The following is a 72,089-nucleotide window of genomic DNA, read 5'->3' as shown; positions in this document are numbered from 1 at the left end:
AGTAAGATATATGATAAGATCGATTTATGTTTAATTTTTTCTCTATATATTTGCCAAAGGAATATATGCCTGCTGCTTAAATAGTGTCTTTAAATATCAGAGATATGAAATAATAAATATAATATATTCGGTTCAGTTCAGTCGCTCAGTCATGTCCAACTCTTTGCAACCCCATGGACTGCAGCATGTCAGCCCTTGCTGTCTATCACCAACTCCTGGAGTTGACCCAAACTCATGCCCATTGAGTTAGTGATGCCATCCAACTATCTCATCCTCTGTTATTCCCTTCTCCTCCCACCTTCAATCTTTCCCAGCATAAGGGTCTTTTCAAAAGAGTCAGTTCTTCGCATCAGGTGGCCAAAGTATTGGAGTTTCAGCTTCAGCATCAGTCCTTCCAATGAATATTCAGGACTGATTTCCTTTAGGATGGACTGCTTGGATCTCCTTGCTGTCCAAGGGACTCTCAGGAGTCTTCTCGAACATATTAACTAAAGCCAAGATGTCCTCAAATTTTACCTCTTAGAAAGATACTTATTACTAGATATAAATTCTAATGTATACTCTGGCTTCTTGAGCATTAATAGTGATTCCCAGAATTAATTCATGTTTCCATTGCATAGTATTATAACTACATACTCTGCCAAACACTTAACCCAGCTGTCTTTTTAAATAGGATTTTGCTTATTAAGCATATGAGGATCACCTGTGCCAACACTGAAACTCAGAACATCCAGTATATCATTATTTCCTACTAATAACTTGGAGAACAACTACTTCTAGTCCATGATTTCATCATCTTAATCTAATGAGACATCATCATCATCATCAGAACTAATGTAATTACATAAATTGGAGGACTGAATAATGACAAATTCAAGGTGTACTAACATATCTTTGTATTAGTGAGATAGTCTATCCTTTTAATTTCTACATATTTTACAGGTTTTGAATAGTTTATTATTTTCCTTAATTAAACCATCTTTAGATACTGGAACATGTCAATAAATCTATAACAGACAGTACTGGTATTTGATTAGCCACTATTCATAAACTTTATCTTGGATTTTTCCAGAACACTGATGTATGTAATGTCAGGTATGGGTTTTGACCATGCACTCGAAACCCATTTCTGTTAATACAACACAGATCTGAAATTAATAGACTAGTAGATAGAGAAATGGGATGTAGTTGAGAAGGACTGTCATTCAATGAATAGATAGATAGATAGATAGATAGATACATAGATAGATAGATAGATAGAGATATGTACTTATCACAAAATGATACTCTGTGTACACAAGTAGGGGGTATGTACACAAAAAGGTTAAACATTATGCACTTTAGAGTCTACCATCATTTCAGAAAAGGAATTCATTTGGTAAATAAACTTAAAACACATATGATATTTATCTTACAAGATAAGAATGGTTATCTAAGTTTAGCTATTTGTGAACTTTGAGTTTTTCAATGTTTGTGGTACAAAATCTGAGGATTTGATTCTATCTGTTGTAGGAAAAAAACTTTAGAATGCTTGGCCACATAATTTTCCCCTGAGTTGTTTTTAGGTCGCTAAGTCATATCTCATTCTTTGCGACCCTATGGACTGCAGCATGCTAGGGTTCCCTGTCCTTCACTATCTCCCAGAGTTTGCTCAAAGTCATATTCACTGAGTCAGTGATACTATCTAACAATCTCATCCTCTGGCATTCCCTTATCCTTTTACCTTCATCATTCTCAGCATCACTACAAACAAAGCTAGTGGAGGTGACGGAATTTCAGTGGAGCTATTTCAAATCCTAAAAGATGATGCTGTGAAAATGCAGTACTCAGTATGCCAGCAAATTTGAAAAATCAGCAGTGGCCACAGGACTAGAGAAGGTCAGTTTTCATTCCAATCCCAAAGAAAGGCAATGCCAAAGAATGGTCAAACTACCACACAATCACACCCATCTCACATGCTAGTAAAATAATGCTCAAAATTATCCAAGCCAGGCTTCAACAGTATGTGAACCATGAACTGTAGATGTTCAAGCTGGTTTTAGAAAAGGCAGAGGAACCAGAGATCAAATTGCCAACATCTGCTGGATCATCGAAAAAGCAAGAGAGTTCCACAAAAAACATCTATGTCTGCTTTATTGACTGTGCCAAAGCCTTTGACTGTGTGGATCACAATAAACTGTGGAAAATTCTGAAAGAGATGGGAACAACAGACCACCTGATCTGCCTCTTGAAAAACCTGTATGCAGGTCAGGAGGCAACAGTTAGAACTGGGCATGGAACAACAGACTGGTTGCAAATAGGAAAACGAGTATGTTAAGGCTGTACATTGTTACCCTGCTTATTGAACTTATATGCAGAGTGCATCATGAGAAATGCTGAGCTGGATGAAGCAAAAGCTGGAATCAAGATTGCCAGGACAAATATCAGATATGCAGATGACTCCAGCCTTATGGCAGGAAGCGAAGAAGAGATAAAGAGCCTCTTGATGAAAGTGAAAAAGGAGAGTGAAAAAGTTGGCTTAAAGCTCAGCATTCAGAAAACTACGATCATGGCATCTGGTCCAATCACTTCATGGCAAATAGATGGGGAAAGAGTGGAAACAGTGGAAGACTTTATTATTTTGGGCTCCAAAATCAATGCAAGTGGTGACTGCACCCATGAAATTAAAAGACACCTACTCCTTGGAAGAAAAATTATGACCAACCTAGACAGCATATTAAAAAGCAGAGACATTACCTTGCCAACAAAGGTTCATCTAATCAATGCTATGGTTTTTCCAGTAGTCTTGTATGAATGTGAGAGTTGGACTATAAAGAAATCTGAGCACTGAAGAATTGATGCTTTTGAACTGTGGTGTTGGAGAATACTCTTGAGAGTTCCTTGGAATTCAAGGAGATCCAACAAGTCCATCCTAAAAGGAAATCAGTCCTGAGTGTTCATTGGAAGGACTGATGTTGAAGCTGAAACTCCAATCCTATGACCACCTGATGTGAAGAGCTGACTCATTGGAAAAGACCATTATGCTGGTAAGATTGAAGGCGGGAGGAGAAGGGAACGACAGAGGATGAGATGGTTGGATGACATCACCGACTCAATGGACAGGAGTTTGATGAAATTCTGGGAGTTGATGTTGAACAGGGGGACTTAGTGTGCTCCTGTCCATGGGGTTGCAAAGAGTCAAACAAGACTGAGCAACTGAATTGAACTGAACTTCTCAGCATCAGGGTCTTTTTCAATGAGTCTGCTTTTCACATCATGAGGCCAGAGTTCTAGAGCTTCAGCTTCAGCTTCAGCTTCAGCTTCAGCATCAGCCCTTCCATTGAATATTCAAGGTTGATTTCCTTTAAGGTTGACTGGTTTGATCTCCTGGCTGTCCAAGAGACTCAAGAATCTTTTCCAGCACCACGATTCAAAAGCATAAATTCTTTGGAACTCAGTCTTCTTTATGGTCGAAATAGCACATCCATACATGACTACTGAAAAAAACACACCCTTGACTATATATACCTTTGTCAGCAAAGTGATGCTGACATCACTGTCTAGGTTTGTCATAGTTTTCCTTCCAAGGAGCTAGCATTTTTTAAAATTTCATGGCTGCAGTCACCATCCCCAGTGATTTTGAAGCCCCCCAAAATAAAATATGTCACTGTTCCCTATTTTACCCCTTCAATTTGCCTTGAAGTGATGGGACCAGATGCCATGATCTTTGTTTATGAAAGCTGAATTCTCAGCCAGATTTTTTTTTAAATTTATTTTTTATTGAAGGATAATTCCTTTACAGGATTGTGTTTTTTTTTTTTTTCAGTCACATCTCAACATGAATCTGCCATGTGTGTGCTTAGTTGCTCAGTCATGCCCAACTCTTTGCGACCCATGTACTATAGCCCACCAGGCTCCTTTTTCCATGGATATTCTCCAGGCAAGAATACTGGAGTGGGTTGCCATGGATATACATATATCCCCTCCCTTTTGAAACTCCCTCCCATCTTCCTCCCCATCCCACCCCTCTAGATTGATTCAGAGCCCCTGTTTGAGCCATACAGCAAATTCCTGATGGCTATCTATTTTGCATATGGTAATGTAAGTTTCCAGGTTACTCTTTCCATAAAACTCACCCTCTCTTCCCTTCTCCCTGTGTACATAAATCTGTTCTCTATGTCTGTTTCTCCACTGTTGCCCTGTAAATAAATTCTTCAGCACCATTTTTCTAGATTCCTTATATGTACGTTAAAATATGATATTTATCTTTCTTTTTTCTGATTTACTTCACTCTTTGTAATAGGTTCTAGGTTCATCCACCTCATTAGCACCGACACAAATGTGTTCCTTTTATGGCTGAGCAATATTCCATTGTGTATATGTACCATAATTCTTTATCTCTTCATCTGTCAATGGACATCTAGGTTGCTTCCATGTTCTAGTTATTGTAAATAGTGCTCAATGAACAATGGGATACATATGTATTTTTCAAGTTTGGTTTCCTCATGGTACATGCCTAGGAGTGGTATTGCTGGGTAATATGGTAGTTTTATTCCTATTTTTCTAAGGAATTTCCATACCACCTTCCATAGTGGCTGTATCAATTTACATTCCTACCAACAGTGTAAGACCACTCCCTTTTCTCCACACCCTCTCCAGCATTTATTTTTTGTAGACTTTTTGTTGATAGCCATTCTGACAGGTGTGAGGTGATATCTCATTGTAATTTTGATGTACATTTCTCTAGTAATGAGCAATGTTGAGCATCTTTTCATGTGTTTGTTAGCCATCTGTATATCTTATTTGGATAAATGTCTGTTTAGGTATTTTGCCCACTTTTTGATTGGGTTGTTTGTTCTTCTGGTATTGAGTTATATGAGCTACTTGTATATTTTGGAAATTAATCCTTTGTCAGTTGTTTCATTTGCTATTATTTTCTTCCATCTGAGGGTCTTTTCACCTTGCCTATAGTTTCCTTTGCTGTGCAAAAGCTTTTAAGTTTAATCAGGTTCCACTTGTTTACTTTTGTTTTTATTTCCATTACTCTATAGACTTCCCTGATGGCTCAGATGGTAAAGCATCTGTCTACAATGCAGGAGACCTGGGTTTGATCCCTGGGTGGGGAAGATCTCCTGCAGAAGGAAATGGCAACCCACTCCACTATTCTTGCCTGGAAAATCCCATGGATGGAGGAGCCTGATAGGCTACAGTCCATGAAGTCACAAAGAGTTGGACATGACTGAGCGACTTCACTTACTTACTTACTCTATAGGAGGTGGGTCATAGAGGATATTGCTTTGATTTAGGTCATTGAATGTTCTGCTTATGTTTTCCTCTAAGAGTTTTATACTTTCTGGTCTTAACATTTAAGTCTTTAATCCATTTTGAGTTTATCTTTGTATATGGTATTAGGAAGTGTTCAGATTTCATTCTTTTACATGTAGCTGTCCAGTTTCCCAAGCACTGTTTATTGAAGAGGCTGCCTTTGTCCTATTGTATATTCTTGCCTCCTTTGTCAAAAATAAGTTACCAATAGGTGCATGGGTTTATTTCTGGGCTTTCTATCTTGTTCTATTGTTCTATATTTCTTGTTTTTGTGCCAGTACTATACTGTCTTGATGACTGTAGCTTGTAGTGTAATCTGGAGTCAGGAAGGTTGATTCTTCCAGCTCCTTCCTTCTTTCTCAAGACTGCTTTGGCTATTCGGAGTCTTTTGTGTTTTCATATGAATTATGAAATTTTTTTCTAGTTCTGTGAAAAATGCCATGGGTAATTTCTAATGATTGCACTGAATCTGTAGATTGTGTTTTGTAATAGAGTCGTTTTCACAATATTGATTTTTCCTACTCAGGGACATGGAATATCTCTCCATCTGTTCAGGTCATCTTTGATTTCTTTCATTAGTGTCTTATAATTTTCTGTGTACAGGTCTTTTGTTTCCTTAGGTAAGTTTACTCCTAGATATATAATTCTTTTTGTTGTGATGGTGAATGGGATTGATTCCTTAATTTCTCTTTCTGATTTTCCATTGTTAGTATATAGAAATGCAAGTGATTTCTGAGTATTGATTTGTATCCCACACTTCGCTAAATTCACTGATTAGCTCTAATAGTTTTCTGATACTATCTTTAGGGTTTTCTACATAAAGTATTATGTCATCTGAAAACAATGAGAGCTTTACTTCTTTTTTGATCTGGATTCCTTTTATTTCTTTTTTTTTCTCTGATTGCTGTAGGTAGGACTTTCAGACTATGTTGAATAATAGTGGCAAAGTGGACACACTTGTCTTGTTCCTGATCTAGGGAAATGCTTTCAGTTTTTCACCATTGAGAATGTTTGCTGTAGGCTTATCATATATGGCCTTTACTATGTTAAGGTAGGTTCCTTCTATGACCATTTTTTGAAGAGTTTTAATCATAAATCTGTACTGGATTTTGTCAAAGGCTTTTTCTGCAACTATTGAGAGTATCATATGGTTTTTAATCTTTCAATTTGTTAATATGGTGTATCACATTAATTGATTTGTGTATATTGAATAATTCTTGCTTCCCTGGAATAAACCCATCTTGATCATGATGCATGAGCTTTTTGACATGTTGCTGGATTCTGTTTGCCAAAATTTTGTTGAGGATTTTTTCACCTATGTTCATCAGTGATACTAGCCTGTAGTTTTCTTTTTTGGTGTTGCCTTTGTCTGGCTTTGGTATCAGGGTGATGGTGTCCTCGTAGAATGAGTTTGGAAGTGTTTCTTCCTCTGCAATTTTTGTAAAGAGTTCTAGAAGGATGGGCATTACCTCTTCTCTAAATGTTTGATAGAATTCTCCTGTGAAGTCATCTGGTCCTGGGCTTTTGTTTTATGGGAGATTTTTTAAAATCACAGCTTCAATTTCAGTGCTTGTAATTGGGTTGTTCATAATTTATATTTCTTCCTGGTTCAGTCTTGGAAGATTGATCGTTTCTAAGAATCTGTCCATTTCTTCCAGGTTATCTATTTTATTGACATGTAATTGTTCATAATAATAGTCTCTTATAATCCTTTTAATTTCTGTGTTGTCTGTTGTAAACTCTCCTTTTTTATTTCTAATTTAGTTGAGTTGATTCTTTTCTCTTTTTTTCTTGATGAGTCTGGCTAAAGGTTTGTCAATTTTGTTTATTTTCTCAAAGAATCAGTTTTTAGTTTACTATTGTTTATTTCATTTCTTTTTCATTTATCTGGTCAGATCTCTTAAGTGTATAGTTAGGTTGTCTATTTGATGTTTTTCTTGTTTCTTGAGTTAGGATTGTATCGCTATAAACTTCTCTCTTCCCACCACGATCTCCTCCCTCACATCCCCTCAATCCATGTCTCTGCAGTCAGCAGAGGCCCTTGCCCTGGGATGGCTCCAGAATCCCTAAACTCCAGCATCCAGCTTCTGTGCCTTCCAGGTAGACATCCCTGTCCAGGGTATGGCTGCGGCAAGGACTGTCTGATTCTCATTCCGTTTAGGCTGCCACAGATCAGCTGTTTCACATTCAGCTTTAAATGTTTCTCCTCTGACTCAGACAATTGCCTTGATGTGGGGATCTGACCCCTGCCTCAATTCCCTGACCTGCTGAGGGCAGGTCCATTCTTACTAACACTCCTGTTTCTCCCCCTGGTTCCTTTGAATCCTACCAAGTTTTGCGTGGTTCTATATATTCTTTTCTATTGGTCAGGTACTCCTGTCCGCTCTCAGTTGGTGTTCTGCAAGCACTTCTGTGTCTGAAGGTGTATTCCTGATGTATCCTTGAAGAGAGATCCACATCCACCTACTCCTCCGCCATCTTGTTCTCTCGGCAAGTATTCAACCTCATTAAGAGGCTCTTTAGTACCTCTTCACTTTCTGCCATTAGAGTGATATCACCTGCATATCTGAGATTGTTGATATTTCTCTTTGCATTCTGAAATTCAAGAGTAACTTAAATCCATTGTGGAAATCACTTATGAAGTAAAATTCTATTTTCTTTTTCAATTAGCTGTCAAAAAATGTTTTTAAGAACCTAAACTTAGGATATGCTAACTTTTTATTTATGGAGTTTTGGTGAAATTAAGAGAAAATTAAGGCAGCATAAAGTTACAAAAATATATCATACCTTAATCCATAGAGAAGAGAGACATATTTTTTTATTCATTGGAATTAATCCTTGATTGTTTTCCAAAGGATTGAAGGAAGATCATTTGGAGTTTCAGTGCCAGAGTGTTATCAAGTTCTGTAATTAATTTCTTCTCTTTGTCTCTTTCAACATGACGAGCTTCAAGCTTAATAAATATAGGAACTCATTATTTATAAACTGTTATTATCTTTGTTCTTTATTCTTTGATTTCTGACATACATGTGTCAAAGTGCTTTTATTAAAATATTTTTCTGCCAAATGTTACTTTTATCATAATACACACATTCTTTTTAGGTATATTTCATCAAGACTCATAAAGGAATACATATGACAAACTATTATGGGTCTCTTATACAGAAATAAATTGGGCCTCAGAAGGATCAAATCACTCCTCTAGGACTGGAGTTAGAGCATGACTGGGTTGGAATATGAAACCATATGATATCATTTCCAAGCACATTTTTGTAAATAAAGTCTCATTTACTTGTTTAGACCAGCCTCTGGTGCTGCCACCTAGATCAGGTTCAAATCCTGCCTAATTTTCAAAATTCCATTAGCAACCTGTGCTACCATTTTAATCTCAGAACCAATTATTTCTAACACATATGTTCTTCCTCATGATATGTTATGACAGAGATTATATTATCTTTGGTTTTTATAATAAAGGTTGGCATTGGTTCTGATAAGGCTGAAAGACAGTAATTCTAATTTTTGTTCATTTTTTAAAAGAAACAGTTTAAGATTCATTATCTTTCTAAAAATTATTTGAACCAATTATTATGTGACAAATGTCATAAACGAGGATAACCAAAAAAAAAAAAAAAAAAGGAAAGCTATTCAAAGTGATTTGGGTCTCTGTTTATTTACAGGAGGAGATAAACAAATTTGGTTTTTACATACTATATACAGAATGTTTCTCAAATTTATACCATCTTCACTTAACCACACAATAAGCATAAACATTTAAATATTTTTATATACACCCAAAATTAGGAGGGAAAACAGTAGAAAATACTTTTGATCTTTGGAGAGTGATTAGTGACAAAATATCATTGACAAAGTTAATAGAATTATTTTTTTAGATTTTCTAATTCAAAGGTGTGATTTGTCCTCATGCACAGAAAGCCTTATAAGTCATGTAGATAAAGGTTAAGTGATGGTCTTGTGATTTCTAAAGAGAAATTACAAATGCTCATGAGTACTCTTTAATAATTTAATTTTCAAACATATTGGCATCTCTGAGATAATATTAGAGTAAATTGTTTGTTGTTGTTGTTTAGGTGCTAAGTCATGCCCAACTCTTCTGTGATCCCATGGACTGTAGCCCGGGAGGCACCTCTGTCCATGGGATTTTCCAGGCAAGAATACTGAAGTGGGATGCTACTTCTGCCTCCAGGACATCTTCCCAACTCAGGGATCAGACCCGTGTTTCCTGCATCTCCTGCATTGGCTGGCAGGTTCTTTACCACTGAGTCACCAGGGAAGCCCAAATTATTTCATTAAAAACAACAACAAAAAAACCTTTTTCTATAGTCGGAGAAGAATTGAGGATTTGGGGCTTGCAAATGACAATTATTGTCAAGGTAATATCTATTGGTTAGTCAGGAGGCTGAGAGCAAAGGAAGAAGAATTCTTAGAGTCAAGTTCTGGGAAATTGCATGGACTATTTTGATTCATCAGAGAACTGCAGGACTTCCCAGGTGGCTCAGCAGTAAAGAACCTACCTGCAATGCAGATGTGAGTTCAATCCCTGAATTGGGTAGATCTCCTGGAGAAGGAAATGTCAACCACTCCAGTATTCTTGCCTGAAGAATCCCATGGATAGAGGAGCCTGGCGGGCTATAGTCCGTGTGGTCCTAAAGAGTCTAATACAACTTAGTGAATAAATAACGACAGTGAAGTACTTTGTTGTATTTTTTCTTCCCTAATGTCTTTTGTTCCTTAACATAATCTTGTTCTTCTGTCTCTCACTGAGTGTGTGTGTGCTCAGTTGCTTCAGTCACGACCGATTCCTTGCGACTCTATGGACTGTAGCCTGCCAGGCTCCTCTGTCCATGGAATTCTACAGGCAAGAATACTGGAGTGGGTTGCTGTGCCCTCCTCCAGGGGATCTTCCCAACCCAGCAATCAAACTCATGGCTCCTGCATTGCAGGTGCATTCTTTACTGCTGAGCCACCTGGGAAACCCATCCTTCCCTAAAGGGTGTTACATTATGATTATTGACATTATTGTTAATTACTATTATGTCCTAGAATTAGTAGGGCTGAGAGAAAACAGCAGAGGCTTATTGGGGCTGAGCATTGGTCAGCTGAGAAACTTGAAGAAGGATCCTAAGCAGGTACTAATAGGTGAAACTCAGAACTTGGAAACACTCCCAGAAATTTTAAGGAAATATTTAGAGGGATAGACTCAGTTTGGTGTAATCATGAAAGCTGGAACTAGGATTAAATATAGGTTAGGAAAGAAAGTCACAAATATGAAGACTGGAAAAATGAGGCTAAGAAATAAGGATGAGAATACAGATGAGAATATAGATTTGGAGATACAAGTTTTGATAGAGATTAGAAACACGTATAAGTGATATATACACTCACGTTTTATCTGGAGAAATCATACTTTAAAATCTCAAAAATTAAGTAAATACTATTTTTTAAATGATATGTTGTAAAACTGTGTTGAAATATATCTTTAACTTTAAAATGAAGTGTTTAGTAAGTTAGCATTTAGCTATGTAAAAACATTCCAGAAATAGATTTGATTATTTTTATTATAAAAGTAATTTAGATGTTTAACTTTATGCAGGAACAATGAAAAAAGTAGTTTCAAATCCTTGTAATTTTCATATTGCAATCTGGGCCAACCAAAAGAGGGCGCTAAAGTATTGTGCTACGTTAGCTTGGTTTTATATATGGGTCAATTTCACATAGGAATTGAAGGGATGTGTTTAGATGTAAACTTAACTAGGTCTGATATTGACAAATTAACATTGATATATTATGCAAACTCTTAAAAGATTGAGTCTTATAAAAAGAGAAATCACATAATCTTCAAGTAACTTGAATCACATGATTTTTGTCTATACTTGTATGAAAGTGAAAGTGAAGTCGCTCAGCCGTGCCCGACTCTTTGCGACCCCATAGAAAGTAGCCTGCACCAAGCTCCTCCGTCCGTGGGATTTTCCAGGCAAGAGTACTGGAGTGGGTTGCTCCAGGCAAGAGTCCTGGAGTGGGTTGCCATTTCCTTCTCCAGGGAATCTTCCCGACCCAGGGATCGAACCCAGGTCTCCCTCATTGTAGACAGACGCTTCACCGTCTGAGCCACCAGGGAAGTCCCTATAGTTGTGTAAATAAGGCCAATAACATTGAGGTTGTCTACATCACATGAATACAATTAAAATAAAACAAAATATGATGGATTTTAAAAAGGACACCAAAAGTATATATTTTACATAACCAGTGATATCATTGGCAAAGAGATATTATATACTAATAATATGTGAGTTTTATCCGGGACAGCTACTACCCATCTTCCCCATAGACTAGGGCAAGATACCATTATTAATAAAGGTTTATTGCCAAAGAAAAATAGAGTCTGTAGTTCCTACTACAAAATGTTACTTTACAGTGGGATTAATTTATTTAGTGTATAATTTCCTTCTCCAAAACATCATAAAGAAACAAACCTCTAAGTCCAGTAGGAAATCACAAAGAGATGAAATAATTTACCTATAAATAATTAATTTTCATGTAAGTAGATTGTGAAAGCAAAGTGTTTAATTGACTATCAAATACTTGTAATGTTATGCTTCCTCAAGACATTACATTGAAACAGAGGGTGTTGCCCCTTTGCAATTTGGGAGAACTTATCTTACACATTTATGCTTTTACTACTCTGATAGCACTATAAATAAAACATAGTTAAGGTTAATAAATTCTTCTAGGTTTAAACGAGGGATCTAACATCTGAAATGCCTGACATATTTTTTGACATAAACCAATGGTATGATGATATCCAAGGACAGAATTACTGAAAGATATCAATATTTAAGTCTAAAAGAAATGACTGACCTATATTTCTTTTTTTAAGTCTAGTCATTTACAAATTGAGTGTATTTTTAGAAATTCACTTGATATTAGGATTACATATTCTTTAAATGAATCCAGTTGTTATCTTTGAAACTGGGAAACTGACATACTTTCTTTTTCCCAAAGATTGAGCTGTTGTGTTAGCAAACTGTTCCATTTCAAGCAATATTTGCTACAATACAGAGATAATAAAAATAAAAATAATACACACACACACACACGTGCTTTGCTGTGCTTAGTCACTTAGTTGTGTCCAACTCTTTGGGACTCCCCTGCCCCGCTCTGCTCCTCTGTCCATGGTGAGCTCACCAGGCACTTCTGTCCATGGGGATTCTCCAGGCAAGAATACTGGAGTGGGTTGCCATGCCCTCCTCCAGGGGATCTTTCCAACCCAGATATTGAACCTAGGTCTCCCACATATTCTTTACCATCTGAGCCACCAAGAAAGCCCAAGGATACTGGAGTGGGTAGCCTATCCCATCTCCAGGGGATCTTCCTGACCCAGGAATCGAACTGGGGTCTGCTGCATTGCAGGTGGATACTTTACCAGCTGAGCTACCAGGGAAGTCCAAATATAAAAACACATAAATAGTGTTAAATAATTTTATAACTACAGAAACATACATATAAGTTCAATCAAATGAGTAGATTACACTATTTCAGTTATCTGAACAAAAAACAAGATAATTTCTTTAGAAAGCTATGTATTTCTACAATAAGCTATGTATAGCTTATGGTATACAATAAGTTTTATACAAATCCAAATACAATACACTAGTTGTGAATGTGCTTGAAAAAACACAGAATGTTTAGTGCTGTAAACATGATAAATTAATACATTTCTGAATATTTTTGACAATAATAAAATTCAAATTCATATTTCTTAATGCAAAGAAAGTCTGTTATCAATGTGGAAAACTTAGGCAATATAGAGAATATCAATTCAACACAAACTATTACTCTAATGCTAGGGTGGACATCAACACAGAGGGATCCACATCTCAGGAAAGGCCTTCAAAAGGACCATGTATAAGAGCATAGTACCAGGTCTTTGGGTACTTTCAAACTGTTTTATTTCTATTGTTCTGTTTTTTATTTCCCCACAAGATGGAAGCTTGTTAGAGAAATAATAGAATATTAAATATTAATATAACTGTTTTCACAAATTTAATTGACTTCAGAACTGAAAAGGCCCTTAGAAGTCTTCTTATCTCCATCAATCATTTTCAAAATGAAGAAATTCCAAAGTGGTAAATGAATACAGAGTCCCTATCTCCAGTCTTTTTAGCCCCATTTCTTGTTCTTTTGACTAGATTGTAATGTAATTAAATTTTAGAAGTAGTTAACCCCACTTTCATTCTTGCAGACAGCAGAGACAATTGGCATAGGCTATTTTTCCTTCTCTATATGTAGAGTTGATTAGTTTTATCCTACTCTTTCTATAGGGTTTATAGAGAAACTCAGGCCCAACTACAGTGGTGAAATAAATGGCAGTCATTATTTATGTCTGGCTATTCATGCTTACTAATATGCCATATTTTACATGTAAAGGGTATGAATCAAAACTGATTTTTTTAAAATATAATGATTTACATTAATCAGTCATTCTTAATCACATAACTTATCCTTGGAGACCTAGATTCTATCCTTACTTTTCTTGTCTAGGATCAGTTTAAGCAAGTTTTTCAGAGTCTTGGTATCCTTACCTAAATGTCTGTTAGATTCCTTCTTACTGTAATAGTCCCTGGTTACATTGAATCAATCTTTTCTTAATTTAAAATCTTCCTTCCAAGAGAAAGATCACATTTTATAGCATAAATTTTTTATTTAAAAATAGCATTAAAAATCATTATGACAACTTGGCCCTATTTTTATTAATAATGAAAACTGGACAAGTGTTTTTCTAAGACCAATGTATTTTTCATGCATTTCAAACATATTTTTCATCTTCCGATAATTGGGAGTTTTTTTAGTGCTCTGTGCGTTTTCAAAGTGTGATTGCTTACATAATTTTAAACAACATTTTTCAATGTTTCCAATATGTTCTTATTGTTACTCCTACTCTCTGCTGTCATGATTGATGATATGGTATTTTTAAAAGTCAGTGAAGATTTCTTTTGAAAAAATATGTTGCCTAATCAAGTAAAACCCTAGCAGGGCAAAAGCATCTTTTATATTTCATTTTCTGCTTTATTTTAAAAGTTTAGACAGGAAAAGTCCTGAAACATGTACAGAATTTTATAACTACATTTTTCCAAATACAAGGGTAAAATTCTCTAAAAACAATATTAGAAACTGACAGTTTGAGTATTTTGTGAATATAACAAGAATAGTTGGCAAAATTAATATTTATTAAATGGCTATTATATAAGCACTTTTGAGGCAGGAGGTAGATGGCAACCCAGGGTAAAACAATGGGACATTTTTCCCCTGTGGACCAATATACCAAGATAAGAATAGCAGGACAACTGAAAGAGGAGCCTGGGCCCTGCCCAGACAGAAGATAAGAGACCATATATTTCTCATTCTCAGTCAGAAGATCTTCCTGACTACACATGTGCAGAAAGGCTCCTTGGGGTTCAAAAGGGGAGCGATGTCAATTGATACCCATAGACGTCTTCAGTAGAATCCATCTTGACTAGGTGATATGTACACACACATGGGAGGATCCTGAGATATACCAAATATGGACTCTGAACCAAGCAAGTCAGAATTATTGGTCAAGAAAATATGAAAGAAATGCCTCATAAAAGTAATTCAGGCCACCACAAGGGAATGACTCAGCAATTCTCTCTCTGAGCCCCCTGTGTGTTTGCCCATGCATATGTCTATCCACATGTACTGTACTTTTTTTTCTTGTAATAAATACTTTACTTTTTTCACTACTTTCCATTTCTGTGGGAATTCTTTTCTGCAAAGTTGAAAGGCCAAGAACCCTTATGGGGTCCAGTGACTAGGATTTGGTGTTCTCACTGCTGTGACCTGACCTCAGTCTCTGGATGGGAACCCAAGTCCTGCTTCGAGCCACTGCAAGCCAAGGCCACCAGAGATCACTTTGATGTATGCATTATCATAATCCCTCTTGCAATAATTTTAATGATTCAATTGTCCACATTTTCACCTGAGGAAATTTAAATTTAAGAAGATAAAATAAGTTTCCTGAGACCACACTGGAGGCAAGAGATAAAGCTGGTGTTTCTGACTTAAGAATCTAAGCTCTATTACAGTTAGCACTTAAGTAAATATGATTTGTTCCCTACTCTGTAGCTCAAAAGAATGGCAGGCAGATTTGCATTGGGAAAGGGAGAAGCAGGGATATAGGAAATATAAAGTTAGCATCAAATCAAAAGTTATAAATAACACACCTTCCAATATGGTATATGAATCAGTTCCATAATTAAGCAATGTATAACTTATGGAAGGAATTATTTAGCAAAGCACAATTCACCTAATATACTTAGACCACTGTGTTTCTTTACTGAAAACATCGAATAACATTTTATGATATAATCTTAAAACTCTAAACTGTGTATGTTTTCATTTTTGTTTTACAAATCCAAATGAAATTTTAGCCAAAATGAACACAATTTTGCAAGATAAGAAGCACATTTTCTACATGTCATTTGGGTTGAGAATCATCATTATGATTGTTTACTTTGCACAAATGTTGTAATCTTATACACGTATATTGGGTACTGTGCTGACAGGTGCTTTTAAAGAAGAGTGTCCAACCAATCCTTGATGAGGTCAAAGGTCAATTTCTCCACAAATACTTTGTATATCAGGGATCCAAGAGAATATGACTAGGATCAACTATACCAGACCACCTTACCTGCCCCCTGAGAAACCTATATGCAGGTCAGGAAGCAACAGTTGGTACCAGACATGAAACAATGAACTAGTTCAAAATTGACAAAGCAGTATGTTAAGGCTATATATTGTCACCCTGCTTATTTAACTTCTATGCAGAGTACACTATATGAAATGCCAGAGTAGATGAAGCACAAGCTGGAATCACTATTGCTGGGAGAAATATCAACCTCAGAAATGCAGATGACACCACCCTTATGGCAGAAAGTGAAGAGAAACTGAAGAGCTTCTTGATGAAGGTGAAAGAGGAGAGTGAAAAAGATAGCTTAAAACTCAACATTCAAAAAACGAAGATCATGGCATCTGGTGCCATAACTACAAGGCAAATAGATGGGGAAAGAGTGGAAACAGTGACAGACTTTATTTTCTTGGGCTTCAAATCACTGCAGATGGTGACTACAGCCATGAAATTAAAAGATGTTTGCTCCTTGGAAGAAAAGCTATGACACACATAGACAGCGTACTAAAAAGTGGAGACATCATTTTTCCAACAAAGGTCTGTCTAGTCAAAGCTATGGTTTTTCAAGTAGTCATGCACAGTTATGAGAGTTGGACCATAAAGAAGGCTGAGCACCAGAGAATTGTACCTTTGAACTTTGGTGCTGGAGAAGACTTCAGAATCCCTTGGACAGCAAGATCAAACCAGTCAGTCCTTAAGGAAATCAACCCTGAACATTCATTAGAAGGTCTGATGCTGAAGCTGAAGCTCCAATATCTGGCCACTTGATGTGAAGAGCCGACTCACTGGAAAAGACCCTAATGCTGGGAAACACTGAGTGCAGGAGGAGAAGGAGACAACAGAGGATGAGATGGTTGGATGGCATCACTGACTCAATGCCCGTGAGTTTGAGCAAACTTCAGGAGACAGTGAAGGACAGGGAAGCCTAGTGTGTAGCAATCCATGGGGTTGCAAAGAGTCAGACATGACTGAGTGACTGTACAACAACAACCTAATTTGGTGGGTGCTCAAAATACTGAGCACCAACTAAAAGACTGTCTAGGATCCCGGAACAAAGAAATAAGAGAGTAATACAATTATCTCTGAAATTTTAACCACAGGTCATTAAAAAAAGAGGAAATGAATAACAAAAGAGAAATTGTAAATGTGCCAGAGTATAAAGGTAAGCATGACATAATAAAGTGATGAAAGTGGAACACGTAAGACAGCAGATCTTCAGAAGCAGAGAAAAATATCCAATCACATAATTAGACTATTTCTTTTGGAAACTCTACAGAAGTATGAAAATCATGTTCCAAACAATCACACAGATAGGATGAATCAACATTTGGAGATACTCGAGACAATTCTAGAACAGATCCCGCTGTCCTTAGTGCCTTCAAAAAGGATAGAATTTCCCTCAATATTTAGGAAAAAGGAGGATCAAACCTAGTATGGAGTTCATTTTTCCCCTTTGGAGAATTGTAAGACTAACTGTCCCTTATTATAGATACAGAAATATACAGAGATACATACAGATATATATGTCCTCCTTACAATAAGATACTCTTTCCTGCCTTAGCTTCAGTGAATCTTCAACTTATAACCAGGAGAAAAAAGAGAAATAAATATTTTGGACACTAAGAATTAATATTTATATATTCTATAGTAATTGTCTGAAATTCTTATCACTATATAAATAGTAACATTTAATAAAATCTAGCTTTGTATACATACAAAGATGACTATTATATCCGAACCATTTGTTTCATGAAGCATGAAAAAAATGTGAGAATGCACATTGTTACCAATAGGTGAAAAATGGAAAATGTCCAGTTAACATCTTTATTATGAAGTTTATAAGCATCTAAATATACATAATATAACAATCTAATTTTTATAAGTTAAAGCAATTATAATCAGAATATTATAAAAAACAGCAAAATGTATCAACATACCAGAACTTTGGAACTTGCCATTCTTTCTGTCTAAAATCATGTTTTTTTTTAATGATATTTCCACTCAGAACCAATTTAAATATTACCTCCCAAAAAATCTCCTAGTTACCCTGATAAGTTCCACCCCATCCCCCTCAGTACCTCTCTACTCCACTGCCTATTTCCTTAGCATTCATCAGTACCATGTTTATCTTATTTATTATTTATATTACTCCCCAAGAAAGTTCAATCTGATGACTAGAAACACTTTGTATCATGTTTACTGCAATAAACTTAGCACTCAGAAAAGTGCTATCTGCATAGTAAATATTTAATAAATATAACTAAATAGTTTCTATATTTTATGAATATTAACTCCATTTTACATGGATTAAGAATGAACTATCAGATCAGTAATATTCATCACAAATGCCTTCTCCGAAAGATAGCTTACAAGTTAATTTTAGTGAATGTCACAAGCTTGCAATCATTATTACCATTTTTATTTGGACTATATTTTTCAAATGATAGTAAAATTCTTATACAAGTAAACCATCTTTATAAACACTGAGATGTTATGGGGAGGGACGTGGGAGGGGGGTTCATGTTTGGGAACACATGTAAGAATTAAAGATTTTAAAATTTAAAAAAAATTAAAAAAAATTAAATTAAAAATAAAAATAAATAAAAATAAATAAAAATAAAAATAAACTCTAAGCACCTTAAGGTCAAGAATGTCATTCACTTTATAGTTATTAATGTAATTCAAAGAATAAAAGTTAGAAGACCATAAAAATGATAGAAAAGGAAAATTAAATACCTGGCTAAAATACGTGATGATATGAGTTACTATGAAATCTTATTACCATTGATTTAAAAGACTTTCGTAACTCATTCACATCATCAAGATCCATGTGTAATATACTCATACTAACTTGAAGCAATAAACCTTATAGTATTCAATCTATGACTGTAAATATTCTATCTTACTTTAAATATGGTGTAAATTTATACCACATAATTTTTCAAAATGTAAAATATTGTCATTGTATGCTATGTCACCTTAAGAAATCACATGACAAGTATGCATATTTATATTGATAATGTTGTACGTGACTTTCAGATTTACCTTATCTAATTTCAAGAACAATGAAAGTAGTCATCAAATTAAGCTAGGTCACTCTTATGCTTTTCTACATGGAAAGTTTCAATACACTTTAAGATGTAATGAACCTGAGCACTAACATTCTTAATAATAATAACAGTGGTTGTTATAGTATCAGTAGTGTCTCTTCATAATATACTGTAATGTAGGTATTGCTAATATCTTTACTCAGGAAGTTCCAAGAGTTCTGAAGCATTAAAAATCTTTCTCAACCTCATACATGAAGTATATAGTAAAGCTACTTTTATATTTTAAATGTATGACTCCAGGACTTTGCTTGCCCTTATGACCATAAAATATTACTTATCTAAACTTAGTGCTCATTGCATTTTACTACATATGAGAAAATTTGTACCCAATAAAGAAGATAACTTACCAACAAGACAGAACCTGTAAATAGAGCTGGGAAGAGACTGTATATTTACTTACACCATCAGCCAAGTGCATTTTTGCTATTATTTTGATAAACTTGTATGTTAACTACAAATATTTTAACTTATAAACTGGTAAGCACATCTTTGTCAGGTCAATATGAAAACTCCATACATATCATGAAAGCTTTGGTTTTTCTTCCAGGGAACTCACACCAAATCATAAATATTTTTGTAAGGATTCCAGGATAGTTCTGATCATTTGAAATGTATACTTTAGGCCCTTTAAGGCTGTAAACATACTTTTAAGATTCATAATATGGCAGAAAAATTAAAATATATAAACCAACTGCTGAAGACTCAGATCCAAGGCTGAGAAGTACTGATGTATTTCCAGACATGATGAAGGGTGGGTTAGAGAGAAGGGAGAAGAGGTTACTGATATATATTCTTAATTTACAAGATTATAGTTTGTGGAATATATCATTAATTAAACATACTAGAGAACAGACCAAGATTGAGATTGACATGTATACACACTAATATGTATAGAGTAGATAACTAAATGTGTTCCCTGGTGTGTAGCACAGGGAACTCTTCTTAATGCCCTGAAAAGAAAGTGAAAAAAGAAAAGAAAGTGAAAGTCACTCAGTCACTTAGTCGTGTCCGACTCTTTGTGACCCCCCCATGGACTATACAGTCCATACAATTCTCCAGGCCAGAAGACTGGAATGGCTAGCCTTTCCCTTCTCTGGGATCCTCCCAATCCAGGGATATGTAATGCCCTATGATGACCTAAATAGAAAAGAAATCCAAAAAAAGAGGGGCATATGTAAAAAAAAAAAAAAATATTAAACATACTGTTGGGTAGGTGAGCAATTAAAATTTCTTATCTTTTTAGGGAAAAGAGATATGAAAGTTTTCATAAGAAGACTGGCTGAAGGACAAGACGGTAAAAGATCAATGTAAGATAGGACTAGTATTTTATCTCTCAGGATTTGGTATTTTGCCTTGTAACACAGATTTACAAATCATAAAGACATTTTTTTCTATGTATGTCTTTTGAAAGCAGTGAAGAAGAATAGCAAAACGGTCTTGGATTAACTTGGAAAGCAGCTTATAAAAGGGAGTTACAGCCCTACTTATTGTATGCTCCCTATTTCATATTAGGATTATTGATTTCAATTTTGGGATAATATCAAACAAGAGTTCAGTTTGCACAGGGCAACTGGAATGGTATAGCAGTCTATAAAACATTACTTATTTTAAACTGCAGTAACGAGGTCTGTTCACACTGAAAGTAAAGTATAGGCTAGACAATGTTTTCTTTGAATGCTTTTCTTTTAATACTATTACATAATGGTGAAATAAAAATTAATACCAAGGAAAACTAAGAAAAAATAGAGACAATAAAAATAAATGTTGCCACTTATGGCAAGAGGAGATTGTCTAACAAGTGAAGCTTTTGGAAATGAAAGTGATTTCCATGTGATGGTCTTCCCAGCACATGGCCCACAGCAGCACAGAGCCTAAGACATGACGCAGATCTTCAGTGATGAATAAATTCAAAGCTAAGAAAATGAAATAACCAGCCAATGGAAAAATTAATTTCTACAACTAATCAGAAGATCTTTTTCTCCTGATGGTGAACTTAAAAGAACATGAAGGATGCATATAGGATTCTGAACAGACTTCTCAATTAACCTGCACATATTTAGAACACCACATTCTGCTATTGATGTTATGAGAAGTACTGCTTCTACAAATACCAGCGAACTATAAGATGGACTGTCATTTCCACTACGTGAAAATGAAACACAATCAGTTTCTTAATGTGAGAAGTTCATAGGTGTCAGTTTTGGGATTCTTGAGCAGTCAGCATGAAATACTTTTGCTAATTTGTCTCCTCACACATACACTTTATGTATATTAACTATACAAAGAACAGCCTTACCAGTTTCAAGTCCTGATTTTTCTTAATCGTTCAAAATCTTCATGCAGCTGTATGCAAGTCAGGGCTACATTTCTGGACCTGCAGTCAAACCCACTAGTCGGTAGTACCATGTCTCTTTGTTCCTCTTATCTCCTCTTAATGAATTGTGACCTCAGTAATATTCAGCTCGGAGAAAGCAATGGCACCCCACTCCAGTATTCTTGCCTGGAAAATCCCATGGATGGAGGAGCCTGGTAGGCTGCAGTCCATGGGGTCACTAAGAGTCGGACACGACTGAGCGACTTCACTTTCACTTTTCACTTTCACGCACTGGAGAAGGAAATGGCAGCCTACTCCAGTGTTCTTGCCTGGAGAATCCCAGGGACGGGGGAGCCTGGCTGCAGTCTTTGGGCTCACACAGAGTCAGACACGACTGAAGCGACTTAGCAGCAGCAGCAATATTCAGCTCCTCATAAGGCCCATCCCCTGGAGAAGGAACTAGCAACCCACTCCAGTATTCTTACCTGAAAAATCCAATGGACAGATGAGCCTGGTGGGTTTCAGTCCATGGGATCACAAGAGTCAGACACGACTTAGCAACTAAACCACTGTCATAAGGCCCATTTCCAGTCAATTAGAAGGTAAAGTTGGGAGAAGTGGAATGGCAGCGAAGTGTTTATATCAATAAAATTGCCCATTGAATATACTGACCAATTTTTATTAGCGTCACTTCTAAGGAGCTCCTTGAGTTAGAAAAGCTACTTTTCTATTACAGTTCACTGAATCATCTTCCTGAAAAGCAAGCCAAATTAAGGATGATAAAGCACTTGTAGTTAAACATATTCTGTCTTGGCATTAGAGAAGGTGTAGGCGTAGGAAAAACTGAAGGTGTAGGGGTAGGTGGAAGGAGAAAAGCAGTAAACTGGGAAACAGAAATAGCAGAAAACTAAAACTTCAATGAAAGTAAGAAAGCTAAAGTAGTTAAAAGCAGCAAGAGAAATAAATTATCACAGGTCATTGCATTGGAAAAAAAAAAAAAACCTGCCTTCTATGAATCACTACATATTTACATTCAATTTGGTAGAAATCAGTGGGAAACATACAACTCAAATGAAGTCTATTTTAGCCACCAAACAATTCAGAATTCAACCAGAAGTGAAAGGTTAAAAGAAGATTGATGTGGATCATTTTTTTTTCTCAGAGATAATAGTTATAGTTAAAGGAGAAATATATTTAACGCTTTTAGCACAATACATGTCACCAAGCATATTAGAAAATTAATGCATTTTATAAGTTATATACTTGCATTATATATAGTTGTTATATACTATATATATAGTTATATATTATATATATAGTTATATACTTATATACTTGCTCAGTGGCTAAGTCATGTCCAACTCTTTGTGACCCCATGGAAGGCAGCATGCCAGGTGTCCCTGTCTTACTCTATCTCCTGGAGTCCTCTCAAACTTATGTCCATTAAGTCAGTGATGCCATCCAACCGTCTCATCCTCTGTCACCCCCTCATTTGATGTATCTTATCAGTGAATTTATTATTGAGAACATTTTAATCACATGTTAAAGACAAAAAGTTTTTTACATAATCTTAACATATGCTTACTTTCCTATATATTAAATAGGTTAAAAAGCTACTTTATTGGGAATTTCCTCACCGTCCAGTATTGTTGCCTGGGGAATCCCATGGACAAAGGAGCCTGGCAGGCTACAGTCCATGGAGTCACAAAGAGTTGGACATGACTGAGCAACTGAGAATGTATGCACCAGTGACCAGTGGTTTCACTATGTGCTTTCACTGCCCAGGTCAAGCTGTGTGGCATGACCAGAAAAAAAAAAAAAAATTCTACTTTTAGTAAATTAACTACTTATACATAAAATGTTTCTCATCTTGGGGATAAAGATTAATTTCACATGGGTTCCATTGATATAAGTCAAAATACTGGATGAAAAGTAATGAAAATATTAAATGATTACATTTAGAAAAATGATATAAAGCTGTAATTTTAATAAAATGTGTATCATTGATAGTTTATAAAATATCTCTTATTTATAGAAAGTCATTGCATTGTAAGACTATGTATAGATTTCTAGTTATTTATTTTCTAAAATCTGTTTTCAAATCCATATTTTACATAAAAATATTAGTTATAAATACATAAGGATATGTTTGTCAAAACTCACCATCTAAATTAAATTTTCATTCTGGGGTAGAATTTACTCAACACCCTTTCCATTTGGGTTGTTTACCTACATTTTTGTGTAGTTTTAGAACAGTGCAATTTAAAATGTGTGTTAGTTGTTTAGTCATGCCTGACTCTTTGCAATCCCATGGACTGCAGCCCACCAGGCTTAGCTATCCATGGGATTTTCTAGGCAAGGATACTGGAGTGGTTTGCCGTTTCCTTCTCCAGGGGATCTTCCCTACCCAGGGATCAAACCCGGGTCTCCCCCACTGCAGGCAGACTCTTTATCAACTGGGTTACAAGGGAAGCCCATAATTCAATTATATCATTGAAGTATAATGTGAGACATACACAATTGACATATTTATCGTGAAGTAAATTTTATTCCTCCCTGAAAATGCTTAAAGCTCAATTTCAATGTAAAACTACAATAAATACAGCTTAGTTTTGAGTGAAATGGAGAGGAATTTCGATGCCTGTGTTTAAATAGAGTTACAGTGACTCCAAAGATAATGCTTCATTTGTCAGCAGCAAACCATAAGAAGGTTTGGGGAGACATCAGACACCCATGATAGCATCATTATTAAATTATTGTGTGTCTCTGCAATGGCAACCCACTCCAGTACTCTTGCCTGGGAAATCCCATGGATGGAGGAGCCTGGTGGGCTACAATCCATGGAGTCGTGAAGAGTTGGACACGACTGAGCAACTTCACTTTCACTTTTCACTTTCCTGCACTGGAGGAGGAAATGCCAACCCACTCCAGTATGGTTGCCTGGAGAATCCCAGGGACTGGAGCCTGGTGGGCTGCCGTCTATGGGGTCACACAGAGTCGGACATGACTGACATGACTTAGCAGCAGCAGCAGCTACTGAGTCTGTCTTTGAATCTCACTACTTTTTAGTCTCCATTCTGTCATTTGGTCTCCATCAGTTTCAGTATTCATCTTTGAGCATTTGTAATTATAAACTCAAGTAGTTTCCTGATATATATTTATTTTAAAAATTCTATTAGAACAATTGCCCACTTAATTTTCTGAGATCAATTATCTAAATTTCCAAAATTGAAACTTTCTTATTTAAATAAAACAATCTTCCATATTTACCTACTGAAAGCAAAATTTAACATAAGTCTCAAGTCCAAAGTAGTGAGCTTGAGACACATCATACATATATACATTCAATATATATATAGACATTTAAATATATAGATATAGATAGCATTGATTTTAAAAAAATCTTCATTTTAAAGAGTTAAAAGAACTCTATAATATTAAAAATTTTAAGCTTATTATTGGTCACTATTTGTATTTCAATAGAACTCCCTATTCTAAACTGACCAAAGTTAATTTTAATTATATAAAAAATATTTATTCCCAATATGATAACAGTCTTCATTGTTAATGACTGTATCAGGAACCTTAATTCTAAGCTAAACATATATAAAAGATGATTTTCATATGTATTATTATAATAGTATTAATTATTTAGTCTTTGGAAGAGTTAAGTATTATCAGAAATATAAACCTGAATCTTACTTAATGCTCTTGTACTCAAAAAAGCATTAACTGAATTGAAAATATGTATAAAATGTCACATCATCTAGGTACACTGACAAGACTTAGGGGAGAAGGAAAAGTATTGCTTTTATTCTAATAGTTAAACTTATTTAAACCCTGCTCAGTGCATGCATAGTTAATTTGTAATATGCTAAGTTATAAAATTAACCTGGAAGTACTGGAAGTAATACACATATTTATCCTTCACTGATTTAGTAAATTATTGTATATAAGTTATATGGCATAAAGCAATGGTCTTTAATCTTAGTATCATATTTGTAATATAAAGAAAATTTGGATAAGCAAATAGTTAATGTACCCAATAATACAAGAAATATAAAAGGGGTATTGACACCCTCAACTATGGAGAATGACCAAATAAATCATTTAAAATTTCATCATATATTACATGCTGTTGCTATATTTTAAATAAATAATAAAGATCTTATTTTCCAATAAAAATAATCTAAGTTTTAACCAATACGGCTTGAGATAGCATTAAAATTCCTACTTTATTTTCTACCCACCATATGAGTAGGTAAAGAGATTATAATTTTATGAAGTCTTCAAGAATTTTGTACATTAAACGGAAAGTGGTTATTTCCAGTTATGGTTTTAAAAAATACACGTGTAACTCTCCCTATCTAAAAAAATCAACCATAATACATGAACTTTGTGTTTAAACTTTTCCAATATTAAAACATAGTTTTAACTCCTCTTTTATCATTTGTTCATAGTATCCATGATTGCCAATAAAATAGATTTTTACTGTTTAATATTACATCATTCTACTAATTTAAAGTCTATAATAATTTGTACATTGAACTGATCATGTTATTCCTTTCTTTTTTTTTCCATTATATATTTTTGGGTACACAAAAACACATGCACACAGATCTACCTATATATACAGAAAAAGAAATACATACAGATGGATGTATAGATAAATATATAAAGATATAGATAGCCCTGGAGGAGGGCATGGCAACCCACTCCAGAATTCTTGCATAGAGAATCTTTATGGACAGAGGGGCCTGGTGGGTTATAGTCCATGGGGTAACAGAAAGTCAGACTAAGCAACTAAGCACAGTACACAACATAGATAGATAGATATTACTTTGTAATTTGACCTGTAAATGTTCTCCAGTGTTTCATTTGTGGCTTAATTATCATTACAGTGAAAAGAGATTTGAATTGTGAAGTGTTTATAACACACAGATGTTAATATTTTGAAACAATATTTCAAGCAATTATATTAAATAATTTCAATAACTTGTTTTGCTAGAAAAAAAAAATAGATGATAAAGAAATTATTTGTCTGAAAGAAAACACCCTTTGAAAACTTGTAGTATTGAGGGCCTAGTTCATAAACGCACTATATTTCACAGGATATCTTTTGTCACAGGAAGTGAATTACTGGTGTTTATTTGCTTCGATTACACATTGATATGCATTGTTGTCATCCTTATTACACTTCCTTCCTGTAAATATTGTTTCTTGCTTTTTATGACTTTCCTAAGATCTTGTTTCAGTAAATGAGGAAAATGTCCACTATTCATTGGATATTCTGTTAATAATACATAAAGTGTAGTGATTTTAACATATTCCAATATAAATTCTATCAGGTGTATCTATTTCTTACATGTTCGCCTTTAAACTCAAGAATCAAATAATAACTACTAGCCACTACTATCTCCATGCTTTCCAAACTGTTAATCTCAGACAGTGATATACGGAGTAGATTTTTTAATTACTCTTACAAAACAATCATATGTTCTGGCGTTTCACTGATTAATCTGAAAGACCAATAATTATCTTGCTCGTGAATAGAAATACAGAATATGAATACAACCATTCCTCCTGCAATTGATTTATAATTTAGCAAAGTGATTGAAAAGGGGGAAAAAAGGAAAACCTTGAATGTCACTTTAAGAAAATATTCAGGTCTTCTCCCTTCTTCTTGTCCCCACCTTTTCTCTTAAAAATAAATTGTTGTTCAGTCCTTAAGTTGTGTCCAACTCTTTGTGACCCCATGGACTGTAGTATAAAGACATATGTATTACACACACACACACATACCACAGCAACAATAACCTCATGAGATTTCCATTTGCTCTTCATAAGTAGTAAGATCCATTATTATGACTTTTATGCTTTGGGAGGTGTTTCTTGATAGTGTTAATATAAAATGTCTTGGTTAGGCTCCAGAGATCCTCCTTTTATTCAGGCACTTTGCATTCTTAATGTGGCTATAAGACCATCTCTTAGTAGTGCTAAATTTAGGGATAAGTACATTAACATATTAGGACTGCTATGAAAATATATAAGAGTGCTATAAAGATACTCTCCTCACTGTGCATTCCTTACCTTATTTTATTGATGAGGATAATGATAGTTCCAGGCAGAGGAATTTGAAGTGACTTATAAGAAAAAAAAAAAAAAAAAAACTTTTTCAGGATGTTTAAAACAATCTAGTATTTTCAGCTAGTCACTCTGTGTGTGTGTGTGTGTGTGTATCCCTGATATGATTCTCATGACTCAACTTTCACATAATGTTCCCACGTAATGATATATTTTCACAAAATGTTGACAATTTTCATATATAATTTGACATCCTTGGTTATATAATCTGATTTGTCTAAACCTTAGTTTTCCTGTGCAACATCAGAGATGGAGGTGGTTAAAACCCCTTTTTTAAAGTTCTAGGATTTTATGTTAACACCTAAATAAGATGATGAGTTGTTATAGACATTAAGAGGCTTAACGGGGGTATATTTTAAGACACAGCTCATTTTGAAAACAGATATGCAAGCAACAAAGGAAATTATTTCTTTACCTTAAGAAAGGTCTTATTCTACAATAAAATAATTTATTCATAAATTTACATTAGGTAAAAACAAAGCTAACTAAGACCAATACCCTTTGGTACCATTTAGAATGTTTTCTTCTTTCTTAGGAAAACTTAAGTAGATAAATTAGCAAGTAAAATGCCTAAGAACCTGACTAGAGCTTTTATAATAGAAAAGAATAATATAATATATTATGTATGTTTACATACTGTAAGATATATATATATGTGTGTGTGTGTGTCCTTGAAGTCAGAGGTGAAAATATTTAAAATATCACATTGAACATTTTTAAAGTATCATACTCTTTTTTAAAAACATTAGATTTATTTATACTTTATATTTAAAATGCCTTTGAGGGGACAAAATTTGTCTTAAAGAGTATAGCAAGCTAGTGATCTAGTTTATTGAAGCATTTGTATTAACACTAAATAATTATCCATCTAGTCTGTTCACTTTCATAGAAAACAAGATACAGCCAATGATTATTTATGACACACATGCATATTTTTTAGTTAACAGAGCTTAATTTTTATTTTCTTGTGTACAATATATTTCCATATTACTCACATATTTTATGTTATGCAATTTTAAGCATTGTCCAAAGCATTCTGATAAACTGCACCTCCAGATTGTGCAAAGATTATAGGGAATGCATGTCTGCCTTAGATCACCACTGATGTCTATAAAGAGGTAACTCAGTGAAAAAAAAAAAAAAATCAGATGAAGTTTTGGGGCATGTACCAAAGAAAGGACCTTAAACTGACTAAACTTTGTGTCTATGAGGGTCACAGTAAAATATCAAATACCCAGTGAAATCTTTTTATGCAAGGTGACATTCAGAAGAGCATCTGATCTAACATGTAATTTATCAAGTAGAGGAACATAACATTTAAAGACATAATTTCAAAGCTAACTTTGATACCATAATCCTTTATACATAGGCAGTGGTACAAGACATTTTTATTCCAATTATACAATGAGTACAATAATGGTGATATAATTATGTGAAACATTTCAAAATTGTTCTTAAACTATAAATAGTATAATAAGGGGAAAATCATTTTTCTATCCTAGAAAGTAATATGATCTTAAATGATTTGCTTTTTCAGTCCTAACAAACCTTTCTGACTTAAAGTTAGTGAATTCTTTCTAAACTGATACTACTATTCTGCTTCCTCTGAAGCATTTTTTCTATTCATTATTTTCAGAATTAGATTTGCCCATATAATGAGCTTTATCTTACATTTTTTCATGTTTCAAAACAAATACAGAGATGACAGTATTTCAAAATCTCAGCATATATCTATTAAGTACATACAATTATTTTGTTCTCTTCATTTTAGAAAACTTCAGTTGAATCCATAATATGTTTGATGACTAGACCACAAATACATGCTGCTCATGTTGAGTCCCATGTCTCTGCTGCTATGGGCTGGAATAGCATGTTATTTCATTTTCTTTATTTTTCAAAAAATATCTACCATTCAATCCTGTATTAACAAGTTTTGTAGTTACACAAATGATGTCTACCTTTGACATAGCACTGCTTAGGTAATGAAGCAGTGTCTCAGTCTGAAAACAGGATCCATCCTCTATTGAATACTAGAGGTTTTTAAATTGTACTTTTTTGCCAAGTTAAGAACACTGAATGATCAAGTTCATTCTTAGTTAATGGCTGAAGATGGGCAACATTCTAATTCCACAGACAAGTAGAGAGCCACATGAAGATTTCCTCCTGTCATGCAAAAGTTACCATCTTTGTCAGTTACAAAAATCACTCATTTTTATTCTACAGATTTCAAAGACCTTGTTAAAAAATCTTGATTATTAATCTCATAGATATATAACACAATATTATATTACAAGTCTCCCAGAAGAGAGTTCCAAAAGTTGATAATACAAATAAATGTGAACTTTACTACAGGTGATCACTGTTCCTTTGTGCACTTTTGTTATTTAAAATAGATTCTGAGAACATACATTGTTAACAGTATCTAAATGTAAGTGCTATAGAATATAGATAACCTTTTAGTTAAAATTCATCATGGCTTTTTAGAGATTAGCATGCTTGAAAATATAATTGATGTGAATGGTTATATTGAGTATGCAAGGTAAAAAAAAAAATGCTCCATTAAGTCATTGCATTTTCCATATCACTTCAAATAAAACACACCAATTTTGCCTTTGAAACTCCCTCCTGTGGTTTTCACCCAGTCTTTATTACATTAAGATACATTTGCTCAGAATAATGGAGAACAATTATAGCCAACAGATGTACACACTCAGAATGTTGACCTGAGTGAGAACCACAAATATGTGAAGAAACCTCCTTCACCAGGTAAAGTGATCACTATTATCCTGGCATCCTATGTTTATCTATATATGTGGTATTTTTATTATTTCTATGTCATTTCATTTTAATATTAAAAATAAATCACTTTTTAAGACATGATCAAGATGGCTTTATTTTTGACAGTTCTGACTCAAATTACGTAAGCAAAAGTTATGAGAAAAATAGGAGTCTATTTCAAATTAATATAATGATAGTACACACAAACAAAATTAATATGTGTTTCAAAGCCACCCGAATCAACGTGATGTGAAGTTTAGTTGTATTTTTTAAATAAAGCTCCATATGCAAATTTGAGCACTATAAAAAGAGCTTTGGTGGTATCAGTTTTGTAAAAGTAAAATAAGAAGCAAACATTGCAAGTTTTTTCCCTGAGCATTTTAATATCTTATCCAAATACTAAAAAATGTACTCTTACCTGCTTTCCAATGTTGAGAGAGAGAATGAAAGAGCAAAATACAGCAACTAAGAGAAAAGCACTATTTGTATTACTACATTACAAGAAAGCAAAAATTAAAGAGCTTATAATGTCAAGCAAAGTATATGACATTTACCTTGTTCCGCAATGAAATTGAGTTTAGCCCTGCTCAGCGCTGACAATTCCGGTGTTGCTTCTCTCTCATTCCTTCTCTTCTCTTTTTATAGTATCTTCTCAGCCGAATCTTCCTGAATCTCAGTGTGCCTTCCTCTTACAGCGAGCATCACTTTTAACTCAGACAGGCAGGAAGCTGAAGCCAAACGAACTCTCTATCTGATTGGTTTCCATTCAGCGTTTCTGATTAATAAGAGACGTCCCTCACATAGGAAGATATTGCCGCTGATGGCGCTGCAGGGCTCCGGGTTTGGGTTGGGGACTAAAGACTCTTTAGGCACGGCGATTTGCAGGCGAATAAAGTAGGAGGGCTCAAAGAGGGCTTTGTCAAAGACTCCCATTAGAGAAAACAACCCAGTGTTTCCGTCTCCGTTAATCAGCTCTGCTTAATATGTTTGCAGTTGTGAGAGAAAGGTCACAGCATGTCTGTAACCTGTAAATCATCTGTAGCAAATATATATCACACGGACAGTGCTGATACTCAAAAGGAATTTTGTGTATACTCCCCGCAGAATTCATGACTATCTGTTTCAATTTCAAAATTTCAAGTTTAAGAAAAGAGAAAGAATCTAAATTCTATTTATCAGTGATCATGAATTTTTATGTCTCTGAGTTTATAGACTAAAATAATCTTTCATTAACAATAATTTAAGACATCTAATACCTTAACATGATTTTTTGAGTAAACAGAATTATTTTAAATATGATTTTAGATTTCTATAACATTTTGCTTATTATTTGATATTCCAATTGATGTATTTTCACCTTTCTTGGAAATGTCCACATATAATTGTGACCATAGCAACATCATAAAAACTACATATTCCACCTGTTAGATTTGCTGCTGTACATTGTACAACTATTAGAGAGGGTAAACTATAACAATCAAATCCTGTTTCAGAAGAGAAGTTTCTTTAGTACTTCTGGAAATGGTACAATAAGAGAAATATTGATTTGTAGATAAATCCTTCTGAAAAGAAGTTCTAGTAATAGTTGTATGAAATGCATAGTGGGAATATGGCTCACTTTATAACGGCTCGTTAAATCACAGTAAGTAAATAGCATAAGTGCCAAAAATATCAATATTCTATTTGACGCTTCAAAGAAAAACTGACAATAGAAAATAAAAATAAAATTGCCACTTCTGCCCCCCCAGTGGTGAAGCTTATCCATGAAGTGCAGATAATAGAGCTGCCTATTTGAGCCATTGTTATTTATGTGCATTATAGAAATTCCTTTCTTAAAAGGGAAAACAAATACTTAGAAAATACAATTTCACTTGTCCCAAAATAAAATGTGACATAGCTAATGCATGATAATTTAATTAGTAGTACACAGTTTTTAAATACTTGTGAATTTAAAGTGTAGGAAATCGACACCCCCCCAGCCCCCTACCAAGAGATGGTTAGATAGCATCACCTACTCAGGGGGCATGAATTTGAGCAAACTCGCCTGGAGATAATGGAGGACAGAGGAGCCTGGAGTGCTACAGTCAGTCCATGGGGTTGCAAGGAGTCTGATATGACTTAGCGACTGATGGACAACAACAAAAAAGGACTTAACTTTTTTCATCTACAAATGAAGGAAGTGAAAGAAGAAATAAAGTATATTGTCCAGGACTGGATAGATCCAAGTGGTTAAGAGCAGCTTAGTGAATTTTTCACAGAGGCTAAGAGAGTTTTCTTGAGGCAAAGATACTTAATATAAAATTCACATTCTCCTTTATATTCATTTCTTCCAGGTCTACTTGTTCCTTTAAATAAACATATTATAGAAGTCTCTCTGTTAATGCTGATAAAGTAATGCTTGTAAAGTGGGAAAACGGAACCAAACAAAATATTTTATCATAGCTTAAGGTGAATGTTCACAAATAAAAGCTTTAAATCCCTAAAGTTGCATACATTTCATTTCCCGCTGAAACCCAACTGTAGGGAAAGGCTGTTTTGTGTGAATTCACAATCCAACAAAGCATTCTACTGCCTGATTTGAAGTTATTTTTTACTACTTCTAGAGGTGGGAGAGGGGAACTTGCCAACTAAAAAAAATGGTTATTATCTTACTATCTCAGAAATCCTCTACCTTTCACTTCTTTGTCACAGTGATTTGGAGCATTTGAAAACAAGGGGCCTAAACCTTGGGATTACTGAAAATTACTTTATACTATGTGTATGCTGCTGCTGCTGCTAAGTCGCTTCAGTTGTGTCTGACTCTGATACTGGAGTGGGTTGCCATTTCCTTCTCCAACGCATGAAAGTGAAAAGTCAAAGTGAAGTTGCTCAGTCGTGCCTGACTCTTAGCGACCCCATGGACTGCAGCCTACCAGGCTCCTCTGTCCATGGGATTTTCCAGGCAAGAGTACTAGAGTGAGGTGTCATTGCCTTCTCCTTATTATGTGTATAGCTATTTATTAAGTTTTCAAATATAAGTAGCATTCTGCATCATATAAAATAGCTTTTGATACTTAGTATAATGTTTATGAATATTTAGCAAAAAGGTTTGCACAAAACCATCATCGTCATTATTAACAGTAGTAGGAGTATATTTCCTTTTCTAGTAAATGTAAAATATTATTTGAATTATTCTTTTCCGTATTACATTAGTTTGAATTAGCTTTTCTTAATTGTTTAGTACTTTAAAAGTACTACCTTATTGTTAAAAAAAAAAAATTCTGCTTTTTTTTTTTTTTTTCTTTTCTTTAGTCTTTGAATATACTATGTCTTCATACTTGGGGACTCATCTATATAAGATGACTCAAAACAATTGACTTACTCCTGTATGATATTGTGATATAGAAGATATATAGACTCTTCATTCTGGTTTCTGGCTCCTTAAAATCATTGGAATTGCCTAAGAAGTAAGATCCAAAAGGTACCTCTTCTTAGGTTAGTGAAGTGAAGTGAAATGAGCTCGCTCAGTCGTGTCCGACTGTAGCCCACCAGGCTCTTCCATCCATGGGATTCTCCAGGCAAGGATATTGGAGTGGGTTGCCATTTCCTTCTCCAGGGGAACTTCCCGACCCAGGGATTGAACCCGGGTCTCGAGGGCACTTTACCCTCTGAGCCACCAGCGATGCCCCTAGGTTAGTGAGGTGACTACTAAACAGCACCGAAGGATGGGGGCTGGATGACAGGAGAACTGATGCCAAAATCTCAGTCTCTGTTCACCAGTGCCAAACTGAATTTCAGAAACAGAGTTTTGAGTGAAGTAGAAAAGAATAGCTTTATTGGTTTGCCAGGCAAAGAGGGGCAGAATGGGCTTCTGCCCTCACAAAGTCCCAACCCAGGGGGATTTGGTGAGAACTTTCATGGCAATGCTTTAAGTAGAGGGATGCTGTAAAGATTGGCACTTCCCAGGTGGCTCAGTGGTAAAGAATCCACCCGCCAGTGCAAGAGCCACAGGAGACAAGGATTTGATCCCTGGGTCAGAAAGATCCCCTGAAGGAGGAAACGGCAACACATTTCAGTATTCTTGCTGGGATAGTCCCATAAACAGAGGAGTCTGGTGGGCTTAAGTTTATGGGGTTGCAAAGAACTGGACATGGTTGAAGTGACTGAGCATGCACAATCTTCTCAATGAGCTTTTCTGATTACTTAAAGACAATGTGAGTGGAGGTACATGTTTTTCTCTGGTATGAAGAATGTTAACCTCTTTGTTGTTGTTCAGTCACTCTTTGTGACCCCATGGACCTCAGCACACCAGGCTTTCTGTCCTTCAACATCTCCTGGAGTTTGCTCAAACTCATGTCCATTAAGTCAGTGATAGCATCCAGCCACCTCATTCTCTGTTGTTCCTTTCTCCTTCTGCCCTCAACTTTTCCCAGCGTCAGGGTCTTCTCCAATGAGTTGACTCTTCACAACAGGTGGCCAAGTTATTGAAGCTTCGGCTTCAATATAAGAAGCATCACATTCCGGCGAAAATACAGGGTTGATTTCCTTTAGAATTGACGAATTTGATCTGCTTGTTGTCCAAAGGACTCTGAGGAGTTTTCTCCAGCACCACAGTATGAAAGCATCAATTCGTCAGTGCTCAACCTTTTTTATGGTTGAACTCTCAAAGAGGTTGACCACTTAAAAGAGCTTAATAACATTGTTATATGATCCTTCAAGGTCGTGCCAGGACCCTACCTCAAGACAGCACTCTTTATATCCTGGCTTGTTCTTCCATAGTCTTTGCCTCACTCTCCCTTCCTAAATTAGCAACTACTTGATTCTACCCTTTGGAACTCAAAAAAGGTCATTAAGGTTAGAGTCAACAAACAGGGGACAGAAAGATTTCCATGCTTAGGAACCCACAGGCCCCTGCTTGAGTTCAGAATATGTGATTATAGGAGTTGGAGATTTTAGTCCCACTTCCCTGATATAAGAAGGGAAGAGAAGTTGGAAATTGACTCAATGGCCAATGTCTGATGATTTAATCAATTATACCTATGTAATGAAGCCTCCAAATAATAGATGCTTTTGGATGTGGTGTTGGAGAAGACTCTTGAGATTCCCCTGGATGCAAGGAGATCCAACAGTCCATCCTAAAGGATATCAGTCCTGAGTGTTCATGGGAAGGACTGATGTTGAAGCTGAAAACTCCAATACTTTGGACACCTGATGTGAAGAGCTGACTCATTTGAAAAGAACCTGATGCTGGGAAAGACTGAAAGTGGGAGGAGAAGGGGATGACAGAGGATGAGATGGTTGGATGGTATCATTGACTCATTGGACATGAGTTTGGGTAAACTCCAGGAGTTGCTGATGGACAGGGAGGCCTGGTGTGTTGCAGTCCACGTGGTTGCAAATAGTCGGACACGACTGAGAGACTGAACTGAACTGAACTGAATGAAGCATTCACAAGGAAACCAAAAAGACCAGATTTGGAGAGCATCCAGGTGTTATAAAAGTGGGAATTTGAGGAGAGTGGTGTTCTTGGCTACAGCATGGCTATAGCCCATACCATGCCCTATGTATCTCTTTCACCTGGCTATTCCTGAGATCGATGTTTTCATTGAAAAAGACATTGAAAAAGTTAAGCAGTCACTATGCTAGTTTATCTTGCACTGAAGTAGAAAAACCTTTTTAAAGAATATGAATTAATGAATAAAATAAGCTTTATACTCAAATGAATTTTTTAAAATACAATTTGTCCTACAACATAAAGGCATGGATATTGCACTGAGACAACTGTGAGAGGCTTCCTGTACTATGACACCACACACGGAACTATCCTGGAATTTAAGACCACTACCTGGGAAAGAATTGTTTCCTCTTTCCCAGCTAAAAAGGCTTTGCACAAGAGATTTTGCATACCACTATCATATATATCTCCAATCTCCCATGAAAATTATACTCAGGAATGGAGCAAAAATTATGAGCTATTCTTTTTCCCTAAACAACCTACTATAGTAACCCCACCATTGCTCACCTTCCTACTTGAATCAGGCCCTCTCCAGGGCTTCCCAGGTGGCTCAGTTGTAAAGAACTCACCTGAAATGCAGGAGACATAAGAGATGATGCTTCAATCCCTGAGTCAGGAAGGAGGAGGAAATGACAACCCACTCCAATAATCTTGCCTGAAAAATTCCATAGACAGAGGAGACTGGACAGCTACAGACCATGGGATCACAAAGAGAAGGACACAACTGATATGCATGCATGCAAACGAGAGTTGAAGCTTCTCTAGTCACCTACCATCATCATGATTTGTATCACTCTGTAATTTGCAGTATCCCCAAATCTCATCAGAGTTCCCTTGTTCCAAATATGCCTACTGGCAGATCTGTTTGACATTAGGAAATCCTTTGTATTCTCGTAGTTTTCTTTGAACATTACTTTCAGTTCCCTGTTTTAACTCAAACCATGCTATTGTCTGAAGATTCTTCTGCATTTCATGCTTCTCACTTGAGAAATGGTGTCATTCTCATAGCCTGGAGTTCCACAGGTCTGGAGTTGGGATCAGTGATCTCCTAGCTTGTCACTGCTAGGGTAATTTTTCCTTACTCTTTTATCCCTGCTTGCCATAGATTTCATCATACCTAATTCTCCATGTTGAAATCATTTTATTAATGACCAGATGATTAATCCTCATGCATTGAAACTGAGTACTTGGTTGGCTGCTGCTTCTGCTACTGCTGTTGCTTCTTACTATTACTACTTTTCTTCTTCTTCTTCTTCCTATTAGTTTTAACCATCAACATCATCATTTTTTTGAAGTATGCTACTGCCTAGTCCCTTCAGTCATGTCCAACAGTATGTGACTCCATGGACTGTAACACATCAGGTTCCTCTGTCCATGGGGATTCTCCAGGCAAGAATACTGGAGTGGGTTATCCTATCCCTTTTCCAGAGGATCTTCCCCACCCAGGAATCAAATTGGGTTCTCCTGCATTACAGGCAGATTCTTTACCAGCTGAGATACGAGGGAAGTCCTTTTTGAACTACAAGTGACTTAAAATATTATATTTGTTCCAGGTGTATAGCAAAGTAATTCAGTATTTTTACAGATTATACTCCATTAAAAGCTATTATGAGACAATGGCTAGGATTCTCTTTGCTATATGGTATATACTTGCAGCTTGTCTGTTTTATACATATGGCTTGTATCTGTCAATCCCATATTCCTCATTTCCACCCCCTTTACCCCTTCCCTTTCAGAACCATTAATTTTATACTGTGTGTCTGTCTCTGTTTTGCATATTCATTCATTTGTATTTTATTTTAGATTCCACATATAAGTGGAATATAATGCAGTGGATATCATGCAGTATTTGTCTTTCTCTTTGGCCACCTGATACAAAGAGCTGACCCATTTGAAAAGACCCTTTATGCTGGGAAAGATTGAAGGGAGGAGGATAAGGGGATGACAAAGGATGAGATGGTTGGATGGCATCACTGACTCAATGGACATGAGTTTGTTTAAACTCCGGGAGTTGGTGATAGACAGGGAGGCCTGGTGTGCTGCAGTCCATGGGGTGGCAGAGTCAGACATGACTGAGTAACTGAACTGATCTGACTTATTTCACTAAGTATAGTTTTCTCTGAATCTATCCACATTGCTGCAAATGGCAGAATTTCAATTTTTGTGGCTGAATAATATTTCATTATATATATATATATATATATATATACATTTTTTTTAAATCCATTCATCTATTGATGGGCACTTGGGTTACTTTCTTTTTTTTTAATTTTTATTTTTACTTTATTTTACTTTACAACACTGTATTGGTTTTGCCATACATTGACATGAATCCACCACAGGTGAACATGCGTTCCCAAACATGAACCCCCCTCCCACCTCCCTCCCCATAACATCTCTCTGGGTCATCACTGTGCACCAGCCCCAAGCATCCTGTATCCTGCATCAGACATAGACTGGTGATTTGATTCTTACATGATAGTATACATGTTACAATGCCATTCTCCCAAATCATCCCACCCTCTCCCTCTCCCTCTGAGTCCAAAAGTCCGTTATACACATCTGTGTCTTTTCTGCTGTCTTGCATATAGGGTGGTCATTGCCACCTTTCTAAATTCCATATATATATGTGTTAGTATACTGATTTGGTGTTTTTCTTTCTGGCTTACTTCACTCTGTATAATCGGCTCCAGTTTCATCCATCTCATCAGAACTGATTCAAATATATTCTTTTTAATGGCTGAGTAATACTCCATTGTGTATATGTACCACAGCTTTCTTATCCATTCATCTGCTGATGGACATCTAGGTTGTTTCCATGTCCTGGCTATTATAAACAGTGCTGCGATGAACATTGGGGTACATGTGTCTCTTTCAATTCTGGTTTCCTCGGTGAGTATGCCCAGCAGTGGGATTGCTGGGTCATAAGGTAGTTCTATTTGCAATTTTTAAAGGAATCTCCACACTGTTCTCCAAAGTGGCTGTACTAGTTTGCATTCCCACCAACAGTGTAGGAGGGTTCCCTTTTCTCCACATCCTCTCCAGCATTTATTGCTTGCAGATTTTTGGATCGCAAACATTCTGACTGGTGTGAAGTGGTACCTCATTGTGGTTTTGATTTGCATTTCTCTGATAATGAGTGATGTTGAGCATCTTTTCATGTGTTTGCTAGCCATCCGTATGTCTTCTCTGGAGAAATGTTTATTTAGTTCTTTGGCCCATTTTTTGATTGGGTCATTTATTTTTCTGGAATTGAGCTGCATAAGTTGCTTATATATTTTTGAGATTAGTTGTTTGTCAGTTGCTTCATTTGCTATTATTTTCTCCCATTCAGAAGGCTGTCTTTTCACCTTGCTTATATTTTCCTTTGTTGTGCAGAAGCTTTTAATTTTAATTAGATCCCATTTGTTTATTTTTGGTTTTATTTCCAGTATTCTGGGAGGTGGATCATAGAGGATCCTGCTGTGATTTATGTCTGAGAGTGTTTTGCCTATATTCTCCTCTAGGAGTTTTATAGTTTCTGGTCTTACATTTAGATCTTTAATCCATTTTGAGTTTATTTTTGTGTGTGGTGTTAGAAAGTGATCTAGTTTCATTGTTTTAGAAGTAGTTGACCAGTTTTCCCAGCACCACTTGTTAAAGAGATTGTCTTTACTCCATTGTATATTCTTGCCTCCTTTGTCAAAGATAAGGTGTCCATACGTGTGTGGATTTATCTCTGGGCTTTCTATTTTGTTACATTGATCTATATTTCTGTCTTTGTGCCAGTACTGTCTTGATGACTGTGGCTTTGTAGTAGAGCCTGAAGTCAGGCAAGTTGATTCCTCCAGTTCCATTCTTCTTTCTCAAGATTGCTTTGGCAATTCGAGGTTTTTTGTATTTCCATACAAATCTTGAAATTATTTGTTCTAGTTCTGTGAAAAATATGGCTGGTAGCTTGATAGGGATTGCATTGAATTTGTAAATTGCTTTGGATAGTATACTCATTTTCACTATATTGATTCTTCTGATCCATGAACATGGTATATTTCTTCATCTATTAGTGTCCTCATTGATTTCTTTCATCAGTGTTTTATAGTTTTCTATATATAGGTCTTTAGTTTCTTTAGGTAGATATATCCCTAAGTATTTTTATTCTTTTCATTGCAATGGTGAATGCAATTGTTTCCTTAATTTCTTTTTCTACTTTCTCATTATTAGTGTATAGGAATGCAAGGGATTTCTGTGTGTTGATTTTATATCCTGCAACTTTAGTATATTCATTGGGTTACTTTCTTAACTTGGCTATTGTAAGCAATGATGATATGAACATTTAGAAATTCCCTGGTGTCTCAGATAGTAAAGAATCTGCCTGTATCTTTTCAAATTAGTATTGTTTTTTGTTTTGTTTTTTCCAGCTGTATACTCAGATATGGAAATGCTAGACTATATGGTAGTTCTACTTTTTAGTTTTTGGAGGACTTTCCATATTGTTTTCCATAATGGCTGCACCAATTTACCTTTCCCCCAACAATAGGTAAGGGTTCCTTTGTTTCCACATTCTCACTAGCATTTGCTATTTTTAGGCTTCTTGATGACGGCCATTCTGACAGCTATGAGGTAATATCTTGTTGTTTTGATTTGCATTGTTCTAATATTAGTGATATTGAACATCTTTTCATGTGCCTGCTAGCTATCTGCATTTCTTATTTGGAAAATATATATATATATTCAGGTGCTCAGATTTTTTTTTTTTTTTAATATTGAGTAGTATGAGCTGTTGCTACATTTGGAAATTAACTTCTTCTCTGTCATATAATTTTTAAAAAATTCTCCCATTTTGCAAATATTTTCTCCCATTTCATAAGTCATCTGTTGGGTTTTGCTATGCAAAAACTTTAAGTTTAATTAGGTCTAATTTATTTATTTTTGCTGTTAGATTTTGTTTTATGAAATAGGTCAAAAATATTTGCATGACTTATATCAATGAATGTTCTGCCTATGTTTTCTTCTAAGAGTTTTATGGTTTCAGGTCTTACTTTTATGTCTTTAATCCACGTGGGGCTTATTTTTGTATATGATGTGAGAAACATTTTAATCTCATTGTTTCACAGAACTGGAACAAATAATCTTAAAATTCTTATGAGATCACAAAAGATCCTGAATTGCCAAATCAATTTTGAGAAAAAGAACAAAGTGGAAGTATTATCTTCACAGATTTCAAACTATACTACAAAGTTGCAGTAATCAAAACAGCATAATATTGGCACAAAAAAGGACACATAATCAACAGAACAGAAAAGGGAGTCTGAAGATAAACCCACACGCGTATGGGCAATTAATCCATGACAAAGTTGGAAAGAATATACAATGGTGAAAAGACACTCTATTCAACAATTGCCATCATTTTTAATAAATTCAGCAATCACTTTGATTATCTGCAGAACACACTGACTCCTCCTTGCTTTGATTTTCCTATTTTGATTCCTCCTTGAATCTTATGACCACCATTCTAATTCTCCTTGTGATCTCTCCCCCATTGACCTCACATTTTCTTTCAATGTTTCTCACCCCTTTGTGATTCTTACTTCTCAGCTCACTCAGGTTTGATCCCAGGGCCCATTATCAAAATTATTTCTTTGCACATTCTCTTGTTCTACTCTTGATTCATAATTGCATGTACTCTGCCCCCTCTAGTGAGCAATAAGCAATACTTTTCTAAAGTATTGAAAAAATATATATATACATATAAGAGGGGGTTTACTATCATGTTTGTGGCAATGAAACATGAACCATGGACAGACTCTGGGATCTTGGATTGATGCATGTACCATGTACCAAATAATGCAGCAGAAGTAGAATTCTGGATTCATTATTCATAGTTGATCTTTGTTTTTCATCATAGTTTGAAGAACTTCAACATTTTCTAGTCTTTATGTAGATGATGAAAATTTAGGAAGTTCTCAGAATCCTTGAAGTCTTTCCTTGGATATTCAAAAACCATGCAGAACATGGATGACTTATATGAGTCCTTTATTATTTTTTTTTTTAAAATTCTGCTTATATTTATAATTGTCACCTGATTATCACTGTTATTATTATTGCAACTGCTACCGCTATGACTCATAATGATACAACTGATTATCATAATAGCAATGACTGACTTATTCCATATTTGCATTAATAAATACAAGTATTTTACAAATATCTCAAATTTAGAAGATGAATGTTGATTTCACTTGATATAAGGATCCTGACAGTCAATGAAACTGACTTAGCTAGGCAGTTGATGATAGAATCAGGAGTAGAAACAAGTTCTATTTAAATTTGATGCCCATTCTGTTAAGCACTATACAGTCTTCTTCAACTGCTCATTGACAACAAAACACATTACGACTCCAGGCACTGATGGCCAAATGTAATATTGTGTATCCTTTGGAAAGATTTCTCATCAACAAAATGTCTATACCGCATTGAATTATATCTAAAATGTAAATTCTTACTATACATATTTTATAATATATAACTTAGGAAATGTGTAACTACATTTAGAAAAAGTTTTAGTAAGGAATTAGGTTAAAAGAACTCACCAATTTATAAATGATTTATAAGTATTAAGCATATTTTAAAGCTTTCTTTTCCTTCTTTTTTCTGGCTCATGAGTAAATCTTTGGAAATACTTAGAAATGCTCATCCAGATTATGTTAGTCAGATAAGTATTCTGAAAATAATGTGTTATAACAAAAATTCCCTTAACACCTACATTAGAGAAAGATATATTTTAAAAATCCCTAGATTTTTACTCATCTATGTATCTCTTTAGCACATTAAATAAAACTAGCCAGTAAATGCACTTTATATGTTTCAAACAGAATGAAAGTTTAGTAAATAATATTATTATTTATTTTCTATTTTACTTAAGATAGTGTTGGTATAACTGGGTATATAACATCATATGCTTATCCTAAAAGTCAAACAGAGATCACTCAATAAAACTCAAATAAAAGAAAATTTCTAGTGCTATATTTTAGCATGTAACTTAAGTCACCAACACATTTAATTTTAAATACATGAGATTATATCCTGTATATTATTTTTATCATGGAAACTTTAAATTTTTTTATACTTCTTTTTTTCCCCTTATTTTTCTTCCTCTCTGCCCTTCTTTCCTTTTCAAACCCCTTCTTTCAATGTAGGTACTAACATTAAGTCTCTTATACAATTTTCTGTACCTTCTGTGATCAAATTTAAAAATCTATCTATTCATATTTTAAGCTGTATATCTTTGTATCTATGCATCTATGTCTCTATGACCTATTTATATCTATCAATCGCTCTATTAGTGTTTTAATTAAAAATAGACCATATATTTTATTACCTTCTCAGAAACCTGCTTTACCACTTAATATATTGTGGAACATCTCTAGAAGCCAATTGATGAGCCATGCCGTGTAGAGCCACCCAAGATGGAGAGTTCAGGCAAAAGGTGGTCCACTGGAGAAGGTAATGAAAAACACTTAAGTATTCTTGCCTTAAGAACTCCATGAACAGTAGAAAAAGCAAAAAAAAAATTGGACACTGAAATATGAACTCCCCAGGTCGGTAAGTGCCCAATATGCTACTGTACAGCAGTAAAGAAATAACTCCAGAAAGAATGAAGAGACGGAGTCAAACCAACAACACCACCCAGTTGTAAATGTGACTGGTGATGAATGTAAAGTCCAATGCTGTAAAGAGCAATATTGCATAGGAATCTGGAATGTTAGGTCCATGAATCAAGGCAAATTGGAAGTGGTCAAACAGGAGATGACAACAGTGAACATCGACATTTTAGGAATCAGCAAACTAAAATGACTGGAATGGGTGAATTTAACTCACGTGACATTATATCTACAATTGTGGGCAAGAATCCCTAAGAAGAAATGGAGTAGCCATCATAGTCAACAAAAGGAGTCCATAATACAGTACTTGGATGCAATCTCAAAAATGACAGAATGATCTCTGTTCATTTCCAAAGCAAACCATTTAATATCACAGTAATCTAAATCTATGCCCCAACCACTAATGCTGAAGAAGCTGAAGTTCAATGGTTCTACGAAGACTGACAAGGCTTCCAAAACTAGATGCCAAAAAAAATGTATTTTCATTATAGGTTACTTGAATGCAAAAGTAGGTAGACAAGAAATACATGAGTAACAGGCAAATTTGGCCTTGGAGTACAGAATGAAGCAGGGCAAAGACTAGTAGAGTTTTGCCAAGAGAGCACACTGGTCATGGCAAACATCTTCTTCCAACAACACAAGAGAAGACTCTACACATAGACATCACCAGATGGTCAATACCAAAATCAGATTGATCATATTCTTTGCAGTCAAAGATGGAGAAGCTCTATACAGTCAGCAAAAACAAGACCGAGAGCTGACTGTGGTTTCAGATCATGAACTCCTTATTGCCAAATTCAGACTTAAACTGAAGAAACTAGGGAAAACCACTACATCATTCAGCAGGTATGACCTAAATCGGATCCCTTTCAATTATACAGTGGAAGTGAGAAATAGATACAAGGGATTAGATCTGATAGACAGAGTGCCTGAAGAACCATGGACAGAGGTTTGTGACATGGCAAAGCAGGCAGTGACCAAGACCATCCCCAAGAAAAAGAAATGCAAAAAGGCAAAATGGTTGTCTGAGGATGCCTTACATATAGCTGTGAAAAGAAGAGACATGAAAGGCTAAAGAGAAAAGAAAATATATACCCGGATATAGAGTTTCAAAGAATAGCAAGGAGAGATAAGAAAGCCTTCCTCAGTGATCAGTGTAAAGAAATAGAGGAAAACAATATAATGGGAAAGACTAGAGCTCTTTTCAAGAAAACTACAGATACCAAGGGAACATTTCATGCAAAGATGGGCACAATAAGGATAGAAATAGTATGGATCTAACAGAACCAGATGCTATTAAGAAGAGTTGGCAAGAATACACAGAACTATACAAAAAGGGTGTTCACAACCCAGATATTCAGGATGATGTGATCACTCACCTAGAGCCAGACTTCCTGGAATGCAAAATCTAGCCGGCCTTACTAAGCAACACTATGAATAAAGCTAGTGGAATTCCAGTTGAGCTATTTTAAATCCTAAAAAAGTGATGCTGTGAAAGTGCTGCACTCAGTATGCTAGCAAATTTGGAAAGCTCAGCAGTGTCCACAAGACCGGAAAAGGTCAGTTCTCATTCCAATCCCCAAGAAAGGCAATGCCAAATAATGCTCAAACTACTATTCAATTGCAATCATTTCACATGCTAGCAAAGTAATGCTCAAAATTCTCCAAGCCAGGCTTCAACATTATGTGAATTGTGAAATTCCATATGTTCAAGCTGGATTTAGAAAAGCCAGAGGAACCAGAGATCAAATTGGCAACATCCGTTGGATCATCAGAAAGGCAAGAGAGTGCCATTGACTGCTTTATTGACTATACCAAAGCCTTTGACTATGTGGATCACAACAAACTGTGGAAAATTCTTCAAGAGATGGGAATACAAGATCACCTGACCTGCCTCCTGAGAAATCTGTTTGGAGGTCATAAAAGCAACAGTTACAACTGGACATGAAACAACAGACTGGTTCCAAATCGGGAAAGGAGTACACCAAGGCTGTATATTGTCACCCTGCTTATTTAACTTATATGCAGAGTACATCATGAGAAATGCTGGGCTGGATGAAGCACAAGCTGAAATCAAAATTGCTAGGAGAAATATCAATAACCTCAGATATGTAAATGACACCATCCTTATGGCAGAAAGCAAAGATGAACTACAGAGCCACTGGATGAAAGTGAAAGAGGACAGTGGAAAGTTGGCTTAAAACTCAACATTAGGAAAACTAAGATCATGACATCTAGTCTGATCAGTTCATGGCAAATAGATGGGGAAACAATGGAAACAGTGACAGACTTTCTTTTCTTAAGCTCCAAAATAACTGCAGATGGTGACAGCTGCCAAGAAATTAAAAGACACTTGCTTTTTGGAAGAACAGCTATGACCAACCCAGACAGCATATTATAAAGCAGAGACGTTACTTTGCCAACAAAGGTCTGTCTTGTCAAAGTTATGGCTTTTCCAGTAGTCATGTATGGATATGAGTGTAGGACTATAAAGAAAGCTGAGTGATGAAGAATTAATGCTTTTGAACTGTGGTGTTGGAGAAGACTCTTGAGAGTCCCTTGGACTGCAAAGAGATCCAACCAATCCATCCTAAAGGAAATCATTCCTGAATATTCATTAGAAGGACTGATGCTGAAGCTGAAACTCAAATACTTTGGCCACCTGATACGAAGACCTGACCTAATGGAAAAGACCCTGATGCTGGGAATGATTGAAGGCAGGAGGAAAAGGGGACAATCAAAAATGAGATTGTTGGATGACATCACTGACCCAGTGGACGTGAGTCTGAGTGAAACCCGGGAGTTGGTGATGAACAGGGAGGCCTGGCAAGCTGCAGTCCATGGGGTCACAAAGAGTTGGACTCAACTGAGTGACTGAACTAAGCTGAACTGAACTGATTGCTTCAAAGGTTGCTAAATATTGTATGTAATATTATGAATTTTTAAAGTTTACATTTATATTAAATTTTCAAATGCAATTTTTGAATTTGCCTTGCTTAGTGAAACAGTACAGCCACTTGTTTTCAAGTTTATTTTATTTACTTATTTTTGGCTATGCTGAGGTCTTAGTTCCCAGGCTAATGATTGAAGTCATTCTCCTGCAGTGGCAGCTCAGAGTCCTAACATTTGGACTGCTAGGAAATTCCCTGTTTTTAAATTTCTGAATTTTAGTGACTACACTCTTCTTTTCTGCTAATTTCTTCATTGGGATATGTTTCATTTGGATATCAGGAAGGAAGCATATGCATATATGTGTTCACTTCTCAGAGTAATGCAGGCTCTATGTTTAGGTTTGAGTTTATTGATTTATAGAAGAACAAATTATAATGGCATTTGCTCTACCAAACTTGAAAAAAATATGTATTGAGAAAGTTTAATATTGAAAAGCCTGGTATTAACAGTTTAGTTACTAAAAGCAGGGATTCTTAAATCAAAGAAATTTGTTATAAACAGCATCTCAAAGCTTCAAAAGAGTAGGCTGCTCATAAAAATAACAGAAGCTGTAAAGAATTGAAAGAAGAAAATTGTTTCCTCAACAATGAATCTAATAGCTATTCTATGTGTGTCCCATGTTTTGATTTCTTTAATAGCAATTTCTAATTGGTGGTTCATAAGGATGCTTCCATCCATGCCATTAATATAAATGTCTTTCAAATCTTTCAGCTGCTAATGTCCTTTTTAACTTTTTTCTGAAATCTTTTAAAGGTAAATGTAACTTGAATTATCATTCTTTTATATTTTTAGTTTTTTTAAGTTTTATATATTCTTAAATTTATTTAACATTTGCAAAATTTTATATTATGTATTTTACAAAGCACATGATATGTGAACATATTCTGAAACATTTTATAATCATAGTAAACATATTATGTATTGTACAAAAATTGTAGTTAACATAGTATAAGATGCTATACATATACCTTAAATGCACAGCCAAAAAAGGATTGAAAGGTCTGAGTTGAATAGTGACTTTAAAATCATCTCCATAAATAAGCAAACCTTTAAAGAATGTCTTCACATAGAGTACTTTGCTAGTAGCACAGAACACCAGAGTGGAAAGTTTGAGTTTCTTAAGACATGAAAGGGATAATTTATACCCTGCAAAGAGAAGGTGACCTTGAGTTTTCTTTTAAACCAATAAAAAGGAAAGACTTTTGACTCTTATAACCTGCCTGTTAGCATCTAAAACTGGTTGGAGTAACTAGATCAGTGGTGCTTGACCCTGTTCATGCATGAAAATCACCTGAGGATAGGTTTCTGATCGTGAAATTCTGACTTAGTTGTTCTAGGCTGAATACAGCCCAGATCCTGGCAGTTCCCTTGGCTTGCCTGGTGATTCCAACTTCCCAAACAAAAGCTTGGGAGCTGATCTGAGAAAGAGCTTGCAGATTCACTCCTTGGTTAAGTTCAGGAGAGGGTCTCAGCATTTGATGTCTTGACAGCTCCAAAGACTCTAGGCTCCACTGCTTCCAACATGATATGCAGTGCTCATGATAGATGTAATTTTTCATACTTCCTTAATGAAGCCCTTATTGTTCATTTGTTTTAAATATTTGCATATACCGTTCCTTCTGCCAGGGAACTCTTACCACTTCAGCATTTTTTCTTGTAAACTTTCAAAAGAGTTTAAATGTCATCTCCTCTGTGAGGGTGTTCCTCATGCAAAGGTAATTCACCACTCCTCTTTAGATAGGCAGTGGCAACCCACTCCAACACTCTTGCCTGGAAAATCCCATGGACAGAGGAGCCTGGTGGGCTGCAGTCCATGGGGTCGCTAAGAGTTGGGCACGACTGAGCGACTTCACTTTCGCTTTTCACTTTCATGCATTGGAGAAGGAAATGGAAACCCATTTCAGTATTCTTGCCTGGAGAATCCCAGAGACAGAGGAGCCTAGTGGGCTGCCATCTATGGAGTCGCACAGAGTCGGACACGGCTGAAGTGACTTTAGATATTACTAATGGGCAAATGTTTCTTTCTGTTTCTCAGGGAGAAGTAGACCCTGCTCCCTCTATCAGAGAGCAAGTTCCTTGGAGGCTAAAATCTAGTCTTATTTACACAGGGTGGCATTATCACAAGATACGTTATTACACGTCTGCCACATCAGTTCAGTTCAGTTCAGTTCAGTCGCTCAGTCGTGTCCGACTCTGCGACCCCATGAATCGCAGCAGGCCAGCCCTCCCTGTCCATCACCAACTCCCAGAGTTCACATAAACTCTTGTCCATTGGGTCAGTGATGCCATCCAGCCATCTCACCCTCTGTCGTCCCCTTCTCCTCCTATCCACAATCCCTCCCAGAATCAGAATCTTTTCCAATGAGTCAACTCTCCACATGAGGTGGCCAAAGTACTGGAGTTTCAGCTTTAGCATCAGTCCTTCCAATGAACACCCAGGACTGATGTCCTTTAGAATGGACTGGTTGGATCTCCTTGCAGTCCAAGGGACTCTCAAGAGTCTTCTCCAACACCACAGTTCAAAAACATCAATTCTTCAGTGCTCAGCCTTCTTCATAGTGCAACTTTCACATCCATACAGAACCACTGGAAAAACGATAGCCTTGACTAGATGGACCTTTGTTGGCAGAGTAATGTCTCTGCTTTCGAATATGTTATCTAGGTTGGTCAAACTTTTCTTCCAAGGAGTAAGTGTCTTTTAATTTCATGGCTGCAATCATCATCTGCAGTGATTTTGGAGCCCCAAAAAATAAAGTGTGGCACTGTTTCCACTGTTTCCCCATCTATTTCCCATGAAGTGATAGGACCAGATGCCATGACCTTAGTTTTCTGAATGTTGAGCTTTAATCCAACTTTTTCACTCCCCTCTCACTTTCTTCAAGAGGCTTTTTACTTAACTACCTTAAGTGACTGATGTCAAATTTGTAATTTTGACTTTTAGGAAGGACAGAAGTACACCTACAGGGACATGGCCCTGGTCTAGTTCAAGCATTCTTCTGGTCCCAGTGGCCGACTTACATCATCCTATTTGACACTGGCTATTTCTCTACTTTGGCTACTGGGTCAAGACTAAACATCTGGTTTTGCATCATTTCACTGACAGCTGAAGTCTCAGGTGCCTGGTGTTTTTACTTTGGGATTCCAGAATAACATTGAGAGCTAACATTGACTAAGCCTAATATTAACTCAGTTATGCCAAGTGTGGAAAAGACAAGATGATGGGAGAAAACTCACTCTTGGCATGTAGAGGAGAATGCAACACTGTTAAATGGAAAGGCTAAAGGAGAAAATGCAAATGATATTTACTGAACCTTTGCAAAATGCAACATGATAGCACATCTCCTAACCAGTAGCAAAGCACAGTAACAAAAAATGGGGTAATAATGTCAGTAGTATTAGCTTTGTGCTTTGTGTACCACACATTGTTAGCGTAGGGCACGATTCTGCTGGGTATGTTAGTTTCATATATAATTAATTATATTTAACATGTGTATGTGTTTAAAACAATTTGAGTTCTCTTTTTACAAATCCTGTGTGGCAATCTTTGTGTTTTAAAGTGAATGTTTAGGGACTTCCCTGGAGGCCCAGTGTTTAAGAATCCATTTTACAAAGCAAGGGACACATGTTTGATCCCTGGTCAGGGAATTGTCCCACATGCAGCAGAGCAACTAAGCCCATTTGTGCTTGAACTACTGAAGTCCAGGGTCTCTGGAGCCCAAGCACCACAACTGCTGAGCCTGCGAGTCATAACTAGAGAGCCCGAAGCTCAGTAACGAAACATCCTGCATGACGCAACAAAGATCCCACATGCTGCAAGTAAGATCTGATGCAGCCAAATAAATCAGTAAATTGAATGTTTAGATAATTCTGCGGATGCTAAGTCACTTCAGTCGTGTCCAACTCTGTGCGACCCCATAGACGGCAGCCCACCAGGCTCCCCCATCCCTGGGATTCTCCAGGCAAGAACACTGGAGTGGGTTGCCATTTCCTTCTCCAATGCAGGAAAATGAAAGTGAAGTCGCTCAGTCATGTCCGACCCTCAGCGACCCCATGGACTGCAGCCCACCAGGTTCCTTAGTCCATGGGATTTTCCAGGCAAGAGTACTGGAGTGGGGTGCCATTGCCTTCTTCGTGTATAGCTAATACTGCTGCTGCTGCTAAGTCGCTTCAGTCGTGTCTGACTTTGTGCGACCCCATAGACGGCAGCCCACCAGACTCTGCCATCCCTGGGATTCTCCCGGCAAGAACACCGGAGTGGGTTGCTATTTCCTTCTCCAATGCATGAAAGTGAAAAGCGAAAGTGAAGTCGCTCAGTCGTGCCCGACTCTTAGAGACCCCATGGACTGTAGCCTACCAGGCTCCTTCGTCCATGGGATTTTCCAGGCAAGAGTACTGGAGTGGTTTGCCATTGCCTTCTAATACAGTTGAGTTCAAATCTACCATATTGCTCTTTGTTTTTGCTTGTCATTTTCTCCTTATTCTACCTTTCCTGCCATTCTTTATATTGTGCTGTCTATAGCTTTCCGAGATGTACAGTGGTAAGGAGTCTACCTGTCAGTGTAGGAAATGCAGGTTTTCTCTCTGGGTCAGGAAGATCCCCTCGAGGACAAAATGGCAACCCATTCCAATATTCATGCCTGGAAAATTCCATGGACACAGAAGTCCAGCTGGCTACAGTCCATGTGGTTGCAAAGCCATTCTTTATATTAATTACTTGAAAAAATTTTCATTTATTTCATGTTCCATTTTCTACTAGCTCTTTCATTATACTGTTTGTTATGATCTCCCACTAGTTATCTTAGAAATTAAAAACACAGTTTTAACATATTAGAGACAACAATATATATTTTTTTATTTCCAGAGACAGCAAATTAGTATTTTTAAAACATGTAAAACAATGGAAAATATAATTAAATAAATAACTTCATGCACTGTGCCTACATTTTGTGCAATTGTTACCTATTCTACATTTTTTATAAAGCACAAGTATTTAGTATTACTTCACACAGTGAATAGAATTTTATATTTAGTCATGTATATACCATTTCTAACATTGCTTATTCCTTAGATTTATCTGCTTCCATCTGAATATAACATTTCCCATAGTGGAGGTGTACCTGAAAACAAATCTCAGCTTTTGTTTTTCTGAGACTATTTTTATTTCATCTTTATTTTTGAAGGATATTTTTGCTTTCTATAGAATTTTTTTTTAACCATTCTATCTGATTTCATTACTTTTCTTTGCCTCCTGCTGAGACAAAGTTTCTGTTGAGAAGTTGGTTTTCTTTCTTATTATTAATCATGAAAGATAATATTTCTTTATCTCTGGGTGATTTTAAAATTTATTCTTTCCATTTCATTCTCTGAGATTTGGTTATGTTTGTCTTACATGTCATTTTTTCTGTTTGTTTGTATGGTTTATTTATTCACTCTCTTAAACACATGGTTTGATATCTATTTTTATATTTGAAAATTTATTTTTTTATTATTTCTTTTAAAAATTGCTTCTAGCCCATTCTCCCTCTTTCTACTTATTCTAGGACCCCAATCACATACATGTTAATTTTTGTATCATATGCTGCATTTCTCTTATATGCATTCTCTTTTTCAATTTTTTCTCTGTGTTTCAGAAAGGATATTTTCCCCTGAATAGTCCTCTAATTTCTAATCCTATTTTTTTGTTTACTAATACCAGCTTGGTGTTAACTTATTAAACCACTTTGTCAACTATTTTCTCTATTTAAAAAGCTAATCCTCACTATTTTGATGCTTGAGCCTGTTTCAACATCCACATTATTTTCAAGTGTAGTTCTGTTGACAGTTTCACCTCCTGAATATCACTTTACTGTTTTATCTCCTAACGTGTCTAGTTATTTTTATTGTGTACTGAACATTGTGGATAATATGTCCTGAGAATTGGGATTATACTGTCTTCTTCTGAAGGGTATTGATATTTGTTCTCATAAGCAGTCTTATCCCCATGGAGCTCCTTGATTCTACTGAAACTTGATTTTAGGCCCATGAGAGCAAATTTATTTCTGTTTGATCTTGTTACTACTGCATTTCAGAGCTTCAGCTGAATACTTAAAATCTTCACTGTTATGTCCATTCTGACTGGATTCATATACAAATATACTTCGGCACTATGAACTCTCTGATTTTTCCATTTGACTCTGCCAGCCAGCATTTGCTCTGTCCTAGGTAGCCAAAGTTTTCCAATGAATATCTATAGTCATGAGTATCAGCAGAATTTTTATATACATTTTGAAGAAAACTTGTATGCAGTTTTTGCCTGTCTTAGGTTCTTTCTTCAAAGCTTTGTTGCCATGTCTACCTTAGTGCCCAATCTCTGTTTCATCTGTGTAGCAATATAGCTACTTTCTTTGTACACTCCATATTCCTGAGCACCTTTGGAAAACACGCCCAGGAAAAAAGCTAAGATAAATGTGAAGCTCACTTTTAATGCTTTCCTTATCTCAAGTATCATAGCCCTGAATTGGCTATTGTCCTAGAGAAAAATTGGTGTCTCAATTAAATTAACCTCAAGTAGGGAAGAGGTAATTCAGAGATCTGCAACTGTTATCTTTTTCTTTTTTTTCCACAGATGCCTTATGTGAATCTTTATGGTATAAAAGTCTCATCTCTTGCACACATGCCTGAATCTAAGCCATGTGCTCTTATTTTCAGGTAGCTGAATATGGCAGTTTATTTTTTACTTCCTTATGTTGGTTGGTTTCTCTGTCTAGAAAGCTTCCAGTTCAATTTAGTCTCTCTCTCCCTGCCCATGCTACCTTCAGACTCAATCTACCTAAAGAAAACATACTCAACTCTCGAGACATTGTTCAAATATAATTTTTCTTTGAACTCTTCCTCTCCAAGTTCAAGCAGAATTAAAAGCTTCTTGCTATATTTTTCAAAAGTCACTGAACATAATATATTTTTATGTTTAATATATCACATACTGGGCTATCTGCTTTTGAAGCAGATCATATTTTTCCCAATTGTTTGTGTTTCTCTCTCTTCAACGGTAACATGTGCATGGAAATGAAGGTAATTAATATTTCTTAGGTAATGAAGAAATGGCCATGTGAATAAAATGTGTAATAATACATTTGATTTGATAAACAATATTGATATGATATGCTTAGTGCATTAGGTAAAATATCTCTGATTATTCTAACCACATTCCAAGTAAGATTAAAACAAACGATTGAGGAAGAAGAAGTTTCCATAATAGGTAGTCATGAGTTTAGTGACCAAGAGACTGTTTTTCTGAATCTAGACTCCATATTCTTTCGAGTAACCAAAGCTATTAATTCTTCATTTGAATGGAGATTTCTGCAAAATTATTATTTTAAAATATACAGATGATATATGGCAATAAAAAATAAGAGAAAAACTTTTAATTCTTTGTTATAATCCAGATTAATAGGATAGAATCATTAAAATAGATATAATCTCTCAATTCACATATGCAGACATATACATACATTTATACATTTTTAGAAAATATGCATTACTAATTTCTTAAAATATCATCAAAATTTCAAGAAAGAAACATAACACTTTACAAAAAATGTAATATAGGAACCACATATGTAGAATATGTTTGTATAATTTGAAGTAGTAAACTTGTGACTAATTTACCATTAAAAATTTATAGAACTGTAAACTATACAACCAAGTGATGTCTTATAAATCTTTATTACACATTACAATTATGTACACATAATTTATTACAATTTATTACAATTATGTACACATAATTTGAACCAAGATTTTCTCTGAAAGCTAAGTATGGATGATTTATATATACAAGTATAAAGTAATTATATCATTTGAATAGCAATTTATACTATCTAGGTAAAATCATTCTTTTGTTAATCACTAACTTAGAAGTAGAACAGACACTGTGACAATCTATTTAATCAATGCAACAGTGAGACAAATTTAGGCAGAATTATACATCTCTATTTTTCTATTACTGTGAAAGTGGAATTAGGCTCCTCACTGATATTACATTAGATGATAGACTTACGTTTTCTGTTTCAAAGAGATTTTATCAATTACAATTAATAAATCAAACAGTTTCCACTTTCAGAACTCTGAGAGTTTTCTCTTGCCATTATATAATACTTCTTATTAAACCAAAAATGCAGAAATAAATTTTACAAGTGATTGTCTAAATTAAAATACCAAACACACTGAGACTACAGTTTCAATTATATCTATTTTTCAAGTAGTTGAACACAGTTTCTAAATTCTTTGTGCAGAAGTGTCACTGTCTTTCTCTTTTACTTCTTTTTATTGTTTACCTTCTTCTTTACTCAGGTTGATTTCTAGTTTGGGACACATTATTGGCAAATAGCAACTAACCATGAAATCATTGCAACTATGGTGGCAGTTTAATTTCTATGTGCAAATAGAAGAATTTCTCCAATTCCTATGTATACCAATTTTTGTACTAAGGTACAAAATGTTATTCCCATACTTTGGCCACCTGATATGAAGAACTGACTCATTGGAAAAGACCCTGATGCTGGGAAAGATTGAAGGCAGGAGGAGAAGAGAGCAACAGAGAATGAGATGGTTGGAGGGCATCATTGACTCAATGGACATGAATTTGAGCAAGCTCTCAGAGTTGGTGATGCACAGGGAAGCCTGGCATGCTTGGGGTCACAAAGAGTCAGATATGACTGAATGACTGAACTGAACTGAATCAACTATTCGGAAACTAGGAAACTAAAAATCTAGAAAAAAAATTTTTTTTTCATCTTACATTCTCTATAATCTTACTGAAAGGCCACAATCTATGTAGAATTCTATAGAAACAGCTTCTAGGATATAGATAAAGAATGAAACTACAATAAAAATTAGTACACAAGAAAAGATGAGGTTGTATTAGCCTTATTTAGTTCTTGAAATAGCAAAATACCAAAGGGAAATATCTGCATATCTGCATATCTGCCTAGCTGCAGACTGTTTTGCCCCCAAGCAAACAGGAATGCCTTTTCCTCCATATTGTATTATTTCTTTCAAAATTATATGAGACTGACCATTCAGTTCAATTCAGTTTAGTCGCTCAGTTGTGTCTGACTCTTTGCGACCCCATGAATTGCAGCATGCCAGGCCTCCCTGTCCATCACCAACTCCCAGAGTTCACTCCAACTGATGTCCATCGAGTCGGAGATGCCATCCAGCCATCTCATCCTCTGTTGTCCCCTTTTCCTCCTGCCCCCAATCCCTCCCAGCATCAGAGTCTTTTCCAATGAGTCAACTCTTCGCCTGAGGTGTCCAAAGTACTGGAGTTTCAGCTTTAGCATCATTCCTTCCAAAGAACACCCAGGACTGATCTTCTTTAGAATGGACTGGTTGGATCTCCTTGCAGTCCAAGGGACTCTCATGAGTTTTCTCCAATACCACAGTTCAAAAGTATCAAATCTTCAGCGCTCAGCCTTCTTCACAGTCCAACTCTCACATCTATACATGACCACTGGAAAAACCATAGCCTTGACTGTTTAAATCAGATCAATTTATATATGACTATTCCTTTCCGTTGTCTTAAAGGAAACAAGCATTAAACAGCGCTCTACCAAAAAATGTTGTTAGTTTGAGGTTCTTTGTAGCAGAAATGAATAATGTGCATCAGGATGATAAAAGCCTGTCAACAATTATTGCACACTTAACTTTGTCATGACTACTGTCATTCAGTTGAAAAACAGTTGAAATTTAATGTTCTAATGCTGTAAATTAAAAGTAAATTAGAGAACCTAGGAAATGCTTCTTTTATTCTAGATCAGGTAAATTCTCAAAGTGGAATTTGTTTTGAGTGTGAGCTTCTACATTTATTGAAATCTCTAACTTTCCAAAGATTTTTTAAACAATTATATTGAATGATCTGGTAGCCCTTTAAGTACTAAAGGGAAAAAAGATGTCACTTTTTTTAAGTTTATGGTTAAAATAAATTTTATAAAATGGTTTCACATAAGTTTTGGGTCCACAAAGACCTATTTTTTTAAATATGTAATTGTCTACCCAAGAAATTTAGAAGGAAAAATTTCCAAAAATCTTTATAATGTATAAAATTGAATAATAAATTCACTCTATCTCTTCTTTCCTTGATATTTTTTGCAATTTTCTCTCTTCTCACTTCACATGTGGATAATAAAAAGAATCCCCAAACACAAAGACTGATGGATTTTCAGAGGTTGAACATGCTAAATGTTGACTATGTTTATAACTGCATATTTGAATGTGAAAGGAAGAAGCTTGTTTGCTCCCCTTAATCAAATTCTATATTTAAACGGAGGTTCTAAGATCCATGTAGTCAAAGGTATAGTTTTCTGGTAATCATGTATGAGTGTGAGAGTTGGACCATAAAGAAGGCTGAGTGCCAAAGAATTGCTGCTTTTGAACTGTGGTGCTGGAGAAGACTCTTGAGAGTCTTTTGGATTGCAAGGAGATCAAACCAGTCAATACTAAAGGAAATCAGTCCTGAATATTCATTGGAAGGACTGATGTTGAAGCTCCAATACTTTAGCCCCTGATGTGAAGAGCTGACTCACTGGGAAAGACCCTTATGCTGGGAAAGATTGTATTCAAGAGGAGAAGGGGATGACAGAGGATAAGATGGTTGGATGGCATCATGAACTCAATGGACATGAGTTGAGCAAGCTCCAGGAGTTGGTTATGCACAGGGAAGCCTAGTATCTTGCAGTCCACAGGGTAGCAAAGAGTTGGACTTTCAGTTCAGTTCAGTCACTCAGTCGTGCCTGACTCTTTGCAACCCCAAGAATTGTGGCATGCCAGGCCTCCCTATCCATCACCAACTCCTGGAGTTCACCCAAACTCATGTCCATCGAGTTGATGATGCCATCCAGCCATCTCATCCTCCATCATCCCCCTCTCCTCCTGCCCCCAATTCCTCTCAGCATCAGTCTTTTCTAGTGAGTCAACTCTTCACATGAGGTGGCCAAAGTACTGGAGTTTCAGCTTTAACATCAGTCCTTCCAATGAACACCCAGGACTGATCTCCTTTAGAATGGACTGGTTGGATCTCCTTGCAGTCCAAGGGACTCTCAAGAGTCCTGTCCAACACCACAGTTCAAAAGTATCAATTCGTCAGCGCTCAGCTTTCTTCACAGTCCAACTCTTACACCCATACATGACCACTGGAAAAACGATAGCCTTGACTAGATGGACATTTGTTGGCAAAGTAATGTCTCTGCTTTTGAATATGCTGTCTAGGTTGGTCATAACTTTCCTTCCAAGGAGTAAGCATCTTTTAATTTCATGGCTGCAATCACCATCTGCAGTGATTTTGGAGCCCCCAAAAATAAAGTCTGACACTGTTTCCACTGTTCCCCCATCTATCCGCCATGAAGTGATAGGACCAGATGCCATGATCCTAGTTTTCTGAATGTTGAGCTTTCAGCCAACTTTTTCACTGAGAAATTAAACTGAACTGAAATACCTTTATAAAGAATTTCATGCATACATTTTATTCACACTCTTGTTTTGCTTATATGTTTTAAGATTTTTTTAATACTAATTTATGTATTTAGCTGTGTCGGGTCTTAGTTGCAACACGCAGGATCTTGTTTGAGGCAGGTGGGCTGTTTCATTACTGTGTGTGGGCTTCTCTCTATTTGTTGCATGTAGGCTCCAGAGCTCATGGACTTTATTGCCTCATGGTATATAGTATCTTAGTACCTCTCTGATTAGGGATCAAATAGGTGTCCCCTGCATTGGAAGACAATTCTTACCCACTGTTCCACCAGTAAAATTCCTAGATTTTTCTTAAGTATGATTATGGCATTGATTTCTTCACAGGACTTCTGTCAGCCTTTCCTTATCTTGACTCCTGAAAGCACCAGTTTGAGACCTTGGTAGCTATCTCTCACTCTCTCTCTTTTTTTATTTTTTTTTCCCCTTGACATTTTTTTCAATTGTCTTTCCTCACCTGTCCTTGTTCCTCTTTTCCCCACTCCTCTGGTCCCTTCCCTCTCTTCTCTTGTATGTAATTGTGCAACAAGCTTTTGTATTTACCTGTGATGGCTGGACATGGATGTGTGACATTACAATTCCACTAAATGGATATAGAAAAAGTTAACTATTTCTCACTGATGAACATCTAATTTCTATCTCATATTCTCCCACTACAGTTTATCAAAGTATATACCTACTGTTATCATGTTTGTTGGAATTCTAAAAGCAGATTTGATGTGTAAAGATTGTTTATACTGCCAGATATTTTCTCAAACGTTTGTCACAATTTACATTCCCACCATGCGTGACTGAATTGCTTTCCAACACTATTGCTGGTACCAGAAATTACCAAGTGTGAGTATGTGTGTGTGTGTATGTGTGTGGGTCCATATCTGATCAGCCATTCTGCTCTGCCTCCTAATATTAGTATTCAAATTTCATGCATGATTAAGCAAATTTAAAACAGAAAAGTTAGAAGTTTGGACCTTAAAACTGGACACACCTCACTTGCCATAACCCTAAACAATATTTAGACTCTAGTTAATGTATTCAAAGGGCTGTTTTTATTTATCTATAGCTAATAGAAAGCAGTAAATAATCCACCTGCCAATACAGGAAATGTGTGAGACATGGGTTCAAATCCCTGGGTCAGGAAGATCCTCTGGAGGAGGAAATGGCACCCTAATCCAATGTTCTTGCAGGATAATCCTGTGGACAGAGGAGCTTAGCGAGCTACAGCCCATAGAGTCTCAAATAGACAAATGTGACTGAACAAACAATAGAAAGAAACCAAATGAATCCTTAATTACGCATCTCATATTAACAGAAAAACAGTGGATTCCTTTTTTTCATAACTTTAGGTTTGCTTCTTTACTTATCTAGTCGATTTATTGCTTATAATTAGTAAACTGATTTTCCTATGACGTGTTATCAAGATATTAAGCTAATTTAGGTAAAAATCATTTTTTCCCAGAGTTTTGACTATTATATGTATACTTTGACTACTATATGTATACCTTATCACATGACTGTCAGCTAGCCCTCTGGATTGATGGGGTCCAATCTGCTGATACAGATACAGAACACCAACTTTACCAAGTCATTATATAAGAGACACAGATTTTATATAACATCCACAGATTTTCATCTTGGGGATGGTGTTCTGGAACCAATAATGTCAATACCAAGGGATAACTGTATACTGAAAATGTGTTTTCATCAGTTAAGTACCACTGTAAATTACTTAGAGCCTAATCCCACTGGGGAAGTCGAAGAGACAATAAAACACCTGTATAGGCATTATCCTGCTGAAAGGGAGTGAGCTACAGTATACCTCTTCTGTCTTCCTTCAGTCTTTAGCTGAGCTCTGCTCCTGAGAAATGAGTGTCCATCCCATAGTGTTTCCAGGCTGTTGAATATGTAGCTAAATATTCTCAGAGAAAGCATTCAGACCAGCGGTAGAAGGTTTGATAGGTGTTCAAGGAAGATGTGGCAGTAGTGATTAGACCTGGTGACTGCTACTGCTAAGTCACTTCAGTCGTGTCCAACTCTGTGAGATCCCATGGACTGTATCCTACCAGGCTCCTCCGCCCATGGGATTTTCCAGGCAAGAGTACTGGAGTGGGGTGCCATTACCTTCTCCAGACCTGGTGACCGAGAATTAGTAAATACCTAACATGCCTTATTTAGAAGCAACTATGGAAAAGAGTAAGAAATATGACCCATGAAATGAAAAGCTAATAAAGTTTCTATGCTTCTAGTGGTCTACGTTGTTTCAGGCTCTGTCCACTTTTTTAAATTTAATTTTCAGTACTAAATGATAACTCCCTATTTGTCTCTTTAAAAACTAGCCTCACTATCCAAGCAAATAAACTCAGCAAGAATCATTAGACATTTCCACTCTATTAAATTAGTATTTCATTTCTTTATTCAAAAAGTGTAATGAACTTGTTTTATGCTGGGAACTGAACTAAAATCTGAAGATACAAAAACGAATAAGACCTCCCTTGTCCTCAAGAAGATCATTCTCTAATATATAAACCAGTGAGAAAACAAAACTAGCACATGTGCTTTGTACAAGATCAATGACAAGCAGAGAAAATTATCGTGTGAAATAAATGACCTGTCACTGAATTCATGAACCAAATAATAAATTACCCATTGAATATAGAATCAAATCAGATAATTCATCTGGCTAAAATAATTCCTTGCCTATTTCTGGCATATAAAGTAAAATTAAATTCTCCACCTAAGCCTGCAAGAAAACATGTACTCTGCTTCTTTCCCCTATTTATAATTTTTATCTAGTATTCTTAACCTTCCTAAGTATAAGGAACTCACCTCCCACTCACTCTTATTTCCCAGGAGACATAAGAGTCACAGGTTCAATCCCTGGGTCAGAAAGATAACCTGGAAGAGGAAATGGCAACCCATTCCAGTATTCTTGCCTGGATAATCCCATTGACAGAGGAGCCTGGCAGGATGTAGTCCATAGGGCCACAAAGAGTCAGACACAACTGAAGCTACATAGCGTGCATGCACATTTCTAACCTACACTAGTCTCTTCTCAGTTTCTAGAGCCAAGCAAACTAGTTTTCCATTTTCTTTTTATAGGGTTAAAATTTTCTTTTCCTATAGCTAAGAGGAAAAATAACCAAAAAGTTCATTTGATTTTTTCATAGAAAGATGGAAGATCTAATAGAAAACCCTAAAACAACTTTTTGGCCCACCCAATAGCTATGCTTGATTTATCTACATAATTTATTGCTCAAATTAAATTTCATTATCAAAGAGCTTGTTTTTCTAACCACTCAACAATACCTATAAAAATATTGGTGTTGCCTGGTTATTACTATGGTACATGAATTGACACTATTCAGGGGAACACTAGAAACTGAAGGTGGTAAACAAACAGTATGTTTCAATGTTTTTGAAAGAGAGTGGAGGACAATTTTTCAGATTAATTCTAGTAGGCCCTTTTTTTTTGTATGAAGAGGACACCACTGATGGCATGTTCAGAATTTGACAGTTATAATTTCAGACTTTCGAAGACTGATTTGTCAGCCCAGGCAAGCCTGTTATGCTAAAGTCAGAGCCTTGATAGAGAAAACATGAGACACTTAAATATGAGTTGGAAACATCTGGATGGATCTCAATAAAACTATGACTCATGATTCCTCTGAACCATTAGATTCTGAAGAAGAAATGCATCCTTTGCTAATAAAAAGTAGCCTGCCAAAGGCGATCTCTTGTGCACAAGACAAGAGCTACTCTCACCCTCCTTCCTATCTTGCAGGCCTATAACAAATATTGAGGCAAAGATGTGCAAGCTGGAAATATTCTGGGACTAATGAGGGAAAGAAGAGATTACATATCAAACTAGCTAGCAAGTGGGTAGCACCAGAGGGACTGAATTTTGAGACTGTTTGATCGATGGATTTAGTACATAAAATTAAATGTGCAAGAGTTAATTGATTCGAGAACACTCTTTTGATATAGAAGATTTAACTCCCTAGCAGTGAAAGTTTTAGTCGCTCTGTCATGTCTGACTTTTTATAACCCCATGGGCTGTAGCCTGCCAGACTCCTCTGTCCATGGAATTCTACAGGCAAGAATACTGAAGTGGGTAGACATTCCCTTCTTCAGGGGATCTTTCTGACCCAGGAATTGAACCCAGGTCTCCTGCATTACAGGCAGATTCTTTACTGTCTGAGCCACCAGGAAAGCCAACTTCCTAGCAAAGACCCCAGCAAGTAAGGTAAACTCACTACTAGAGAGGTTCTGAGAAGTCTGGAGTAAGTAATGGTCTATCCTGAAAGAAGTTGAAATGCTTCAGTTCTCATCTCAGATGAAGGCAAAAATGACCCAGGGATATAAGCATGCAAGAATGGACACGTTACATAGGGTCAGAAGAAACACCGGAAGATTTTGTTTCACAGGAAGGCTCAGAGAAATGACCATTTACTAAGGCCACCAAGATTATTCTGGCAAGATGATACCAGCTTCACTAAGAAGTCTGATGTTGGGTCTCTGCTGCTGGCCAGGGTTAAGTTTGGAAGATATAGTTTCTTGGCTCATTAATAGCAAAGGGTATTTTTAAGTTCTAAAGCAACTGAAGCCAGACTGTAGGCTGCCAGGAGTCAGAGGGCTTTGGTTACTTTAACAGCCTTGGCTGCTGCTGCTGCTAAGTCACTTCAGTCGTGTCTGACTCTGTGTGACCCCATAGACGGCAGCCCACCAGGCTCCCTGGTCCCTGGGATTCTCCAGGCAAGAACACTGGAGTGGGTTGCCGTTTCCTTCTTCAATGCATAAGAGGGAAAAGTGAAAGTGAAGTCGCTCAGTTGTGTCTGACTCTTCATGAGACCATGGAATTGCAGCCCACAAGGCTCCTCTGTGCATGGGATTTTCCAGGCAAGAGTACTGGAGTGGGTAGCCATTGCCTCCTCCAACAGCCTTGGAGGAACAACCAAATAGCTTAAGGAGTTCAGCTTCAGATCATAATTCTCTATGTGATCAATCAGCCTAACTATAGACAACTGAAAAAGCTTTACCTTGTAAGTCTCACAGGAAAAGATGCCCTTCCCATAGCAGATTTGGTGCACAGCTAATGCACTGCACACGTTTTTCATCAATGCCTCCGGCAGCCCAGGCACCTCTTCCTCATTCTTCTTTGTAAGCCTAATATTGAAGTAATTGAGCAAAGTGATATTCTTTGGGAGGTCCAGACAAGCAAAACTCTAAAGAGTCACGGGCCCTTCCCCAGAATGTCACAGATTAGCACCAATATTAGACTAAAGAAGACAAGGCTGATGATCTCCATCATATCTGCATTTAACTCACCAGCCTGGTTACAATGGCAACCAGATGAATCCTGGAGAATGACTGTAGACTAGGACAAGCTAAAAGAGTTTGCAGTCCTGATCTCAGATCCATGCTGAATTTAATATCATTGCTAATGTCAACTAAAAGGGCTTAAAGTCTATGACATATTTTATTGATTTGGCAAATGTTTTCTTTCTATTCCAACCAGTGAAAAGGATCAAAAATATCTTGCATTCATGGAGTAGTCAACAATGTTCCTTTACTATTTTGCTCTATAGCTATGAAACTCTCCAGTTTTCTGTTCAAAATCATCTGGCTTGTCTGGACCTCCCAAAGAATATCACTTTGCTCAATTACTTCAATAATATTAGGCTTACAAAGCAGAGTGAACAAGAGGTGTCTGGGCTGCCAGAAGCATTGATGAAAAATGTGTGCTTCAGAGATGAGATACAAACCTGAGAAAGTTTCACAAACCTTCACTTCTATAAATGTAAGAGAGAAATTTTTACTTCAGAGTAAAAGAGAAACAGTTCCTGGCATCTTGCATCCTCTAATACAAAGAAGGTAGTGTGACATTTATAGGTTCTCTTGGTTTGTAAAAGCAGTACATTTCATAGCTAGTAATTCTGCTCTGATTCACAATCTAGGTGTCATGAAAGATCTGAGAAAGACCAAATGACAGTAGGTTCAGGCTATGACCCCATCGGCCCTGTTGTTTTTAACATGCAACCTGGCTGAGCCTAATGGGATTATCAGTAACAAGAAATATTCCAATGTGGAGTTTATGAAAAAACTCTGGGAGAATTGTTAACATAGGTTCTTGAAAATCTGAAGCAAGGCCTTGGTATCTGCATCAGAGGATCATATGTTTCTTCAGAAAGTTCCTGGATACTACCGTAGGCAGCATAGATTTCTGCTTACCAAAACTGAGCTGGCTATTGCCACAGTGATGTGACAAATTTACCAGCAAAACAGACTAGTGCCAGGCTCCAAGTTGGGCTGGGGGCACAATCTGACAAGAAAAGGTAAATATTCCAGGTGTGGATGTAGCCTTATGTCATGAAGAACCTAAGACAGCACCCATCTAGGGGCATATAGGATATCTGACCCATAGACATGGAATTCCACACAATATATCACTTAAACAGCAGACATATGCTACATAATCCAGAAGTAGATGGCTTCAGAATAGCGTACTATAGGAGCTGATGAGGTACCAGCAGTGAGGCAGTATTTTGTGAGGTTGGGATGTCATTCTCAAGGATGTAGGATACTCACAGCCTCAGAAGCATTTGAATGGAGCAGTGTTCCCAACTGGAAAGAATCCACGGGAGCTTGCCTTGGTCTACTTCCTCCGCAGGTAATGCCCTGACAACTGAATCTGTTGGGAGTACTGATTTCTGAACATGTCTGCCCAAAATAGGACTCCTCTGATGGAACATCTTTGCTTTTGAATTTTCCATTGTGCTGGCTCAGACGTTCTCAGAGCTTTATTGTAACCAGAGTTCTTCCAATGTTTCAATAGTCAAAACTGATCGACGACTGTGCATGCATGTTAAGTCGCTTCAGTCGTGTCCGACTCTGTGCAACCTCATGGACAGCAGCCCACCAGGCGCCTCTGTCCACGGGATTCTCTAGGCAGGAATACTGGAGTGGGTTGCCATTTCCTTCTCCAGACCACCTACTGTACTAGAGCAAAAAGTTCTATAGGAACTGTGCTGATATAGAAGTGTTGAAATAATCAATAATGATTGATCAATATAGAAAGAATCTTTCAAAGAACATACTCAAAATACTAAAAATTGTAAAAATTTTTATAGCAGATAAAGTTATATTAACTAAATCAAAGAAAATCTCACAATGAATTTAGATTGTTCAATCAAAAAATATTTAAATGAAAAGAAAAATGCCCTATATTCTTAACAATTTAGTATCATCAATATTTAACAGCATCAATATTTGATAACACTGCTCAGTTAGCATATGCAATACCTCGTGTCTTTTCATCTACTCTTTTAATTGTGTATTTTTTTTCTCTCTCTCTCACTGATATTCCTTTCTACTTTTTCTACCTAAATACCTGCCACTTATTTTACAGCCCTTACAATTCCATCTATCCCTTCTCCAGCTGATCTTCCCAATCCAGGAATTGAACCAGGGTCTCATGCATTGCAGGTGGATTCTTTAGCAGCTGAGCTACAGGGAAGCCTACAATCCCATCAGCAATGTAATTTTGAGTAAGATGATAAAGACCTCTAAGCTTCAGTTCTTATATTGATAAAGTGTAGGTAATATTAACCCTTGTGATATTTTGAGAATCTAAGTTAAATTATAATCATTTTTCACTGGATACATTTCTTATAAAGAACTAAAGTGTAGACTCCCATGAAATATTTCAATGCAGAGTACAGGGAAAGCTAAATTTTTGAGGCAACGATAGTTGTTTTTTGGACTTGCCTTAAATAGGAAAACAACCTTTCTAGTGTTACTTATTGGGGGATAGGAATGCCAAGAGAAAGGAAAATTATGATGACAATTTTTAAGCCCTGAACTCTGAGGCAAAAGCATCACATGCCAATAGAAATGTCCTATAAATTGCTTGAGAGATAGGAAAATAGGCCTCATGTATAATAAGGTCTGGGCCAGTTGGATGGAGGCCATAATAGTGAATATTGGGCAGTCATAATTTGGGGATGTGAATCAGTAAGAAACTTTGTGTTAAAGCATAATTAAAATCAAGTTTAATAGACTACATCAAAATTTTTATTTGTTTGTTTTGTTTTGTTTTTCCCTTTGAACAGTTCTGGCTCTTGTTCATCAGTAATATAAGGTATAAATAAAGTCTTTATTTACCATGGATATAAATATGCTACTATGGAAACAAATTCAGAAAACATAATGGCTAATAATAGATGGGAAAAATTAGCTCATTGTACTTGAGGAATTTACTTAAAATAGTGGATGGCTATTGATATTAATGAAATCCACTAAAATATTTGCTTGGATAGTCGATGGGCATTAAATATTCAATGGCCATTGCAGAGAATTTGGCCTGATAATATTTAGCATCAATCAGTTGTATTGCTTTCTCATGAGCAAAAATGACACCAATAAATATGGCAATTTTATAATACACAAAGAGGATATTATATTAATTTTTTTATATTCTTGGGGTTCTTTTAAGCTCTATGATTATTCTAATATTTAATAATATAAGGATTAAATATTTGATAGTGTAAATTTTAAGAGTGAAACTTGGTATGCTAAGAAAAATTTCCAATTCCTACCTGAGACATAATTTATTAAAATTAATTTCAATAAAAGTAAAACTCCACATCATTTTTATAAACTGATCTTCCTCATATATATCTATGTTAATAAATAAATAAATACAATTATAGTCCATAAATATAAATTTTCCTGAGCAAAAACAAAACTCTTCTAGATCATTTCCTATTTCTGATTTTCTATACCAGTATGCCTCTTGGATCCCACAGGAACAAAATCCCTCTTTCAATTGTATTCTCAATGTGCCAAAGAACACTTTTTTTCCCATGTGATTTGTTAATGGGATGTTAACAGTGAATAATAACAAAGGTTTGCATATTCTGATTAGAATAAAGAATATCAGCAGGCTAGAATGAAATATGAATATTAATACTACGATAGACTACTAAAATAGCCTCTAATTTACACAAATAAATGTGCTTCTAAATAACTTTATGCAGACCTTTTGAAATGCTAAATTAAAATATGAAATAAACTGAATTTTCTGAAGAAACTTCTAACTTACACAATAAAATTTATTGAAAATGTCAGCATTATACCTCATGTTTGGCTGAGAGTATCTACTTCAGAGGCATGAAAAACTTGTTTATATAATGTGTATCTTAACTAAATACATTTTTCCATTACAAATCTTGGTGGTGGTGGTGATTTAGTCGCTAAGTTGTGTCTAACTCTAGCAACCCCATGGACTGTAGCCTGCCAGCCTCCTCTGTCCATGGGGATTCTCTAGGCAAGAATACTGGAGTGGGTTGCCAATTCCTCCTCTTACACAGAGTTATCAACATTAATCACAAAAATTAGTGTTACCTGATGGAAATAGTGCTCTTCCCAGTTGGCTCAGTGGTACAGAAGCCTGCTGCCAAGCAGGAGACCCAGGTTTCATACCCGAGTCGGAAAATCCCCTGGAGAATGAAATGGCAACCCACTCCAGTAGCCTTGCCTGGGAAATCCCATGGACAAAGGAACTTGGTGGGCTATGGTCCATGGAGCTGCAAAGAGTCAGACACAACTTAGCAACTAAACCATAATCACAATGGGAATAGTTCCAATTGTTTTCCTTCTTATGTTATAGACTCATCAAATTGTACAAACTATTATCAATAATTGTGGATGATAGTATGCATCATTCATAGTGTGACATGCAATAGTATTCTCACTGAACGATGTACATTAATCATTAATTTCATAGAACCAGAATCCTTTTAGTGAAGTTTGCACTTTGCTAGCAACAGGATCTACACTACTAAATTATCATTTCTCTGGACTAAAGTATTAATAAATGTACCCAATGGAAAAAAAAAAAAACATTATTGCATTTATCTCTTCAACATACACTTATTAAGTCCATAGTATGTACCAAGAACTTTGTTTGGTACCAGTTACAAGGTAGTAAACAAAATAGATATGGTCTCTTTGCTACAGATGTTATTGCTGGTGAGGAAGCCATCCTCTAAAACAGTTATTAAACTAACTGTGGTCCTTGGACCAATCTGGCTCAGCCCCTTGTTCTTGCATAAAAATATATTTTAACACATCCAATCTATAATTCATTTATATTTTACCTAAAGCTGTTTCACTTGAAAAAGCAGAGTTGAATAGTTGAAACAAACAACATATTGTTCACAAGCCCATAATATATACTGACTCTTTAATAAAAGAAGTTTGCAAATGTTTACTCTAGAATATAAAATATATCTGAAAAACAATTCTTAGTCTATGTTTTATTAAAAAAAAATCTTTCCCAATGTAATATAAAGAAGAAAAAACTCAAAGACTTGACACTACCCAACTTTTAAACTTATATAAAGCTAAATAGTCAACATAGTGAGATATTGGCAAAATAATAGGAAAATAGATCAATGGAACACAACAGAAAGCCCAGAAATAGACCCACATAAATACAGTCAGCTGATCTTTGAAAAAAACAAAATGCAATACAATGGAAAAAAGTCTTTTCAACAAATGGTCCTGGGACAACTGGACATCCGCACGCACAAAAGTGAACCTAGACATAGACATTACATCCTTCACAAATATTAACTCAAAACGGATCACAGACCTAAATGTGAAATGAAAAAAAAAAAATAATACAAGACAGCATAGGCTAAATCCTAGGTAACCTTAGAAATGATGATTTTTCAAATACACATCAAAGACATATACCAAGAGAAAAATTTAATAAGCTCAACTTCATCAAAATGCAATTTTTTACTCTGTAATAGCCATTGTCAAAGGATGACAACAAGCCGTAGACTAGAAAAAACATTTGCAAAAGACATACCTAATGAAGGAGACTGATAACCAAAATATTCAAAGAACCCATAAAACTCACCAATAGGAAAATGAACAATCCAATCAAAACATGGATAAAAGACTCAAACAGATAACATTTCAAAGAGATATGCATATGGGAAATAAGCATATGAAAAGATACTCAAAATCATAAGTCATTTAGGAATTGATATTGAAACATACCTATAAAGCAGACAAAAATCCAAAACACTGGGCAGTTTCAAATTTTGGAAAGGGTATGGAGTTACAAAACTCATTTATTTTTGGTGAAAATACAAAATGGCATAGCCATTTAGGAAGATAGTCTGGTAGTTTCTTAGTTAAACATGTTCTTATCTGTACTGCATGCACGTGTGCTATGACACTTCAGTTATGTCCAACTATTGGCGACCCAAATGATCCATCAATTGTACTTCTTGTTATTTATCCATAAAAGCTGAAAACTCATGTCTCTTCAAAAGTTTCCATATGTATGCTTACAGCAGCTTTACTCATAATTTCCAAAACTTGGAAGCAAACATGATGTCCTTAAATAGATGAATACATAAATAAATTTTGGTAGATGCAGATAATGAAATATTATTCTGTACTAAAATAAATATGATACCAAGAAATGAAAAGACATGGAAGAATCTTAAATGAGTATTACTAAGTGAAAGAAGTCAATTTGAAAATGCTACATGCTGTACATTTTCAACTATATGACAGTCTGGGTAAAGCAAACCAATGGGAATAATAAAAAGATTAATGATTGCTGGGAAGTGTCAGGAAGAAATGAATAGGCATTGAGTAAAGTAAATTGTTTGGGGTTCCATGGTGGCTCAGGCTTCCCTCCTGGCTCAGCTGGTAAAAAATCTGCCTGCAATGTGGGAGACCTGGGTTCAATCCCTGGGTTGGGAAGATCACCTGGAGAAGGGAAAGGCTACCCACTCCAGTATTCTGGCCTGGAGAATTCCATGGACTATATAGTCCATGGGGGTGCAAAGAGTCGGACATGACTGAATGACTTTTTATTTCTTTCTCTCTTTCCCTAGTGGCTCAGATGGTAAAGAATCTGCCTGCAGTGCAGGAGACCTGGGTTCAATCCCTGGGTTAATAAGATTCACAGGAGTAGGGCATGGCAACCCACTCTAGTATTCTTGCCTGGAGAATCCTCATGGACAGAGGAACCTGGAGGGCCACAGTTCATGGAGTTGAAAGTGTCAGACATAGCTGAGCAACTAAGGACAGCACAGCACAGAATATGATACTATAATGGTGGCTACACATCATTATATATTTGTCAAAACCGACACAATGTGCAATACCAAGAGTGAATTCTGATGTAAATTAAGGGATTTGAGTGATAATTTTTTTTTAATTTGAGAAAAAAACAGTAGACCCAGGTAACAAGAATTACTTTGTATAAAAAGAGACTTTCTTTTTGTTGAATTATTAATAGTATACTACCAATACACTTGTAAAAATAAAAGTGTTTATTTCTATTCATTGACAACTGACAGGTATAATTTTAAGCCAAAGCTATCTATCACAATGTATATAAGACTTCCCAAAAAATGCATGCATAGCCCCAAACAAAAACAAAACAGACAAACAAATCAGGGTCAAAGAACACTTTCAATATAAACTATTAACATGTTTATATTCATTTTGAAAATATGATGTATTTCCCTTTTATATCCATTTACCTTGTATTAGGCTGATATTCACATGATTTATAATAATTATCACTTACCGACAGTTCATTATCAACATCTATTTTGATTTGACCACTGAGCGCCAAAGAATTGATGCTTTTTGAACTGTGGTGTTGGAGAAGACTCTTGAGAGTCCCTTGGACTGCAAGAAGACCCAACCAGTCCATTCTGAAGGATATCAACCCTGGGATTTCTTTGGAAGGAATGATGCTAACGCTGAAACTCCAGTACTTTGGCTACCTCATGCAAAGAATTGACTCATTGGAGAAGACTTTGATGCTGGGAGGGAGAAGGCAATGGCCGAGGATGAGATGGCTGAATGGCATCATGGACTCGATGAACGTGAGTCTGAGTGAACTCTGGGAGTTGGTGATGGACAGGGAGGCCTGGCGTGCTGCTATTCATGGGGTCGCAAAGAGTCAGACACGACTGAGTGACTGAACTGAACTGAACTGAACTGAATATCATTGTAGATGGTAACTGTAGCCATGAAATTAAAAGACGCTTACTCCTTGGAAGAAAAGTTATGACCAACGTATATAGCATATTCAAAAGCAGAGACGTTACTTTGCTGACTAAGGTCCATCTAGTCAAGGCTATGGTTTTTCCAGTAGTCATGTGTGGATGTGAGAGTTGGACTGTGAAGAAGGCTGAGCACCGAAGAATTGATGCTTTTGAACTGTGGTGTTGGAGAAGACTCTTGAGAGTCCCTTGGACTGCAAGGAGATCCAACCAGTCCGTTCTGAAGGAGATCAGCCCTGGGATTTCTTTGGAAGGAATAATGCTAAAGCTGAAACTCCAGTACTTTGGCCACCTCATGAGAAGAGTTGACTCACTGGAAAAGACTTTGATGTTGGGAGGGATTGGGGGCAGGAGGAGAAGGGGACGACAGAGGATGAGATGGCTGGATGGCATCACTGACTCGATGGACGTGAGTCTGAGTGAACTCTGGGAGTTGGTGATGGACAGGGAGGCCTGGCATGCTGTGATTCACGGGGTCGCAAAGAGTTGGTCATGACTGAGCGACTGAACTGAGCTGAATATCCTACCAGATTCCCTGTTGGCTCAGACGGTAAAGCATCTGCCTGCAGTGCCGGAGAAGGCAATGGCACCCCACTCCAGTACTCTTACCTGGAAATTCCCATGGACGCAGGAACCTGGTAGGCTGTAGTCCATGGGGTCGCTAAGAGTCGTACACGACTGAGCGACTTCCCTTTCACTTTTCACTTTCATGCATTGGAGATGGAAATGGCAACCCACTTCAGTGTTCTTGCCTGTAGAATCCCATGGACGGGGGAGCCTGGTGAGCTTCCGCCTATGGGGTCACATAGAATCGGACACGACTGAAGCGACTTAGCAGCAGCAGCAGCAATGCCAGAGACCTGGGTTCAATCCCTGGATTGGGAAGATCCCCTGGAGAAGGAAATAGCAACCCACTCCAGTACTCTTGCCTAGAAAATTCCATGGATGGAGGAGCCTGGTGGGCTAAGGTCCATGGGGTCACAAAGAGTCAGACACGACTGAGCAACTTCACAACGACGAAT

The sequence above is a fragment of the Capricornis sumatraensis genome, chromosome 18 (genome assembly GCF_032405125.1).
Source record: "Capricornis sumatraensis isolate serow.1 chromosome 18, serow.2, whole genome shotgun sequence".
Taxonomy (NCBI): Eukaryota; Metazoa; Chordata; class Mammalia; order Artiodactyla; family Bovidae; genus Capricornis; species Capricornis sumatraensis.
This window is presented reverse-complemented; position numbering follows the sequence as displayed.